The sequence below is a fragment of the Sitophilus oryzae genome, unplaced genomic scaffold, assembly GCF_002938485.1.
Source record: "Sitophilus oryzae breed Bouriz unplaced genomic scaffold, Soryzae_2.0 scaffold_1018_pilon_pilon, whole genome shotgun sequence".
NCBI classification, from domain to species: Eukaryota; Metazoa; Arthropoda; class Insecta; order Coleoptera; family Curculionidae; genus Sitophilus; species Sitophilus oryzae.
In genome coordinates this window covers 952,920-1,013,867 of record NW_022145636.1, presented here as the reverse complement: position 1 = coordinate 1,013,867, position 60,948 = coordinate 952,920, and the positions used below count along the sequence as shown (strand labels likewise).

Genomic DNA, 60,948 nt, shown 5'->3' with positions numbered 1-60,948 from the left:
TGTTGCATAAGAACCAACCAACGGAGTGAATCCATCAACGTTTGGAATGGGGTGAGATAGGGTTGCGTCATATCGCCATTTCTTTTTAATATCCTCTTAGATTATATTCTAAAGAGAATAATTTCCAAGAATCATCGTGGACTCCCTTTAGCATATAAGAAGATCTCAGTGATGCAGATGACATCTATGTCCTTTCTCATAGTCACGCGGACATGGCATCAAAATTACTTGACTTATCAATAATGAAGCTAGAATTGCAGGTCTTTTGATCCATATTAAAAAAACTAAATTGATGAGAGTTTGTACTAACAATGTCGCTTCCTTTATCATTGAAACAACACCTATAGACGAGGTAAATAATTTTACTTACTTGGGTAGTATAATCTCAACCAACGGAGGCACAGAGCAAGATATAATAAACAGAATACACAAGGCCAGAATGACATTTAGAATGCTAAACAATATTTGGAGATCTAGACTGTACTCTCAACTTACCAAACTTAAAATTTTCAATTCAAATGTCAAGTCAGTATTGCTGTATGGAAACCTGGAAAATTACATCGCTACTAATGAACAAACTATAAGTATTCACAAACCGCTGTCCGCAAAAATTGTAGGAATATTCTGGCTAAATACTATCATTAATGAGGATTTCTGGAGTTTAACCAACCAGAGGCAGGTGTATAACGAGATCAAACTGAGGAAATAGAGGTGGATTGATCACACATTAAAGCGAAGCGGCAACAACATCGCTGGCAGAGCTATTGAGTGGAATCCACAACGCAGTAGCATCACTGGTCGTCCAAGACCCATGGCAAAGAACAATTAAAAAGGAGATCGAAGCAGTGAACCAATCATTGCGAGATGTCAAATCAATTGCAAACAACCGAACCCGCTGGAGAGCATTTATTGAAGCCATATGCTCCACGTAGGAATAAAGGTACGTGGGTCTTACCGTTACGTTGGAAAGGTACAACTTATATATATGTTACGGTTATAGTCCGATGTTATGTTAATGTCGGCATTAACAGGTTAATGTTTGGGTTTGGTTTTGTTTTTGATTGTGTTGTTTTGTGTTATTCTCGAGATTAACCGGGTAATGTCGATATTAACCGAATATCGGACCTTAACCCTTAGCTGGTCCGGCGTCGTCTGACAGACTAAGCCTAATAATTAACTCATTCTCATTAGTTACTGGGACCGCCTACAGGATTGGCGTTCCAGCTAATCCTCCCCTTCACGGTCAACGACTGATAGCCATATTTATGCCCAAACTGGATTAGTTTTTTAGAAGTTCTGGCAGAAGTTACTTAAGCCGTAGTCTCTCAGACGACGCCGGACCGTTTGTGTAAGATTTTGTGTGTGACAAACTTTTGTAAAATATGGCCGGGCCTTTGAAAATAGTGCGTTAAGGAGACTCTAGTTATGAAGAGACTATTAAAATGATATGATGAAGGCTGTGACAGTGACACAGTGGCGCATCTAGAGATTGAGTCTGGGAGGGATAGTGTGAATATTCAAAAAAGTACTAAATTTGAATTAAATTTTTACTGGAAGGTATTGTAAATGTGGAAAAAATCTATTTGGATTGGTTTGGATATTCTGTTTTAATTTGTATTATTAACTTTTTTGTAACAATTTTATTTTATACCAAATTTTATCTTATTAATTAATTTCTTTCTGGGAGGGGTAATTACCCCAATTACCCCTCCCGTATATGCGCCTCTGCAGTGACAATATGATAATCTGCCAGACAAATGCGTTTGGCAATGTCATATATTCCACGAGAAATATACTTTACAATTGGTAGAATACTTGCAATTCCCGCACAACCAGAACACGCCTACGGAGATATTCTTATCCTAGAGTTCTTATCCTAGTTAAAAACAATATTATGTCCTAGTTAATTATTTTTAATGCCTAGAATGTACGAATCCATTTTGTAAAATAATATGTTCTGGAAAACAATGAACTTTGCCTCATGCTGTAACTAAAAACTTTTTCTTTTACTCCAGTTTTATAACTTATTTTTTTTTATATATATAGTATTAAAAACTTATTTCTGTATTGTAATGACTGTTAGTAATTTGGTTTTATTTTTTAGAGCTTAGTAAAAACCTAATTGATTTTTTTTCAAATTTATATGCATGTTATTTTATTTTGTACTATATTTTCTTAAAGTTTATATTAATTGAACCCATTTGTGTCTAGATTAGTTCAATAATACATAATATAATATATAGTGAAATAAAAATTTGTTATTTTTTAGTTTTTGTGTTTTTTTATACTTTTTAGAAGGCGTAGTCCTACAGACTACGCCGGACCGTTTATGATACATATCTATTACCGGACCAGTTAAGGGTTAACAGTAATATAATACTATATATTCAAGATAAACTACCACAATAATTATGTTTGCGTTTGACAGCCTTTTAGCTGAAACTAGCATTAAAGAAAACAAGAATATACGTAGAAAGGTTGAGAACTTTTCAAAGCAAATGTTTACATTTAAAACATGCAAACTTCATTTTATATCTAACAGATCATAAATTGACCACACTGTACTTTTTATTATAGAAACTAGTAACTTTTGCCTTTGTGTTGCTGTTATGCACCCTAAAGCTATACATTTAAACTCGAAAATCATTTGCAGCGTTTTCCCTGAAGTTTTATGATTGAATTATACAGGGTGTCCCAGAAATAAGTGCAAGTATTTTAAGGGGTGGTAGATCTCGATAAAAGAAACATATTTTCTCTTTATCGTTTTTCAAATAAGTCCGAAATAACGGAGTTATTTTACTTTGAAAATTTCCAAAAATATAATTTTTTGCTAAAATTTTGAGAACCAACCACTGGATCTTTTCTGGATTTTCTTTCTTGTTAATTTAATCTTCTACCTATGTAGCCTTATTATCAAGAATTTCTTTTTAATAAAAACTAAAAAATTTCCAAAAAAATTTTCAAAGAATTCCTAATTTTCAAAAATTTTGCAAAAAAGGCGTGTTTCTGGGGTTGAACTATACTACCAGTTAAAATACTTGCACTTATTTCTGGGACACACTGTATATACCGGGTGCGCCGCAAAAGTGGCTCACCCTTTATTTTTTCAGATAAAAAAAGGAAATTTGGTATGTTAGGGTTACTTCCTGTTTCACCGGAAATGACTACAACTTTCGATTTATAAATGACCCCTCAGTATTTTTTTACTTTATTCGATTGAAAATGACACTTTGAGAATAGAATGACATATCATATATCAACTTTTGACATTTTTGCATATGGTTTATTTGAAATTTTAACATGCGGTTCATCACAACAATTTGACTCTAAATACCAAGTACATACCTATGTGGTACCAAATTATTCATAAAAAAATGGTTTTTCAAAATATGCTAATGAGCCATCCTTATTCCATTTGAAAAATTTGAGATATGATTAAAAATACGATTTGGGCATCTTTTAAATGGCCAGGACAAAACACGAAAGACGATCAAATCTATTTTTTCAAGGATCCTTGATTAAAAATTAGTGTTCTTAAAGGTACGCGCACACTGACCAGCGCCGCACTCGCCGCACGAATCGCACTTTTTTTTCTTGTCGCGCACACTCACCGGTACCGAACGCGCCGCACTCACCGCATTATTCGCTCTTTTGTTTCTTTTTGCCCCTACTACACAAGTATTTGCGGGAGTCCTGTCTGCAGTGATAAGCGTGTTTTTTTTAATATTTCTCGACAATGAATGACAACGGACAAGAAATAATTATGAGCTCCTTGCTAATAGAAGAAGAAGAAATCACGAGAAAGAATCGAAAGTTATGTATGGGTTCACAATATTTGCAAAAATTTTACCTTTAGGAGGTGAATTCCACACATTATTATCATATTTAATTGAGGACGAACTAAAATTTTTTCAATATTTCAAAATGAGTCATGAAAAGTTTGCGAACTTTCTTAGTATAATGAATTTCTAATCTCCTCTTCTCCTGCTAGTTCGATTCGGCTACCCACGTAGAGTGGAAGGAATTGCGTGTGAAGTCAGCAGCACTAGTCGCATTGACCGAAAATCATTCTGGCCCAACAATGCTGGCCGCATTTTCGTCGATGCGATTCGTGCGGCGCTGGCTAGTGTGCGCACCTTCATTGTAACACCACAGATTAGGTATATTATATGTATACAGATAAAAATCTTATCCCTAATTCGTGGTACGAAAATTGTTTTTTATGACGATGTGCAAACGAGTAACAGCGTAATAGAGAGATATCGCTAGACCGAATAGCGTGCATGGACGTTAATAAGACCAGGTATTATTTCATTTACGTGAGGTGGTATTAACTCTCTTCATTTATAGTTATCGGCGTTCGCGTAGTGTCTATTTAAACTTAACCTAACTTTGATTTTAAAACTTTGATTTTTTTTGTTTACTAGGTATTTTAAAACTAAAGGGCTAAGTGCTTATTTCCAGTGCTTTATTGTTCAACGTCTACCAATGAATTTAGGGCAACAAAACAACAAACTCTCTTAGAAGGGCTAAGTCGTCATCTGCTGTAAACCTAAGCCTTTTTATAGGTTCTTTAATATTGGAAGAGGTGGAATCCATATTTTGGGCCATATTTATTTAATTAAAACTAATCCCAGCTACTTAAATAACAAATTACCTAATAAAACTAAAGTAAGAATTCAAAACAATTCAAACATAATCTAAAATAAAAGATCTCGCCGGCCGGCCCCGGTTGTCAAATACCCGCACATGCCCATTTAAGCAATTTTTAAACGTTATTTAGAAATAGCGCTTGGTGTAATTGATCCGCAAATTACGTCAGGCGGTAACGTTATTAGCGGGTGTTGCGTTAAAAATTGACTCGCGCATATCGTAACCATGATAAGGTACGCGTAAATACTGCATGACGCTATTCGGTTTTCAGATATCTCTCTAATAACTGTGCCGGTCAGGCGCTGTGCACAATTTTAGAGGCCATAAGTGGGCGTGCTATGTGCGCAAACTAGTAACCTAACCAGTGCCCGATTCCGAAAATTGGTACCACGAAAAACAATAAAGAAAAAACAAAGTTTATAATCTGTATAATCGGTGGTAACACAAACAATATTTTTCTTCGGTCGATGCGGCGCGTGCGGTGCGTGCGACTCTGGTCAGTGTGCGCGTACCTTAATACAGCCATGGCACCCTAGATTGAAATTTAAAATTCTATTTTTAAGGGAAATTATCAAAAGTTGACATATAATATATTGATATGTCATTCTATTCAGAGTGTCATTTTTTATCGAATAAAGTAAAAATATACCGAGGATGCCATTTAAAAATCAAAAGTTGTAATCATTTCGGGTGAAATATAGGAAGCGACCCGAAACAATTGAATACGTCAATCAATCCTAATTTATGTCATATAGTAACATATCAAATATCGTTTTTTATCTGAAAAAATAAAAACGTTATAGAGGTGAGCCACTTTCGAGACGCCCTCGGTATACCAACATTAAGAGAGATAAAAAGAAACAGGTTGTTTCAAATATTTACTCTACAGTGAAGAGGACAAGTATTAGCCAGGTATAAATATAGATAAATAAATAAAAATCAAAAATTTTTAACGTATATTTTATTAAAAAAACAATTGCATTAAATATATTGCACATAAAAAAGGAAACTTTAGCAACACAGTTAATTATTCACATTTTGCTAGTCAAATTTGCCTTAAAATATAATCAGTCATTTATTTGCATCAATTTCATAGTTCAGTTACTTCATATCCAGTTTTTCGGTGTTAGGGATTAGACAGGACAACAGCAGCGCAACTAAAAACAAAATATAATTATATTTAATTAAATTGAGTAAAAATAACAGGTTTCAAAACACACCTCATATATTTATGAGATGAAATGAAAGATTTCATTTATGTATTAATCGCATTTTAACACACGCACTTTATTTTTATTGGATCATACGGTATATTTGCTTACCTAAACTGAGACTACCCCAAGTCAAGAAAGGCGGTGCGCAGCCAAGCTCTACCAACAATGGTACCATCAAATTGCCACCCACTGTTAGCAAACGACCAAGTAGAAGATTGATAGAAAAAGCCATTGCTCTAAAATGTTTATTATTCATTTACCAAATTTTATTATCTTACTTAACTTAGTGATTCCATTCTAACTGATCTTTTTTGATCAATTATTCGCTAATCCTGTGAGTTCAAGAATGACTCAAACTTTCCGCATTATTTATCTGAGTAATCTTTGTAAACATTAATATGTTGATGTAGTTTTTATATGAATTATCAGTGATTTCACTAATAGCGGGATCATAGTAAGTTCGTTAGTCAAATTCATAGTAAGTTCGTTAGTCAGTTGATAGTCAAACATTTAATCAGTAGTTAGTCAGACGGTCAAATGAAAAAAAAAGTGAGTTAACTGAGAAGTAATAGTACAGGATCCGGTTGCAGGGTAAGTAAGTAGTACATTCATCATGTAGGTAATCAAAATTTAATTTTTTACTTATGTAGGTATTTTTCCTGATTCACCGGAAATGATTGATTTTTACACCAATTTTGATTTTTAAATGACACACTCGGTATTTTTTAATTTTATTCAGTAGATAATGACACTCTGAATAGAACGACACATCACATGTCAACATAGTATTTTAAATTTCAATCTAGAGTGAAATGGCTGTGTTTATAACGACAATTTGACTCGAAATACCAATAATGTGGTACCAAATTATTTGTAAAAAAGGCTTTTTCCAAACATACTAATGAGCAACCCTTGTTCTATTTGAAAATATTAAGATATGATTAAAAATACAATTTAGGCATCTTTTAACCGGCCAAATCAAGACATGAAAAACATTAGATGATCAAATTTATTTTTCCAAGGCCCCTTGATTAAAAATTAGTATTTTTAATACAACCATGGCACATACGATTTTTTAAGCGAGAATGTCAAAAGTTGATATATGATATGTCATTCTATTCAGAGTGTCATTTTTTATCGAATAAAGTAAAAAAATACCGAGGGTACCAATTAAAAATCAAAAGTTGTAGTCATTTCCGGTGAAACAGGAAGTAGACGAAAACAGTTCAATACGTCTATAAATCCTGATTTATCTTATACAGGGTGGTCCGAAGTGTATTGTGGAAACTTCGTCAGCATATTCGTACAGACGAAGTTATTAATCTTCAAACCAGTTCAAAAATATGTAGGTGGCGTCCCATACAAGTAAGAATCATATTGATATTGAAATCAAATTTCTCATATCAAAAAACGCTTAGACACCAATTTGCATCCACATAATGAAAAAATTGAAATAAAAATTAAACTTTTACACACTGTATCTCCGAAACGAAGCATTTTTATAGGAAGAATATGCTGCAAAAGTTTCCCGAATACAGTTCGGGCCACCCCGTATACTCCCGTACCAAATCTCGTTTTTTAGGTTAACAAACAAAAAAAGTTATAAAAGTGAGCGACTATTGAAAAACACCCGGTATAGTGATAATATTCCACTAGCTAGAGCTAGTGGAAGAGTTACAACTACAAAGAGCTACAAAAAACTACAGTTAGAATGGAATCATTCAATATCACTTTTTGATTACCTTAGTGTGGTGGGAAATAAAACTACCACGATAGTTATAATGATGTCAAAGCATATTCCTACTGAACCGAAGAATATCGAGTACAGAGTTAATGTCATTATGTTGTTGTATGAAAAATATAAACAACTGATGGAGATACTTCCAGTTATATTTAGAACATCTGAAACAATATAACATCCTAAATATACGAGCACCGGACATAGAAAATAGAAGACCCACCAAAAATGATTAATTTTTAGTAATTGTTTATATATGGATATTTATTATTACATTAATAAAAAAAGTTTAAAATTTGAACGCTATCTACTATCGATATCAATAAACTTTTAGTTACGCCATCAAGGGTGTGATTATTAAATTTATTGTTGCCGACCATGGATCCGGCACTGGGCTGACTAACTGGAATTTAAATTTCCCACTGACGATTAAAGTTGTAGCTCTGCTGTAAAAAATGTCAAGTTGCCATATTTGTTTATTAATATTTTGATTAGTTTTGACAGTTTTATATGGAAGTTTTGTACTACGAGTCTTTTTTTGGTTTAAGTGGATTTTGTTGTGATGTTTCAAGTTTAAAATTTTGTATTGGCGGACCTCACAGTCGAAAATTGTTCTTTTTAGAACCGTTTGTAGTGCGAAGGGTACTAGATGCCGCAGACAGCCGTTGCAAAAAACTGATCGTATCCTTATTAGACCGAGAAAAATCAAAGATTTGCTTTGATTTAAGTAAGAACAATCTTCGGATAGTCATCGGGTTTTTAACGGGACACTGTCTCCTCAACGAACACTGCAGTAGATTGAAGTTGAGAAACAGCGGTGAATGCAGATTTGGTGGGGAAAATGGGGAAACAGCAGAACACCTTGAGTGCATCACTGAGTGCAACCGTTCGTGCCATGCTTCTGTGGAGCAAGAAAAAGAAGAAGAAGAAGAAGAAGAAGAAGAAGAAGAAGAAGAAGAAGAAGAAGAAGAAGAAGAAGAAGAAGAAGAAGCAGCAGCAGCAGCAGCAGCAGCAGCAGCAGCGACTTTGTATAAGCGACGAAGAGAGCAGATAGGCGGGGGTCACCTTTTAAAAGAAAAGAATGCGAGAAATAGAAATAGTCGAATATGAGCCGATTCCAAATGACTTCTTCATTTCTGGATAATGACAGGAGCTTGGAAGAATTGAGGTTGTGACATTTACATAGTTTATTTAAGTCTCCTGTTGTTTCCCACTCTGCCTTAATAAGTTTAGACCTTATCAAAGGGATGTAAAGGTGGTCTTTTTGAAAATTTTACAATTTAGGACACCATATAGGTCGCATCTCTGTTTTTCTGAAAGTTATCGAGAAAGTGAAAACTGTTTTTTTCGTGTTGGTTTGGTTGGTTAGAACTTTTTACGTAGAATACAATGGCGGTATTCTGTTTTTCTACTAAAAAATATTTTTTAAGATATGAACTAAAGTTATGCTTTCTCAAATAGAATAACTGGTGTATTTATAAATCATATGCTAGGCTTGCTATGAGCTTCTCAAAAATATATAACACTCTATATTTATTTTCACTTCTACTTTGACCACTTACGTCATTTTGTAACCTACCATTGGTAAGTATACAACAAATACCTTTTGGTGGGTGTTCTGTTACTTACACATTAATATTTTGGAATATTATGCTATTATGAATATTATTACACCCGTTCTTTATTGTAGAACTTTTTGTATCTACTAGTCTGATTTTTTTCATTCCGATGTTTTTTTTATTACGATTCACTGTACTTAAAACTCCTTCATTTTACTTCTAGGCGTTTTTTTGTATAAATAACTAGTTATAGTTTCGTTGAAATGCAATAAAGAACATTCGGGTGAAACCAAATACTTACTCAGTAAATTCTTCCTTCCAAATGTATTTATTAGAGTACCGGCCATTCCGTATGACATGAGTGTTGCGGTGCCAATTATAATGGAATTTAAGTATACTCCAAAGTTATTTTCCAAATTCTAAAATTTGAAGTTTTATTAAAAATTTAATTTTTGGTTGGAACCTTTTGCGTTGCATCAATTACATACATCAACCACAAAAACAAATATATATTTTTTGGTCGCATCAGAACCTTGACCTTTAAGTAAGTACTAGGGCACGAGAGTCACAAAGGCCACGAAAAGGCAGATGAAAACAGTGGTCTACATATCTCTAGAATGGAGGAAAAATTAAAAACAAGCAAAATAGTTTATAGTAGACTTTGCTACAATATACGACAGTCTTGATAAGCAAAGACGGGAAAATTGTTAAAGCTGTATTGAGTCTAGTAATAGAGGATTGGTAATAATCTAAAACTGATTGGATTGAGAGAAGAAGCCATGTGCAGATTTTGTCAATTTGAAGAAGAAATGACAGGACGTATTTTATATGAATGAAATATCCTGCTAAATAATGTAAATATGAGATATTTTGGAGGGGTCTCTGCAAGTTATTAGATTTTTTGAAAAGGATGGACTGGAGAATGTAACCTAGAATCAGAAAAGGACCACAATACATCCGATTCCCACCGCCATGCCACCTCAAAAATCTAATCTAATCTAAATAGCTTCATTCAGAACCTCGAAATTAGGGGTTTCACTTATTTTTTATTAAGTTTCATTAAGAACCTCGCAATTAGTGGAATAAATTAGTTGTTTCAATTACATTTTATACTTTTTAGTTTACGATTATTCAATATTCAAAAAACACAATTAAAATTAATAGAATATTCTATATATAATTTCTTTTGACGGAAGATAATCAAAGGCCAAACTGACATTTATCGCAAATTTTGAAGTATAGTTAGTGGAAAAGTTTGATAACTTTTTCTACTAATTTACAATGTCTACCACTAATTTTGATGTTCTGAATGCTTACATTGAAAATAAAGGAATAAACTTCTACGCTAATTGAAACCACTAATTGCGAGGTTCTGAATGAAGCTTTAAGAGTTTGCAATCATTCACAGCATCGAAAAATTAAAACTAAAATTAATAGAATAGCCTAGCAATAGAATTGCAGTAGTCAGTTGTATCCATAGAAAAAGTTTAATAATTAACTTCTTCTTGTTTCATGGCTCTGCTACAGGGCAATTGCCAGCTCAAAATAACTATAAAACACTAAACTGTTTTGCTCGGGTCGTAAAAATAAGGTACTACTACTAATAAACTTTTTCTAATGTCTAACACAATTTCTCTTGACGGATGATACTATTAGAGGCGAAAATGACATTACTCGCAAATTTTGAGGTATAATTAGTGGCAAAAGTTAAAAGTTTGTTTACTTTTTCTACTAATTACTATCACTAATTTTGACGTTCTGAATGTTTGCTTTAAAATTAGACGACCAATTGAATAACTTTGGTCAAGGATCAGTTGAAACCACTAATTTATTCTACAAACTTCCAGATTCTAATGCTGTGATGATAAAATGATACCGTTTAACTTACTACTGAACAAACAAATTCTTCCCCTTCTTCCAGTTTTGGCTTTTTCAGTATTGATAATACTTCGCATAATGTTCCAGATGAGTTGAATGTCGTTTCATAATCGTGCTCAGCTTGAAATACTTGGGGTGAATAGATGCGAGCTGTATTTAATCTGTGCATGTAAAAGATTATATGTTACTAATAATTCCATATTTATATGGTGATTCACGGCGATGGCACGTTACGCTTCGTTCTACGTGGGATACAAAAGAGCGAGATTCGGGCGGTGCGAGCGACGTGTATTCATCAAACAACGTTTTCTAACGAAGCTGTCCTAGGTAGGATAGTCGCGCGACTGAAGCGGCATCGCAGGCGATTGAAATAGGGCTCAAACTCACTGACGACCAGGTCGCAACGACCTGGCCGTCGGCTGACCGGATGTATTGCGTTTTTAGCTGCGGCCAGATGAACCACCAGTTTCAACAGAGTTGTCAAATCTAACGATTTTTTACGTTTTACCAATTAGAAAATATTGTTTCAGAAATGTTAAAATATCCGAGTTAACTAAAAAGCGAAGTTGCTATTCACAACAAACAAAAAGCATTGTGTACGCGCGACCGACAAAAAGGGAGATATTCTGTTTCTTTTTTCTACTGATATGGCGCCCTTATCGACTTTAGAAGTAAACATATTAGGGCCATCGTAAAAAAAGATCGTCAGACACTGGCTCTAAATATAAGCAGGTAGAAAGTTTAGCTTCCAGTTATTTCAATGTTTACAACATAACGAAGAATCTACAACAGTAATTACTTCTATTTTTATGAATGTTTAAGTTACTTTCTAATTTTTTTTCAAAATAATCTACCTAGTAGAAATATAGTCTAATGAACCCTGTTTGAAAAACGTTAAATTAAATATAATATTTCAAATACAGTTGTCCTCCTTGTACATGACTACAATACAACTAAAAAACTAATTTAATAAAAAAAACCAGTGGTTGTAGATAAACTTTAAATATTATTTTTTTTTATTTTTTAACATCGAAACTCAAAGGTATAATAACAGGTATCATACCAACCATAAATAGAGTATGTATGTCATATAAAAATGTTTTGAATTTTTACTAGAATCGACCCTTGATAAAAAAAAGGATTAGATTTAAGTTTACCTTTGATCCAGTCTGTATACTATTTCTTTGGATTTTCTGCACGTGTGCAAAAACTACACTAAAACACTATATCTTATAGAAAATAAAATATTGCACCTTCAATTTGAGGGATTTCATCTGAAAAATTATTAATTTGGAAGAAAACCGGCAACAAGCGGCAGAAAATAATAATATTTCCGTGCAGTCTTCTGGTCGCAACGACCAACGGACGGCCAGGACGTTAGTGTGCGCTATATCATTTGATTTAATGGTTTTAGAGGTAGCTGCGGCCTGGCCGGTGCTAGCTTCCAGCATTCGTTTTGTTGTTTCCTTAATTGGCCACACTTCACAGCTGTACATTGGTTATACTCTTTATGATGGTATTGTATATATATAGTTATATATATTGTTATTTATATTTCTGTATATATATATATATTCAATACCGTGATATATATCCTTATAAGTATATTTCGTTATATAATTGCTGTATCCATATATATAGCATTTATATATTTATATACCCAAATATTAATCGGTTTGGTTTGGTTTGGTTTTCTTCCCTTCTTCTAGTATTAGATCTTGTTGTTCTCCTCCGATACACATATATTTTGTTTTGTTAGTATTGATCTCGAGTCCCCATTTCTGATATTCTTCTATAAGCTTACGTGTCATATAATTTATGTCATCGTAATCTTGTGCTATGATCACCTGATCGTCCGCGAAGCAAAATGTGTAGAGCATGTTATACCCCATGGGTACTCCCGTATTTCGACATTTTTGCTTCCAACCTTTGAGAACTTGTTCCAGATATATCTTGAACAGTGTTGGTGAAATACAGCACCCTTGTTTCAGACCTTTGGTTCCATTAAATCCTGTTGTTAACTTTTTGCCGACTTTTATTCTAGTTTTTGTTTGCTTATATAATGATTTTACTGCTTTTATTAGCTCTACATGTATATTGGTTTTTCCATAGCTTCCCAAAGTCTCACAGGGGAACGCTGTCGTATGCCTTCTGCAGGTCCACGAACACAAGATGTAGCTTTTGGTTTAGATTGCTCTTTTTACTTATTACTTGAGTGACTGTAAATAAGTGATCCACCGTCGATCTTCCGGCTCTAAATCCTGCTTATTCTTCGGCTTCTATTTCTTGGTATTCGTTTTCGATCCTATTTCTCAAAATTTTTCCATATATTCGACTCACGGTGGCTGTTACTGATATTCCCCTGTAGTTTTCGCACTTAGTACGATCTCCCTTTTTGTATATAGTTGATAGGTAAGCCTCATTCCATTCTTGTGGTACATCCGTTCCGTTTATGCAGTCCTGGAATATTTTCCTTAAGTGTTCGTACATACGTTATATGACATACCTGCTCTATTTATGGTTGGTGTATTTATTTTTATTTTATTATACCTTTGAGTTTCGATGTTTAAAACATAAAAAAAATAATATTTAAAGTTTTTCTACAACCACTTGTTTTTTTTATTAAATTTGTTCTTTTAGTTGTATTGTAGTCATGTACAAGGACGACAACTGTATTTTAAATATGATATTTAATTTAACGTTTTTCAAACAGGGTTCATTAGACTATATTTCTTACATTATTTTGAAAAAAAATTAAGAAAATAACTTAAACATGCATAAAAATAGAAGTAATTACTGTTGTAGATTCTTCGTTATATTGTAAACATTGAAATAACTGGAAGCTAAACTTTCTACCTGCTTATATTTAGAGCCATTGTCTGACGATCTTTTTTTACGATGGCCCTAATATGTTTACTTCTAAAGTCGATAAGGACGCCATATCAGTAGAAAAAAGAAACAGAATATCTCTCTTTTTGTCGGTCGCGCGTATACAATGCTTTTTGTTTGTTGTGAATAGCAACTTCGCTTTTTAGTTAACTCGGATATTTTAACATTTCTGAAACAATATTTTCTAATTGGTAAAACGTAAAAAATCGTTAGATTTGACAACTCTTTTGAAACTGGTCGTTCATCTGGCCGCAGCTAAAAACGCAATACATCCGGCCAGCCGAAGCGCGACGGCCAGGTCGTTGCGACCTGGTCGTCAGTGAGTTCGAGCCCTAAGGATTAGTAAAATCATGAATTAAGCATTTTTAAAGTTGAAATTTAGGTTATAAGTTAACAAAATTCCATATATTCGATCAGTCTAAATAAACCGGTTGGATATTATACAGAGAGAGAAAAAATATTATTTATTTCCGTTTGTTATAAAATTGCTCAAATCTTCGTTATTTTAAATTCGATTCTATGTATATTATTTAAAAAATCAAAAGACTAATAAAATTGTTTTTCAATGATATATTTGATTACTATATCTAAACCTTCCGGTTTCTTTATTAGAGCTCTTTAAACATTAATAATTCTTTTACTACCTATAGTTTCATTGCAGTAATTTCGTTACCATGACAATTTTCGAAATTTAGCGCATAAGGAATGAGCATATCAAAAATCTTAGGTACACCGCGATAGGTCTCAAATATGGCCGACTTAAATTCCGGTTTATCAGTGTCGTTCTAATTTTATTTAAAAAATGTAAAACTATGAGGTAGACTCAATAATTTGTTGTTTTATTTTACGTTGTGAATAAATGTTGGTAGTTATTAAAATTGTTATAAAAATATATAATTCTAATAAAAATAGGTAAGTTATAATAAGTATTTATTAACACAAACATCCGATACGCTACTGAAGCAGGTAAGTCAAATTAACGTATCTAAATTCTTTGACATCTAATCTTTGACAAGTAATAAATAAAAGCTAAAATGCAAGAAAAATATATAATTTAGTTAATTTAAGTGAATTTCATAAGTGATCGGTTTACTACACGTATGTATATTATATAGTCACTTACTAGCGAAAAGTTGTTCCATTATTTCACTCAATTTTTGCCGAGATCTACCGCACGCTACACAACCAACTATTTTAGAGTCTTTTTCGATATATCGCGATCACTTTTAATTTAAGTTCTGGCACAATTTCCATCTAGATTTACTACGTTTATACAACTATCAGTAATAGAATAAATAATAAATAACATAATTCTAGCTCCGTAAAGACTGAGAAATCTAAAAAATTTCAAATCACATTCAAATGTGTCAAACGAATCGTCAAACAGAACTGTCAAGGATCCCCACCCTAGAGTGCTTTTTTCGCCCACCATGCATGAATACATGGTTAGCATTATGCTCCTTCCTTAGTCTTCTTATTCAAAGTAGCGCATAAACTCCAATTGATACTTATAAAGTTTGAATATTTGTCATAGTAACGATTTTCTTTAAATAAAACAATTATAATTAAATAGAATATAGAATTATTATCTTTTAAATGGCTTTCTTGAAGAAACCAGAGGTTTAGGTATAGGAACATGATACATCATTGAAAAGCAATTTTATTTGGGTTTCGATTTTTTAAATTATATACCATTAAAATAAGAATAATTTGAACGATTTTATAACAAAGGAAAATAATTATTTTTTGGCCTTGCTGTTTCATACCCAATCAGTTGATTTAGACAGATTGAAGATCTGCTTTGAGATCGACTTTCTTTAACCTAAAAACCAAATTTTAGCTTTCAATATGCCGAATTTATGATTTAACCAATGCTTATTCAAGATCATGTTTTGTCAATTTTACACATATTTTATTTTTTATCTCTATATATGTGGAATTAGTTTCAAAAATATAATAATATATCGGGTCACCGGGTGTCCCATTTAAATAGCAAAGATGCTACCAGTTTTAGCATGAAGCGGCAACACTGTATTGCTAAAAATAATTTAGACAGAGGGAGTAAGTGGTTTTAGCAAAAATCCAAATTTTCAAAAAAATCCTATTACCGGTTCTCCATAAACGTGCTATGGCCGTGAATTACCCTGTATTTTTCGATAATAATAAAACAGTTTTACTCGTAGATATTTTAAATTTTAACTATGATAATGAAACTTACGTTATTTGCAAAATAACTTGGGTGCTGCAGACTAAAAACAAATTTAATCGATGTTCTTTTCCGAATAAAGGCGATATTTGTTTCCAGCCCAATTTAATATACATTAACCAGGAGTGTTGTGTGCTGGGTTGCTCTTTTTCGGTCACTTCATGTATTAGTTCTTTAATCTAAAAAAGAAACATTTATGTCAAATATTATGTTTCCAAAATATATGCGACATTTTGTAAAGCATATTTGTTTAAATGCTTTACAGAAAGTTAGTTAAGAAATAGTAGTTTATACTCTAACTCGAACTTGGATAATAAATGTTCTAACCGCAATTGAAACTGCACTTGTGCTTTTAAAATCTCAGCGGGTGCAGCCTGCTATTGCTTACTATTTCAATATTGTAATATACCGTTATTCTTTGTGTATAAATGTATAACTTAAAAGTGGAAAAGCTGAGCTTTTTTTATGTTGGTTTATCTCACATCCGAAAACCTTTAAGACCCATACTCACACTTCGCTACTTCACTTCGTTCCTTCCTCGCGTCCCTTCGTCGAAAAATCATATATTTACTATGGGAAAATGTCGATTTTATGCGACTGTGTGTTCCTTCGTTCCTTTGTCAAAACGCTCCTTCGTCCGTTTACTTCCTCGAAACGCTCCTTCCCCGTACTGTCGGTTTTTGGACGAAGTAGCAAAGGAATTATCACGAACACAAAAAAATATTAAAATATATAAATCGATCTTGGATTTCATTCGTAGTTGATTTCTTGATTTGGCAGTACGTCTGTACAGGGTGTCCCATTTTCGTGTGTTTTGCAGGGTTTCTCGTTTATGAGTCGAGCTACAAAGATGCGGTTTTCACATTACGATGTTACTTTTTTATGAAACTAAAGATGCTACATACAGATATGTCCTAGCTCTCTTACTTTCTAATATACAGGGCGAATCTGAAATTATTGCATTTTTCGATTCCCTTTGTATCTCGATTATCTTATAACTTATCGATAAGGTGAAAACGGTGTCCCGTACGCATATTCGTAATTCGCCGACACATTAGCCGCTCGGATTAGGTCGGGACCAGCGTCGGACGGTTGATAAAATACCGACGTATTAGACTAGTCCCAACCCTTATGCGTCGGTGGTTTACGAGAGCGAAATACTGTTGACTGCATATTACATTATAGTATAGGTTATATTATATCGAGAACTGTCAGAAAATTATAAAAAAAACAGACTTGAACAGAAATTACCTTTAATATTAAAATTAAACTTATACAGTGTATTCCATTTAAAATAAGCAATATGATTTTCTAAAATTTCATGGGACAATTTTCAATTTGTCATTTTTAGTATAAAATTGTAACTAAAATTTTGTTAACTTAAAAAAATACTTTCTGTTATATAAATTATTAATGGCGAAATGAGGGTGGATTACCCTGTAGATAGAAATTACCTCTAAGGAAACTACTAATCAACTTAAGTGATTTTGCTTATAAAGCATATTATCAAAAAACATATAAATAGAAAAAAATGAAGACATATTTTTTTATTTTTTTGGATTTATTCACTCCTAATCCCATATTTTTGTTAATTTTGTGTCTTGAAGAAATTGTCTGATAGTTACTAATAATTTTACTGGACAGTCTATAGTTGTTCTGCGGCTCGCTTCCCTATTTTTCTTTTGTTTGCCATCAAAATGACAGTGATAAAATCTCTTAAATGCTTATTCGACGTAGTCTCAGAGCCAATCTTAAAATATTTTTTAAACTCTTTCAAAAATTTCTCTTCTAACATTTACCAAGGCAGTTATCTGTTCTATAATAAAATACCCTAACCTAACCAAACTAAACAAACTAAAATTTACTCGCTAACCAATTTTAAACTTCCATGCTAGAATGATTGGAGCCTTAATAAAGGGTAAGTTAAGTTTTAAGACTTATCGCAAGTACCGTATGATCGAAAAAAAAACAGCGTCTTGGAAATGGCGATCAATGACATTCCCTGTATAATTTTACATACAAAATGACAGCTATCTTTATTTCCAAGCCAATTCTGACGCCTTTTTAATGATACATTAATAACATTACTGTTATTATTTAATTTTTCTGCAAAAAGCAACATATCTAAAATTTGTTTTTATCAGTAATCTGCAATCTCAGTTTATTGGAGGCTATTTATTTATTAGGTACAGCTGGTAATGTCTTAAAATCCATGTTTTTGAATTAGCAAATTTCTCGAAATATGCTAAGCACTGGCAAACAATGAAAACCAACTACAAAAGATTACTGATTGATCATAAAAAATTACGAATACCCATTACAGATGCAGATCAAATTAATCCGATTTACAAACTTGCGAAGAAAGAAACAATATCTTGAGCGCATCGTAAATCGCCGACGTATTAGTCTAATACGTCGGTACTTTACGCAGCACCCGAACTAACCCGAGCGGCTAATGTGTCGGCGAATTTCGAATGCGTCCCGTACAGTTTTTCACATAGAATGCAGTGACGTAACTAGTTCTTCGTTAGAATCTGTCGATATTTTGCGATATTTTGCATATTATTTTATTTTCCTTGTTACGGGCTTTCTAAAATACTTACATATTTTCATAAACGGGGTAAAAATGCATTATTTAACTTTATTACATAGTCGGCCGGTCTAAATTAGGTAATCAAAACAACAACTAATTTATTCGACGTAAAATGTGGGTTATTGGCTATTCCACGCTAATTTTTATGTATAGCTATAATATAACTCTAAAATAAGAGCCGTTTAGCAGTTTAGCAGTACCGAAATAAATAAGTATACCTAGAGTATACATATTATAATTTTAGAAAGCTCATAACAAGGCAAATAAAATAAAAAATAATATATAGAGTGTCCTGTTTAAAAAAAAGAACATAAGTTTGAGTCATTTTTCGAAATAGACAGCTCCCAACGAAGAACTAGTTTCGTCACTGCATTCTACCTGAAAAACGAGACACGGGCGGTGGGTAAGTACTCAATAGGTAGAAAAAAACAAAATTAGGGTATCCGGTATATACCTGTACATTTAGATGAACAGTCTAATTTTATAAAAGGTATTACAGTTGGGGGTTGGAACCTTTGGTGTTACACAGCAAAATAAAACACTAAATCACCATAATACACCAAAAGGCTTTTACTTCTACACTGGACGCGCGTTTCGCTAACCAAACCAAACCAAACCATGTTAGTCCGTTTAGTTTATAGTTAGTTTAGTTTAGTTTATAATCATCTGCTGATGATGCTAACATGGTTAGCGAAACACGCGTCCAGTGTAAAAGTAAAATCGTTTTGGTGTCAATACACTGTAAAAGTAAAATCGTTTTAATGTCACCACAATTGGTGATTTAGTGTTTTATTTTGTTGATAAAAGGTATTTCCAATGACCGCATAGTAAATATCCGGTATAATACCAGAAATATACAAGTAATATCAGGAATATATCTACAATATTCCTAATATATATTGGTATATTCCTGTTCCCGGTATTATACCGGGTATTTACTATGCGGTCGTCGGAAATACCTTTTATAAAATTAGGATGTTCATCTAAATGTACAGGTATATACATATATACTCACATTTTATTTATCTACAAATTGGGTACTTACCCACCGCCCATTACTGACCCTTTTCACCTTTTTGATAAGTTATAAAATTATCGAGATACAAAGGTTATCGAACAATGCAAAAATTTCTACTAATTAAAAAATAAAAAGTATAAAAGAAAGAAATAAGAAATAAATTTGAACTAACGAGGCTAGGATAAATCTGTGTGTATATATAGCATATTTAGTTTCATAATAAGTAGAACGATGATGTGAAAACGGCATCTTTATATCGCTACTCATAAACCAGAAACCCCATAAAACACACAAAAATGGGACACCCTGTACATCTAGCAATCGCCAGTCGATATAAAAATAGATATCACACACAATAGTCTTAAAAATGGAAGGAAACGACAATATAGAAGAAATACATGTTCATATTTATGTAATCGTAGCGACAAAAATAAAAAAATAGAAATAGTGTGTATGAAGCCTTTACAAAAATATCTGAAGAAATGGGGATTGACATCAACGTTTAATTAGTATGTCATATTTCATAGTTTCGATATAAATAACATAATAAACTTTACTCTATTGTTGACTGGCCTATTCATACTGATATACCTTGTACATGATACTGAAATATTCGGATTTATTAAAAAAATTATATTATTAAAATTCAATTTTTATTTTTGACACGACAAAGAATTGCCGTTTTATAATAAAAATTTTAGAGGTTACTAGATATTTCGTAATAAACATGTAGCTCAGCTATATCACAAATATTTTGTGCTGTGTTGTTGCATAATCGACTAATTTCCAAGCATCTAATGGACGAAGGAAGGAAGCGAAGGGACGAAGTAACGCGAGGAAGTAAGGCGAGGAAGTAACGCGAGGAAGGGACGAAGGAGCGAAGTCTGAGTATGGGGCTTTAGTCCCCAACCTAGCATTAACATCAAAAACGTAAGATATTTTCAAAGATATTTAAACTCGGGATATTTTAGTGCCTACATGAAATGCTCAATTTTCAAGAAAAAAATAGTCTTAATTAGCTGCTGATAGTTTTAACATGGTTAGTAAGCTGTGTCATTTAGTACTACTAGTATAAAAAAATATACTATTCAGAGTATATTTTTTATTTAAACTTCACTGCCGGTTTTATACAGGGTGTCAAAAATAGTGTATTCGGTAGGCGATTCTACAGATCAAAATATAACAAAAAGTTTCTATGAACATATGCCCTGAAATGATTCGCGAGTTACAGCGTTACAGCCCTCGAAAATCTAATATGTAGGTACTATATAAAATTTGGTACTCTTACAGACATTTCAATGCCAAAGCGAATGGCGATAGTGTATAATTATTCTACAACAGCTCTGAAAGGGCGGTTTTTATTAGGGAAGAGAGTAACTTCTGAGAGAGTAATTTCAAAAAATGACATAAAAAGATAGGACTTTTTTGCGTAAAAAAGGCGCTCTTTGTTTAGTTCGAAACGATAAACGGTTTTCAAGATATTTGCGTTTAAAGGTTACGATGCATCGACATTAGTATTAGCGAAATGATGATATTAATTTCTTTACAATTTCACATTTCATAATTTCTCTAATACTAAAATCGATGCATTGTAAGCTTTAAACGTAAATATCTCGAAAAATCTTTATCGTTTTAAAGTAAACAAAGAGCACCTTTTTTAAGTAAAAAAGTCCGAGCTTTCTATATGCAGTGTTAAAATTACCGTGTCTAAAGATACCACCATTAGTACTCTCTAACATAATGGAAAGTACCCCTTCAGGGATGTTATAAATTTTACACCATCGTCATTCGTTTTGGCATTAAAATGTGATTCAAGAGTACGCCACGCATCACGATTACCGTAAATTCTTCGAGGCTGTAAAAGAAGTGTACGGCCCAACCAAGAAGGCAAGCTGCCCAATCATGGCACAAAATGGCGAACTTCTAAAAGAGGAAGAGCAAATCAGAAACCGCTGGAAAGAGCATTACAGCCATATCCTTAACCAAGAAAATAACCCCAATATGGAAGCGCTAAACACAATAAGTATAACAGCCTCGATGTATTAGATATCCCAATAACAGAACAGGAAATAAAGGCCTCCATAAAAAAGCTTAAAAACAACAAATCAGCTGGCTGTGACGCGATTCCGGCGGAAATCTATAAGTGTGCAAGTAAAGAACTTATTGGTCATCTTAAGGCTCTCTTCGATGTCATATGGGAAAGCGGAGAGGTACCTCAGGACTTTTGCAATGCAAATATAGTGAATATATTTAAGAACAAAGGAAGTGCATCAGACTGCGGAAACATACAAGAGTACCAAATTTAAAGAAAAACCATTTACCAATGTTCTTAAATATAAAAAAAAATATATTATTTTTATTAACCTTTTCGAGCGCTGTAACTTCCTCGGGAAGCATTTTAGGGCGTATGTTCACAGGAACTTTTATTTTTTTCTGTAGAATCGCCCACCGAAGTATTAGTACTATTTTTTGACACCATGTATAAGTTTAAAATCGAAATTATTTTTATAACTACCTGATGATATTTGAAACTCCCGATTTCATCATCTTCTTACATGTATGAACAACATTGTAAGAGACAGATCTATACATTACTATTGATAGGTTTGATCAAAGAAGATACCTGACAACAAAAATCTATGGCCATTTTGATGAGATTAAAGGGAGCAACCACCAAACGTTGTAAAAGAACCTGAATAAGATGTAAACAATGCCATGGTAAGGTGTCATTGTCCAGAAATTGAGTGTAAATTACGTATAAAGCTCTTTGTTATAGATGTTTACTTAATAGACACCTTTATTTAATGTAGTTAGCGTCAGAAACAAGATTTGGGTTGCTACAACCAATCCTACAAGTAAAAATATTTGAACGAAGAGAAACAAGAAGATTCAGGATATCGTGGCTCAAGAATATGAGGACCTAGTTCAATAAAACATCTCAGAACTCCGCATTGCTGCAAAACAAAGTCAGGATCGCGATGATGATCGCCAATATTCGCAAACGGATCGACACCCTCAGATGAAGGAGCAACACATTATTTTATAGAAGAATTGATGAAATTAGATATGCAGCAATAAAACAGACAATACAATATATCCTATATTAAGTTATTCTGAGAGACCAGCTTGAATACTTTTTGAAAAACGCTACTGACTCTTGGAAAAAAGACAAATACATGAGTTTTGTGCTTTTCGTGACTCATTAACCTTAAGTTACCACTTTAAGTGGCCTTAAATTAATCATTTCAGATCTGAATTGTTAAAGAATAAAAAATAATGGTATGGTTGGTGTATAGGGGGCTAATAGTATTCTGTATTGTTACTTAACATACACGTATTATATGACATTTTTTTCGCAATGAGATATACAGGGTGGCCCGAACTGTATTCCGGAAACTTCGGCAGCATATTCTGCAGATAAAAATAAGTAATAAAGTTTATATAAATGTATATCCTGAATTGCTTAGTTTCCGGGAGATACAGGGTGTAGAAGTTTCATCTTTATTTCGATTCTTTCCAAATAATTTCTGAAGTAACGTCAATATTTGGATGAAAAGTGATGTCTGGGAGTTTTTAGACAAGAAAATTTTTATTTTGATGACTCCTATTTGTAGGGGGTGTCACTTACATGTATTTTAACTTGTTTTGAAGAGTTATAACTTTTCATCCGCACCTGTTTAAAACTGCTGAGTGAAAAAATATACATTTCCGTAACATTTTACGTAGAAAAAGCACTGGGTAAAAATCGCTAGAAGCAACTCAAGATATTTAGAACGGAAATAGTAAATACGTATCATTATTGGCAAAAAAATAAACACTGAAGTAATAAATTCTTTGACTTCTTTGACTGAAGTAATAAATTTGGAAAATTTTTGTTTTTCTAATTAATTAAATGTTTTTCTGCGAAAAAGTTCAGTCTAATAACTGTTTAGTCAACATGTTTAATTTATGTCAATGGTGACAGGTATTGATAATTTCGATTCCAAATATTTCGAGAACAATAATTACTTGTAGCGATTTTTACCAAGAGACCTTCGTTACGCAAAAAGCGTCGTAAATGTATAGTTTTATACAGGTACGGAGGAAAAGTTTAACATGGACTCATATTGACATCAAAATCAAATTTCTCATATCAAAAAACTCCCAAACACCAATTTTTGACGTTACTTCATAAATTATTTGCAAAAAATTGAAATAAAAATGAAACTTCTACACCCCGTATCTCCGATACTAAGCATTTTAGGACATATATTAATACGAATTTTTTACTTATTTTTATCTGCAGAATATGCTGCCGAAGTTTCCGGAATACAGTTCGGACCACCCTGTATATTGTGGAAACAAAACTGCAATTTATGAGAATATTGTTAATTATGTATTCTCCTAGTAATGATTGCTCATTTACATTTCGTAAGTTTCTGTTTATTTTTAATATTAATAGTATAATCATACATATTTGTGTGCTACAATACTTACCGGATAAAATTCTTCACTTTGTCCCGTGTTTATTCTATAAACCTGCCTAAATACCTTTAAAGCACTTTCGCTGTCACCACAGCTCATTAAGAATTTCGGGGTTTCAGGCAAGAAGTAGAAACCGAGTGCAGCTAAAGCAGGTGGTATCCCGCTTATTAAAAATAATAAATTCCAGGAATAATACTCTGAAAAGAATGATTTTACTTTTGCAACTCGTAAGGGAATTTCTCGTTTTTGTCGTATATCAAGGAATTTATTAATACTGATATTTTTACCTCTTGTCTATACATTTTTAAAAATATCTTTAAATTGATAGCAGTACTAAAAGCTATTTTTACTTTGTAAAATATAATAGTCCTATTTTTCACTATGAATCATAAAGTTAGTACTTTGTAATTGCCTGATATTTTTAACTCTGAGTTTAGATAAATATTACATATTACGAGTTGTAGATAAAACTTCTGGCGTTAAATCTTACCTAAAATCACTTAATTATAGATTTTTAAAGGGAGTATTAGTAATCATTTTTATACAGTTGTATAGTCGAATTATAAATCTAGTTTATATTTTGCCCAATCTAGTCCAACGTTTTCCTAAAAACACTGCAAGGAAAGCAGAAGAATCAGTTGAAACTATTGAAGTACCAGAAGAGGAACAATGGTATAATTAAAACAATAAAAGGTCGACAATAAAACGTCCATAGACAACCTTCTCTCATTGCCCAGTTCCAGATCAAGATATAGTAAAACATGTATTTCGAAGATAAAATAACCGGCAAAAAAAACCGGCCACTAAAAACTAGTCCCAATTTCAAAGTTGGATTTCTCGCGAACCATTCATTAGATTTTGATGATTTTTTTTATAAATTGTAAATTACTTCCTTCTTAACGGATGCTACGTCAGAAATTTTTATTCCGAATTTATTTTGACCATATACAGGGCACAAAAATTAGATAAAGTTTTTTGCCCGAACTTTGTAACACGCTGTAGGATGCAGCAGCTGTAGTAGGTATTGCTAAATCAAATCATATTGTAGCCTCATCCTTTGTGAGCATTTTGTTTTTTTAATCACGACATTATCTCTTTTTTTGTATTGGAGATACGCTGTTTTAAAACGAAAGTCTCGGAAAAATGCTTCGCAGACAGAAAGTTTTATGTGTAAATAATCAAGGCAACGGTTGTTAAATTAAAAATGCCATTATCTGTGACGGATGTTGCTCGTATTGTGGCTTTAATTAAAGATGGCCGAAGTCAACGTTATGTGTCCGATACCCTGGTTATACCTCGAACAACAGTCCAGAATGCCTGGAAAAGTATATTGAAACGAGAAATTTCACCAGTTGAGTGGGTTCTAGAGGAAAACAGAAGTAATGCAATTGACGACCGCTTTATTGTCCTGAATACTATATGAAATCGTAGAATTACAGCGTTTTAGAATCAACATCTGCTACAAGCCGTGCGTAGAACTCAAGTCAGTGAGAGAACAATCCGACGAAGACTAAAAGAAAACAACTTGTCTGCAAGGAGACCTGCCACAGGACCCCAGCTACTTGCAAGATATCGTCGAGCACGTCTTCAGTCACGGATGAATTGCGGTTTTGCCTGCGAAGCATTTTCCGAGACGTTCGTTTTAAAGTAGCATATCTCCAACACAAACAGAGATAATGTCGTGATTAAAAAAATAAAATGCTCACAAAAGATGAGGCTACAATGTGATTTGATTTAGCAGTAGCTACGACAGCTGCTGCACCTACAGGGTGTTACAAAGTTCGGGCAAAAAAACACGTCTTATTGTTGTGCCCTGTATATGCTCAAAATAAATTCGGAATAAAAATTTCTGACGTAGCATCCGTTAAGAAGGAACTAATTTACAATTTAAAAAAAAATCATCAAAATCTAATGAGTGGTTCGCGAGAAATACAACTTTGAAATTGGGACTAGCTTTTAGTGGCCGGTTTTTTTTGCCGGTGAGTGTATATCAAAGATTAAATTAGAAACTAATATAAGAGAATTTGCAGTAATAAGGGAGGGGTACCATATAGTGCCCTTACGGCCATGTAAAGGTACCCCAAATTTGGGGTACATTTTCTAGAACAATATTTTCTGCAAACAATTACAATGCACAAAAAGAAAAGAAAACCGATCAACAGTAGCCTATAATCACATATTTGCATATTATAACACCTAGAGTACAAGAAACTATTATTTAATGAAGATGTAACGACCCAACCAACCTAATGTAAAGTAACAAATTCAATTGCAATACAGAAATGCAATACTAAATAATGTTTACATTTATGTTGGGTTCATTCCTGCAATCTTTTGAGAATGCCGTTACTGAAAACTGAAACACAATATTTAAAAATTAATTGATCTGTATTATGTAAAAAGTTATTGGGTTCAGATCCAAGAAAACAAATTGTACAGTGGCTTTTTATTTAAACTGAAGTTTACCTAGCAATAAAATAATGCTAACGATGCGTTTAGACGGTGCCGGTGGTTATGTTGGCTTTCTTCGATGCAATATTGCAAACAACGTGACACGCTAGTTATGAGCGAAACTGGTCTTGGCGAAAAAGCATTTTTATATATATTTTTTAGTGATGGGAAAAACCGATAAATTTTAATAATCGAGTAGTCGAGTTTCAAACGATTTCAATAATCGAGCGATCACTCGAGCGAAATTTCGCTCGTATTTAAATATACGGTTTTTCGCCGTCGCCGTCGTCACTTGTGCTCGTAATTAGCGATGGGAACTATCGAATGAATTAGACTATCGAATGGTTAATGAATGAATGATTTCAACTATCGAATGGTTTTATTCGAATAAAATCATTCATTCATTTGTATACTAAAGCATATGTGACAACCTCGCCGTGCAACTAAATGGTTATCGTTGAGCCACGACTATAGAATGCTTTTGATAAATGAAATTTAGTATTCGTTTGATTTTTGTATGCGTTAGTGCATTATTAGTTCTTCCAAATTCTTATAACTTCGCCGTATAAATACTGTGCTATTTTTGCGTTTATTAAAATAGTTAAAATACTAAAATAGTATTTATTTTTAATTTTATTTATTGACGATTGAGTGCATGTGCAGGTGGTCAAAATTTTTCCGAAAATTTGTGTGATTTTCCGTAGTCCGAACTTTCAATTATTTAATTTTATATGGTCTATTTTTTAATGAGAAATTTTGAGAAGTAGCAATTTTTAAGAGAGATGAGATGAACTTACAATTAATTTTAAAAATACATATTTGTATTTTAGATGTTTTAATAATATGAATTAGTTGAACTTAATAATCATATTTTAGTAATGTGGTTAAGTAAATGGGGTTATCGAACTCAAACTATGGGGTGAGAAAACTAAATTGAAAGTTTTATACGTGCCAATTTAAAAAAAAAGTTAACGATGTTTGTATTTTGTTTATGCTAATTCTCTTACATGTAGTTTTTTGCGAAGAAATATTTCATTTATTTTTTAAAGTAAAAGCCAGTAAAAGTAAATATAATTTTTAAATAGTAATATAAAGCACCTAATATAAATAATTTTGATTTCTAATTTTTTATTTATATTTTCTTCCATTACACTGCATGCTTAGAAAATTAATAAATGTTTATATTTCATGATTTTAAAATTTGTTGTTAATATAACAAATTAGTTCTGTAATTATTATTATTTAATAAACCAACGTTGCTACACACACAAAAATTTAGAGACTATATTATTTTTAAATAGGATCTAATATATATAATTTTGACATCTAATTTCTTGTTTATATTTTGCTACTACTTAAAAAAAATGTTTATATTAAATGATTTTAAATTTTGTTGTTAATAGGTATAACAAATTATTACTGTTATTATTATTTATTAAACCAGCCTTTGCTTAAAAACATTAAAAATCATTCTCCTACATCCAAAATAACAAGTATTATTGCAGTGTAACAACAGAATATTAATAATAAAAATGCAGAATATATAGACATACTATCCCTAACTAACTAAAGTCAAACAATAATATTCTTTGCTAATATAAACTAATACCAAAATATGGCAACAGCGCCCTTCATAATGTATTTTCTGTGTAAATACTAGCACCTCAATAAAAAAAATAATGTGCCCTTATCTATATCTGACTCCGCAAAAATCAAACATGTCGGCTTCTTTCATAGCAATGCCACCGACCGCTGTCGGGTTTCTCAGGAAAGAAACCTACGTCGCCGGGCGACAACTAAAATTCAGTTAATATTTTATTATAATCGATCCTGACGAATAAATGAATTTCATAAATGAATGAATTTTATAAATGAATGGTTTTTGCTGCCGAATTACTAGAATACAATATTTCAAGGCAGATGACGGATCTATTCGATAATTTTTATTCGAATAGTTTTCAACGAATGTTTTCTTACTAACTATCGAATTATTCGAATGAATTGCAACTATCGAATGTTTCGATAGTATTCATTCGATAGTTCCCACTAATACTCGTAATGCCAAGAAGTAAGCTGCATGCGCAGAGCGCATATATAACGTCGTATAGTCCTATAATTAACAATGCGGTCCCAATCAAAAGAACAATTTGTTGTTTGAAGATATTTTACCAAAAACACTGATAAAATATTGCCAATCTGCAATGCATGTAGCAAATTCGTTCGATAGGATTGCTTGCGTTCGTCGCTCGTTCATAATCGAGCGATGTCGGTTATTTCAATAATCGAGTACTCGAGCGTATTTTCGCTCGAGTTATCCCATCACTAATATTTTTTCCTATTTGTTTAAATTTATTGTTTTAATTTATTGCCAATAGTGTTTCTAACTTTTACAAAAATAATTTACAGTAATCTTATGGTGTTAATACAGGTTGGTGAGCAGCCAATAACTCAAAAAATAATAACAGGTTTTCTCCATAACCTAAAATATTACGAGATAGATTTTGTTAATCATGTTGGTTGGCATTATTAATGATTTTTAAGCGTGATAGAAAAGAAAATGTGAAAAATGTATTGCTGTAGTTTGAAGAAATTATTTGGAGGAAAACCAAAATGAAAATGAAATATCTACACCTGTATGTCCGAAACTAAACATTTTAGGATATAAATTTATACGAACTTTTTTACTTATTTTTATCTGCAGAATATGCTGTCGAAGCTTCCCCAATACAATTCAGACCATCCTGTACATAAAAAAATTCTGCTGATTCGATACATAGGTACAGAAAAATAAAAAAATATATATACACATCATGCGGGCACCTCTTACTTTTGGGTCGGTATTTTCATGTGTAGAAGTAAATTGCATAGAGATCTTATTAAGTCGGAGTGAGACAAATGCGAAAATGTTCTGTTGCGGAGTTGCCACAATTCGCCGATACGCCTTTCCCTACCAAGTAAAGTAAAATCACGATCGTAAACCGCTTATTATTAAAATATTTTTTTCGAAAAGATAACTAGATAAAATCATTAGATATGTTTCTGAGCATCTCATATGGCATTATAAGGATTTCATTAGGGTATCCATTTTTCTATAACGATAAAACGTCAGTAATCGCGATAATTTGAAAACTCAACTTTTTAACACATAATACACGATAACTCAAGAACCACTTTAGATATTGAAACTTCTTTTTTTATTTTGAAGTTCGGATCTTTTACAAGATGTTTAAATAAGAAAAATTCGATAGGCTTGTTTTTTTTTCCATTGAAAAATTAAAAAAAGCATCCATTTACTTTTAGTGCATAGCAATTCTCAGCAGTCGTGTACCTTTTTTATTTATAAAGATTTTCACATACTGTCTGCGAAGAAAATATAGCAGAAATATTAAGAAAGTTTGTTAAAAAAACTACAATCAATTAATTTTAATGGATTTCGAGATATCGATTTTTGAATTCAGCGTTCTAATAGCGTGACCCTGTCGAACACCAATTCAATTCCACTTATTTTTACCAAAGGTACAAGTGTTAGGTAGTAGAGTAACTTGCACTTAAATATTTACAAGCTATAGAGAAAATTACAACGACTCGTTAATAAATAAACAAATAAAGTATCACGAGACGTAATTAAATCGTGAAGCTGAAGGCATGATGTGTGGCACTTAAATATTTACATCCTTCCCTAGAATTTTAAGTACTGATGGGGTCGATTGATCGACTGCGACGAATCTGCTATATCCCTTTCCACGTCTCTTAGCAATGTGCTCAGTTTCTCGGTTTGTTTCATACGTTTGGCAACGTTTTTGCTGTTCTCTCTTTGTTCTATACATTATAAACTCATGGTACTCTTCTTACATACGGAAATATTGACCCAAAACTAACCTTTGGCAGCCCTTAGTAATATTGTTATTTTCTTTTAAGTTTCATTTGCATTAAATTACAGAAAATGCTATTTATTTAAAGATTTTCTATGTAGAAAGTGCCTCTATGAAAAATCTATTAAAAAAATGCAAGACTTGGAAGAGTCTTGCAACAAGACCGAAAAAACACCAAGACTGGACCCTGTAAGACAAAACTACTTGATCGGCTGCAAGACCAAGTCCAAAAGAGTCTTAAGCTTGGTCTTGCATTTGCTCATCACTAGTCATGCCCCATGAAGCATGTCTCGCTCTGTTTACACGTTTTTACATACATTCTGCAACATTGATATTCTGAGACGAATATTGTTACAACCTGTGGCTATACCCGCCGCTGTTACAATTTTAAAAACAACAATAACAAATTCGTAAAACATGGGTTAGTTTTGCACGTTCAAAAACGATAAAAAATCCCCCTGTAACCGAAGTTTGTTAGGTAAATTTTTATTTATAGCTCTGGGCCGATACATCGTTTTACATGGGTGACCTTCAATAAATTAGAGACAAGCTGCAATTTTGCATGGAGCTTCATTTTGTAGATCTTTAAACATCCTGAAACTCCTGCGATGAACCGTTGAGCCCGTCACCCCAAAACCACCCCTATAAGGGGTAAAAATGGCCCTTTTTTTTACTTTTTCTTCAATAACTTTAAAACTACGAATTTTAGGAAAAAAAGTCACTAGTAAAAAATTGAAGAGAAGAAAATTTCCTACCACATAGGTAAAGAACCAAAATTTTTGGAATTTTAGTGGCGCAGGTGCGAATTCTTTAATTTTGCCAAAAAATTTATAAGGATACAAGTTCCTATAAAAACGATCTTTTTAATAAAGGTAAGTTACCAGTGCCAGTGGGGGAGATAATTTTTTTAAATGTGCGTTTTTTACATTTTAAAAACATTGAATAAGAAAAATTGCAGTTTTACAAATAATTTCCCATGAAATAGGTATATTGAAAAATTTTAATAACAAAATAAGAGAAACCTTAGCTCAAAAATAGGATAACTTGTCTTAAGGATAGTCCTCATTTACTTCCACATTTGTTGGGTTCATACATGTAATGCCATTGCATTGACCACATGCCATAGTACAGGTGAGCCCCATTCGCTTGCATGTACACGCTTTTTTACAGCCTCCCGAAGAGCAATTGCTTTTGTTGGTGTTGTTTGACAAAAAATCTGCCTTTGGTAACTTCACTGCAGATAAATTCGAGAAAGATACAATTGGTACCATTTTTTTACCTGGAGATCTGCGATTCTGCTCCACAATTTTGGTCTGTATCTCTTCATAGCCATCAAAAACAACAGTGACATTTTTGCCATAGTGATATGTTATATAATTATAGTATTGAGAAAACAGATCTGAAAATATCGCAGGGTACAAGCTTGGTTAAATAACAATTTACCACCGCAAGATTGGGGTTGGAATCTGAAAAATCGGGAAATGAATCCAATACATTCAGACCAGCCCATTGCTCCTACATGGGTAGAGAAAATTTTTTTGCCATTGCTCCTCGGGAGGCTCTAAAAAAGCATGTAAATGCAAGCGAATGGGAAATTATTTGTAAAACTGCAATTTTTCTTATTCAATGTTTTTAAAATGTAAAAAACGCACATTTAAAAAAATTATCTCCGCCACTGGTAACTTACCTTTATTAAAAAGATCGTTTTTATAGGAACTTGTATCCTAATAAATTTTTTGGTCTCGAGATTTATCTCAAAAATGCTTTCATTTGAAGTTAAACACAGATCCTCCTAAATTAAAGAATTCGCACCTGCGCCACTGAAATTCTAAAAATTTTGGTTCTTTACCTATGTGGTAGGAAATTTTCTTCTCTTCAATTTTTTACTCGTGACTTTTTTTCCTAAAATTCGTAGTTTTAAAGTTATTTAAGAAAAACTAAAAAAGGGCCATTTTACCCCTTATAGGGGTGGTTTTGGGGTGACCGGCTCAACGCTTCATCGCTGGGGTTTCAGGATGTTTAAAGATCTACAAAATGAAGATTCATGCCAAATTTCAGCTTGTCTCTAATTTGTTGAACCTCGGCCTGTATAGGCTCTGGGCTATTAAGTCCAAAGTCATCGTGACGTTTTTGTCCCTGATGGATTCTGAACCCAACTATTATGTTTTTAATAAAAGATATATTAAGTACTGCGATTCAGTGGTGAATTCATAAATATAAACATTATTCAGACATACCTATCATATAACAACAATTCATATAAGGACAGCCAACTGCCAATTTTGTAGTAGATCTAGTTTATTAAAACGTAAACAATTTTAAAATTGTTTCATTTCAATGATTTTTAATAAATTATGTTTCTAAAGTTTGCGATACATTTATTTGTTAAGACATTTTTTTAATTTTTAAAGATCGAAATTTTTAATAATTTTTGAGTTTATATGTGCGAATAGCTTACCTATTAACCCTAAATTGATGTTAATGTCCAAAGCCATAATACTTCCAGATATCAGTGGTATAATTATGTTTGCTGTACCGAACATGGCTCCATATGCCATTTGGAGTCTTCCTCTGTATTCAGTTGAGTGGAATTCGTGGAGGTAGGTGTTTACTGCTACGTATACTCCACCAGCTCTGTGTATAAATATATCAACTTTAATTCATAAACTCAGTATATTATAAACTTTATAATACAGGGTTAATCGAGTTGTTTTTTACCCTATTTTTAAAATATTATGCTCTTAAAAATTAACCAAGGCATATGTTGACATGAGTCAAAAAATTCACAGTCCTTTACAAAGATGCAACCGGGGGGGCATTGAAAATGATGAATAAAAACGTAAAAATATGATTAGTGTTAATATGAGTGTATTACATACATATGTTTAAATAACGAACTTAACAAAAAACAACAGATTTAAAGATTCACTGAAAAAGTAGTAATGTTAAAATTAAATAAAACATTATCAATAATAATTATGCGATCGCACCTATCCGTAAAACAAACAAGCAAAAAAAAGAATGCTTACGGAAAGTTACACTTTACGATATAATTTTTAACTGTTAAAGGCAAACCCCATTTAAACACAAAACTTTTAATACCTACTACTGTATCTAAAAGACTTTTTAAATTACTAAATTCTTAGCCACGCTTCTGTTTTTCTTGGCTGTTGTGCGTCACGTCACAGATTAACAGGCCAACGTTTGCACCACAAGGCGATGCTGCAGACCACTAGGGTAGACCGGTCGTAGAATTTATGTTATACAACTTGTAGTCAATCTACACAAATATTATCAAAAACTTTTTTCTTTTAAAATGTGTTCAGATTTTTGTAAAAAGTATAAGTCAAAATCATAAAACTTAAATTTGATATGAGTTTCTTAGTTTTTAACTAATATAGTGGCGAATTACAAAAATTCCTTTTCAATGAAAATTAATGAGTTAAATAAAATAATTTAATAAATTACTAGCTTTTCTCACGACTACGTTCGCGTTACACCTCGAATCGTTCATGCATTGATTTAAATGATTTTTTACTTCTTTATAGAGAGCTAGTGAGCATAGATGTTTTTTAGTTTTCATCTTTTTTTTATTTATTAAGAGCACTAATACTCTCTTTATAGGTTATTTTTATTCTTTGAAGGATAATTGAGGAAGATATATTTCGTTATGATGTCACTAAATAAACCCTTGTATAAAATTTTATACTGTCTGGTTTATAATGTTATATTATTGCATTTTCGTACAGCAAGCTTTCATTCCCTATTCTACTCCCTAAGGGTATAAATTTCATAAATTCGCTTTACCTTTGTGCCAATTTTTTGTGTGTATAATCCAGAGGTCACCAAGTTTTATATAAATTTTTACTAACTTTACCCATTTGGTTGATGAATTTCAAAAATTTCTTCTAATTCTTTTTGTAGGATTTCATTCTTCTAGACCAAATAGTAAGGAATTTTCATACAACAAACTGTTCCGTGATAATTTTACCCTCTAAGAGGATGAATTTCCTAAAATCGCTTTGTGTAGCTAATTCACTAATGTCGTTTAAACGAACCTTTATGCTAATATTTATGTATGTAAAGCTGGCGGCATGAATTCACTCTAAAATATCTAAAAACGTAATATATAATCTATCTGACACACCACTGACAATGACAAATAATTTATTTCTGGAGGTATTGTGTGTAGGTGTTTTTCAGGTATGTTTTAGTATTTAGTCGTTTTACACAAAGAAATAGCCATTAAGCACTATAAAAATACTTCATAACAAATCTACACATATATACCTTTCATTTAAAAAAAAGAATCATCAAGATTGGTAAAGCGGTTTCGGCGGGATGGATGCAACAAAAAAACCCTTTGAGCTTTTATATATGTATGGATTAATTATTTTTCCAACATATTTTACTTTGCAAATTTTCAAGCCTAAATGAAAAAAAGAAACAATTTAAAAGTTTCGCTTATGTCTTGACAAGGTATCAAAGCAAACCCCATATTTTTTGCTTTTAAACTAATAAAGATATATCAATAAACAATTAGCGATGTAATGGTTTTTGCGCGCGCTGGCCGACTGCCGCCGCTGCGCCGAGATTTCCTATACCCTTATATATATGACGTCATGGTGTGGCAAATGTAGCATTTTAATTCGATTTGGGCTCCTTTATATAGGATAACAGAAACATTTTCAATGTTAAAACAAAATTTCCCAGGAGACATGGTTCTGATCAAAAAATAATGTTTTAGGGAAAGTTACTCACGTCACTATTGCACAGAGTGTTTTTATGTTAGGGTAGAAACAAACCCATCAATTAACCCTTATAATAAGCCAAATACTAAAGTTTATAAAATACTGAGTTTATGAATTAAAGTTGATAGGCTAATAACTAGACCAGGGTCGATAATTTTTGAAACCAAAAAAAATTATAGTAGAATGAAACTCATTAAAAAAGGTAGATAATACAGCAATAATGAAAGGAAAAATAAATTACGGTCAATTTGAGTTTGGGAAGTAGGAGGGGGTGAGTTTTTAACGGTAAAAAATCGGTTTATGTCGATTTTCAGCAGAACTACGAGTCCCATGGAAAAAGTTAAAAAGCAAAGTTGTAGAAAATAAAAGATCTACAACTTTTGTATTTACTTTTTTTACATAACCTCAAAATTTATGTGAAAATTCAAATAACCAAATTTTTGGTTTTATTTTTATCTTTTACAAAATTTTTTTCCATGAAATTTGAGTGATAACTTACCTTTTATATACCAAACATACTGTAATTTTTTGATTTAAAATATTTATTTTTTTACCTTATTTTAATTTAATAGTAAAAAACCACCCTAATTTTCAATTGAAAATTTACGTGTCAAAATATCCGCTTTTTTTAAAAAGTCGGTGGGCTTTTTGTTCGTTGAAATCTCTATTTTCTGATAATGCAAAAAATAATATACCTTGCTATGGTAAATGTTCTCAGAAAATGCAAAAAACCAAAAAAACTCGAATCCTAAAATTTTTTTTTAATCATTATGTTCCACTTTAAGCTTTTTTATTAAAATTAACACTTTAATTACTCGTATAACGTAAGATTCCATGTTACATTAATTAACAAAAAAATAATAAATCGAAATATACTACTATCTGGATTTGCCGGAAAAGGAAAGAAAACTATTGTAAATTCATTATTAGACGCTAAAAATTTTTCACATTTGGTCAATATTTTTTATCAAAAAGATGCAAACAAACAAGATATCGTGAAAAATGGATTAAAATTAATCAAATCTATTTATAAGTGTAAAAAGGATAATATAACACTGAATCAATTAAGATGTCAAAAATATCAATTGGCAAAAATTAAAGCATCTTTTGTATTAGCAAATCTTCCACCCACAGAAGGTGCAGCAGAACAACATTGTTACAGGGCATATTATCAGCTTCAAACTTGGCTGGGTAACGAACTAACAGCAACAGATTGGGGCTGGAATCTACGTAGCATTATGCCCAAATTTACAGATGAGGAATTAATTCCGGAAATATTGCTCAAAAGTATTTGCTGCAGCTGTGAAACTGGATGTAACAATTTAAAATGTGGCTGCCGAAAACATGGTTTAAAATGCACAAATTTATGCTCAAATTGTCATGGCTCTGAAAAATGCTCTAATGTGCAAAAAAAAGCCTACGAGGAACTGAATGATTCCGATGAAATTGTGGATGACGAAGCAATTCAGACTGGAAATAATATCGGAGACGAAGACGGTGATGGTCTTGAAGATTTTGAAGATCTGCTGGAATTGGAAAGTTTTGTCTAATGTAACGACGAAGGAAGGCCATCAAAGAGACAAAACCTGATGTATTAAAAAATATTATCTAAATTCAAGAATACGATTCACAGGTATATTATATTATATATATTTTCTATGACAAAAATGTAATTAGAACTTAATAAACCAGCTTTTTTACTGACAAAAAATTTATAGAAGTCACATTTTTTAGATGAAATTTCCTTTAAATCCTATCTATAATATTTTAAACAACTATTTTCGCATGTTTTTTTGCAATCTTATTGTTTTATAGATTTATAATTATTTTGTTAATCAATGTAACATGGAATCTTACGTTATACGAGTAATTAAAGTGTTAATTTTAATAAAAAAGCTTAAAGTGGAACATAATGATTAAAAAAAAAAATTAGGATTCGAGTTTTTTTGGTTTTTTGCATTTTCTGAGAACATAGCAAGGTATATTTTTTTTGCACTATCAGAAAATAGAGATTTCAACGAACAAAAAGCCCACCGACTTTTTAAAAAAAGCGGATATTTTGATACGTGAATTTTCAATTGAAAATTAGGGTGGTTTTTTACTATTAAATTAAAATAAGGTAAAAAAATAAATATTTTAAATCAAGAAAATTACAGTATGTTTGGTATCTAAAAAGATAAGTTTTCACCAAATTTCATGCAAAAAAAAAATTTTGTAAAAGATAAAAATAAAAAACCAAAAACTTGGTTATTTCAATATTTCACAGAAATTTTGAGGTTATGTGAAAAAAGTGTAAATACAAAAGTTATAGATCTTTTCATTACCTACAACTTTGCTATTTAACTTTTTTCCATAGGACTCGTAGTTTCGCCGAAAATCGAGATAAACCGATTTTCACCGTTATAAACTCACCCCCTCCTACTTCCCAAACTCAAATCGACCGTAATTTATGTTTCCTTTCATTATTGCTGTATTATCTACCTTTTTTAATGGGTTTCATTCTACTCTAATTTTTTTTTGTTTTTTTACCTTTTTTAACGACTTTAGCACTGGTCTAACAGTGCAAGTGGTGAAATACTATATTTTTTTGAGATATGACGGTGGTCTCATCTTCTCGATTTGTTATATTTTCGAACCGAGTAATATAAATCGATATTTTAAAATTTATCAACTTTTTACTTACAGTGCTCCTCCGAAAAATTGGAACAAGCATAGCATGTCGATTCGCCAGCTGAAACTTTTTGCTAACATTACCATCCAGTGCGCCGAGAGACCTAAAAATATCATTTTTTTCCTTCCCAACGTATCCAATAAGAAACCCCAGAAAAATCCTGAGAGTACCATTCCTAGAAAAAAAAATGTTTACTTTTTAATTCTGCATCTAAAAGAAAAATAATATACAGGGTATTGCATTTAAGAAAATAGAGATACAGCATTTTAAACATTGTATAGAATAATGTATTTATTTTTTCGCGGATTATTCTGTTAAGCTTTGTGTTTAGGAATATATAGATATAATTATTAATTAAATTATTCACTCCAGTCTTTAACCAGTTTTCCGATATAGTGTTTTAACCAAACTTTTATAGTACATAAGAAATATAATGGCCAATATACTCTGTTTTACGACTCATAGACAGACGATGACAGAAGATCGACAGACGATGACAGAAAAAAGGCAGATCACGTCATTACCAATCCAATTATTTCACTAAAAAAAGTTTCTAATTGGTTTCTAATATTTTTTAAAAAAACTGCGGAAGGATTTATGTATATATTCGTCATGCGGTCATATAATTCGTCATGCGATTGTTTTTAACGGGTCTTACATATTTCAACATGATTGGAGTGACGGAACGATAAACGACGCATGGACGCAGATGCGTATAAACTCGACAAGCCCACGGCCACACAGAAAGCGTTTTTAGCGTTGTGCGTTTTTGCGTCTCAAGCGCTTTTTGCGATTTTACCATTTTAAGCATTTTTTTCGATTTGTGTCCATTAAAAACACGCAAAAGACGCGACAGGTCTGCAGTTTCTATCACGATGTCAATTAGTAACGTCGCAAGCTCGTGGATTCCCGGCCCGTTCAACAATCAATCCTGTGAGAAAGAGATAGGCGAGATCGGCGCGGTTAGCGTTGAAGAGACGAAGATAAGATGCTGGGATTCAATTGTGGACGGACCGGGGCATATATTCGGCGACAAACACAATCTACTGCTAGTGCCAGTGGTGTGTGTAAAAATGATAAATAGTATTTGCCATTTATTTTACGAATTTTAGTTTATGTGTATAGTTTTTTTTATGTTTTAGTGTTGTAGTTACTTGTTATAATTATAATATAAGATGATAAAGAATTATAATTATATAATAGAATAGTAAATATATATTACTAGTTGCTAACGCAATTTTAGGACATGATTTATGAAACTTTTTGGAGTGAAACTTCTTTACGCGCGCTGGGAGTAAAGATTCAAGGCCGTAACATACGAGCTATTGAGACGGTCCTGACACACGAGCTAGTTGTAACGAAACGTGTTAACGGCTTAGAAATACGTAGTGACGCGACGCGTATTTGTCCGCAGTCCTCGTGTTTATCACCAGACCAGAAATATTGATATTTTAATACAAATTTTGTAAAAGTGAATCAAATTATTACGTGTAAAAAACCATTTGTTACACGTAAAAAAACTATTTTTATTATTTTACGCGAATAAAACTGTTATACGTAAAAAACTATTTTTTACGCGTATAAAACTATTTATTACTGGTAGAAAACTATTTTTTACGCGTATAAAACTATTTGTTACGTGTAAAAATCTATTTGTTAAACGTAAAAAACTATTTTTTTACGCGCCAAAAACTTATTGTTTCTGGTAAAAAACCTTTTTACGCAAAAAGAAATATATTTTACGTGTAAAAAACTATTTGTTAGACGTAGAATTTTTTTTTTTTCGCATCAAAAACTTATTGTTTCTGGTAAAAAAACTTATTTGCCCAAAAAAAATATTTTTTACGTGCAGAAAACTATTTGTTACGTGTAAAAATCTATTTGTTACACGTGAAAACTATTTTTTTACGCGTCAAAAACTTATTGCCTCTGGTAAAAAAAACTCTTTTACGCAAAAAAAAAATTTTTACGTGTAAAAAACTATTTGTTACACGTAAAATACTAATTTTTACGCGTCAAAAACTTATTGTTTCTGGTAAAAAAACTTTTTTACAGAAAAAAAATACGTGTAAAAAAACTATTTGTTACACGTAAAAAACTATTTTTTACGCGTCAAAAACTATTTGTTTCTGTTAAAAAAACCTTTTATACGCAGAAAAAAATACTTTTTACGAATAAAAACTATTTTTTTTACGCGTAAGAAAATATTCCTTTGATTTATGACTTTTCAACATTTCAAACTACATTTTTTTCAAACATTTCCTTGAAATTTTTGAATTTAATAGAATCTTCTTAAACAGTAGATGTTCTCTATAAAAATATTTTTAGATAATATCCTAAAATGAAAAAAATGCTATTACTATTTAATTTATTTTTATTGTATTATTAAATATTACGTTCGCCTATGACGGGGTCTCATAGAGAAGGCTAAAGATGCTTAAAATTTTTGAGACTTGATTTCTTGCCAAATTATAGGTTATAACTGGTGTTAAAATATGTCAAGTAACCTGCGTTCTAAAAATTTGCGAATTGATTTTGCATTTTGGTTCGCGTTATTAAGTGTGTTTTGTGTTTTGAAAGTTAAGGGGAGGAAAAAATGTGGGAAAATTAAGTGTAGACTAGCGATGGGAACTATCGAATGAATTAGACTATCGAATGGTTAATGAATGAATGATTTCAACTATCGAATTGTTTTATTCGAATAAAATCATTCATTCATTTGTATACTAAAGCATATGTGACAACCTCGCCGTGCGACTAAATGGTTATCGTTGAGCCACGACTATCGAATGCTTTTGATAAATGAAATTTAGTATTCGTTTGATTTTTGTATGCGTCAGTGCATTATTAGTTCTTCCAAATTTTTATAACTTCACCGTATAAATACTGTGCTATTTTTGCGTTTACTAAAATAGTTAAAATACTAAAATAGTAGTTATTTTTTAATTTTATTTATTGACGATTGTGTGCATGTGCAGGTGGTCAAAATTTTTCCGAAAAGTTGTGTGGTTTTCCGTAGTCCGATCTTTCAATTATTTAATTTTATATGGTATATGGTCTATTTTTTAATGGGAAATTTTGAGAAGTAGCAATTTTTAAGAGAGATGAGATGAACTTAAATTAATTTTAAAAGTACATATTTGTATTTTAGATGTTTTAATAATATGAATTAGTTGAACTTAATAATCATATTAAAGTAATGTGGTTAAGTAAATGGTTATCGAACTCAAACTATGGGGTGAGAAAATTAAAATGAAAGTTTTACACGTGCCAATTTTAAAAAAAAGTTAACGATGTTTGTATTTTGTTTATGCTAATTCTCTTACATGTAGTTTTTTGCGAAGAAATATTTCATTTATTTTTTAAAGTAAATGCCAGTAAAAGTAATATAATTAATTAATATAATTTTTAAATAGAGATATAAAGCACCTAATATAAATAATTTTGATTTCTAATTTTTTATTTATATTTTCGTTCCATTACACTGCATGCTTAGAAAATTAATAAATGTTTATATTTCATGATTTTAAAATTTGTTGTTAATATAACAAATTAGTTCTGTAATTATTATTATTTAACAAACCAACGTTGCCAAAAAATTTAAAGACTATATTATTTTTAAATAGGATCTAATATAAATAATTTTGACATCTAATTTGTTGTTTATATTTTGCTACTACTTAAAAAAATATTGATATTAAATCATTTTAAATTTTGTTGTTAATAGGTATAACAAATTATTACTGTTATTATTATTTATTAAACCAGTCTTTGCTTAAAAACATTAAAAATCACTTTCATGTTCTTACATCCAAAATAACAAGTATTATTGCAGTGTAACAACAGAATATTAATAAAAAAAAATGCAGAATATATAGACATACTATCCCTAACTAACTAAAGCCAAACAATAATATTCTTTGCTAATATCAACTAATGCCAAAATATGGCAACAGCGCCCTTCATAATGTATTTTCTGTGTAAATACTAGCACCTCAATAAAAAAAATAATGTGTCCTTATCTATATCTGACTCCGCAAAAAATCAAAGATGCCGGCTTCTTTCATAGCATTGCCACCGACTGCTGTCGGGTTTCTCGGAAAGAAACCTACGTCGCCGGGCGACAACTAAAATTCAGTTAATATTTTATTATAATCGATCCTGACGAATAAATGATTTCATAAATGAATGAATTTTATAAATGAATGGTTTTTGCTGCCGAATTACTAGAATACAATATTTCAAGGCAGATGACGGATCTATTCGATAATTTTTATTCGAATAGTTTTCAACGAATGTTTTCTTACTAACTATCGAATTATTCGAATGAATTGCAACTATCGAATGTTTCGATAGTATTCATTCGATAGTTCCCACTACTAGTGTAGACCCAGAGCACAGTTTATAGTTAATATTCGGTGTCCGGAGAGTCGAATTAGCCACTAATAAAGTTTGTGTATATGGTACTAAAAACTGGAGTAGCTGTAAAATAGAGACAGCACACGATAGGTAAATAATAGATTTTAGTACTGTCTATACTATAATGGAGAGATAAGGTAGATAAGGTAGGAGAGATAATTACTTCGAGTGCTGAAGAGAACTTTTTCAAGAAAGGAATAATTTTATTGATAGTTGTTTTTGCCTTACCTACAAAAGACATAGAGTTAAGCAATCCTTTCTGACTTGACGTTAGTTCCAAATCGCATGCTGCCGCCGGAATGATGAAAGATATTATTCCTGTTTCGCAGTTAATTGATAAAGCTGAAGGTATAGCGACCAATAATAGGAATATATTAAATTTTCCGAACTTTGTTGCCGCTATCGCTGTTTGAAAATCGGCCGGACCATCATTCTCTATTGGTAGTTTTGGTAATTCACCTGAAAATTAAATTCCATTTATTAACAAAAAAAAGTAAATTCGTCATGTGGTTTCCTACACATCTATTTCGTTCGCATTGAGTACATTTCAGGAGAAAAGAAAATACAAAATTACCTGTATTAAACTTGTAATTTTTGTAAGATGCGTCAAATCCAAATACTACTGCCTTGATACTATAGTGACGAGACTGGGCTTGGTATTGCGGTCTATCTAGAGTTTGACCTGCAATACCAAGACCGACCAATGCAAGACTTCCGTACGATCAAGACCAAGCATGCAAGACCCTTGTGGTCATGTTTATGTGATATACAGGGTGGTCCGAATTGTATTTCCGAAACTTCGGCAGCATATTCTGCAGATAAAAATAAGTAAAAAAGTTCGTATAAAGTATGTCCTAAAATGTTTAGTTTCGGAGATACAGGGTGTAGCAATTTCATTTTTATTTCGATTTTTTCCAAATAATTTATGAAGTAACGTATATATTTGGATGAAAATTGATATCTGGGAGTTTTTTTGGCATAAGAAATTTGATTTTGACGTCAATCTTATAGAGGGCGCCACCTACGTATTTTTTAACTGGTTTGAAGAGCAATACATTTTTCTCCGTACCTGTATAAAACTACCGAGTAAAAAAATATACATTTGCGACGTTCTTTACGTAAAAAAGGTTTCTTGGTAAAAATCGCTACGAGTAATGGTTCTCGAGATATTTGGAATCGAAATTATCAATACCTGTCATCATTGACATAAATTAAACATGTTGACTAAATAGTTATTACACTGAAATCATAAATTTGAATAATTTCTGCGCAAAAAGTTCAACAGAAACTGTTATATCATCATTTTTTTCGCAGAAAAATTTATGATTAATTTAAAAAAGTAAAAATTTCCCAAATTTATTATTTCAGTCTACTCAGCGTGTTTATTTTTTGTCACTAATGACATGTATTGACTATTTCCAATCTAAACATCTTGAGAACGGTTGCTCGTAGCGATTTTTACTAAGAGACGTTTTTTTACGTAGAAAGTCATGGAGATGTATATTTTTTCACTCAGTAGTTTTATACAGGTACGGACGAAAAGTTATTACTCTTCAAAACAGTTAAAGCACAGGTAAATGGCACCCCCTACAAATAGGAGTCATATTGACATCAAAATCAAATTTCTCATGTCAAAAATCTCCCAGACACCAAATATCATCCAAATATTGACGTTACTTCAGAAATTATTTGAAAAAATCGAAATAAAAATGAAATTTCTACGCCCTGTATCTTCGAAACTAAGCATTTTAGGGCATACACTTATACCAACTTTTTTACTTATTTTTATCTGCAAAATATGCTACCAAAGTTTCCGGATTATTGTTCGGACCACCCTGTATAAGAAATTACCTATTCGTTCAAAATTGTTGGTTTATTTTATTATAAATAGTGATTTCTGGGCTATTGCATAATATTTTAAAGAAAAAAAAAAATGTCAATTCACTATAATTTATATTGAAAAATAAAAAAAAATCGTCCGACAAATATTTTTAGTAGGTTTTGTTTTCGTTCTTTATACATATATATTTGCATTAAATTACTAAAAATACTATTTATTTAAAGATTTTCTATATATAAGGTGCACCTAGAAAAAATCTATTAGAAAAATGCAAGACTTGCAAGAGTCTTAGAGCAAGATCAAGACCATCTTGATCTTGCATTTGCTCATCACGACTTAATAGCAAGAAACAAGCTTTAGAAATAAAAGCTGAACCACATTTTAAAATTCTCAAGCGGTGTTACTCATTTTTTCGATTTTCAGTTATGGCTTTACATGAGATAGGAGAAAATTTGTATAAAAGAAATATGGTGGGTGTAAATGAATATATAATTTCTATATGGAGTGGAATCCTGGACCATCAAATCATCCGAAAGGCGCATGATAGACAGTTTTGAAATGTGGTACTACAGACGTATGCTGAATATCTTGGACAGCTAGAAGAACTAATCTGTCAATAAAATAAGCTTAAAATAAGCACCCGACTGTCGGTTACCTGTCTGAAACGCATCCTCGAGTACTTTGGACACATTGCTCTGGACACAAGACCTGCCGATAACATGGAAAAAATTATTATAATTGGTGATGTCCAAGGAAAAAGATGTAGAAGTTGGTCCCCAACAAGATGGATCAATCAAGTGAGATAAACAACCGCTCTACCCCTAGACTCAGCTACCCATCGAGCTGAAGACAGATTAGCCTGGAAAGATATTGTCAAATAAAAAGTATTTTTCATAGAACATAGAAGTCACGACCCTCAGCTATGAGGAATGATTGGAGAGAGAGAGAAATTAATATATGCCAAAAAAACTTTGGAGCTGAATATTATTTTAGTTAAAATAACATTTTTTGATATATTTTTTTAATAAGAAGAGAACAAAATCGACATTTTTTCCTTAGAAATGGTAAATGGTAAATAGTTCACTTTATCATCTTTTCTGTAGCACTGACCCAAATAAATTTTGCGCTTCTTTAACATTTTAAAACAGAAAAAAATATTATGTTAATTAAAATTCTATCAATAACAATTTATCAAAGAATGAAAACGAAATTATATATTACCATAGTTGTTGATAATGAGTTTTGATTATTAGGACTGAAAAAATTCAATTATAATTTTAATGTTTTTTTTGTAATTTTCTCTAAAGCGGTATGGAATAATGCGGTATGAATAATATGGAAGAATGCATTTTTTTCAAAATGTTAATTGTAAAAAAGTTTTTCCTCTTGTAAAGACAATTCCCTACTGTATAACGGATGTTTCTCAAAAGTGGCCTACCTCTATAACTTTTTTATGTTTTCAGACAAATAAACGAGATTTGGTACATTAGTATATGACATAAATCAGAATTGATTGACGTATTCAATTGTTTTCGGTCACTTCCTGTGTTACCGGAAATAACCACAACTTTTAATTTTTAAATTAGACCCTCGATATTTTTATACTTTATTCGATAGAAAATGACACTTAATAGAATAGAGTGACCTGTGATAGGCCGAATAGAGTATCATAGACCAACTTTTGACATTCTTGTGTAAAAAAAATGAATTTTAAATTTCAATCTAGGGTGCTATGGCTGCGTTAAAAACACTAATTTTTAATCAAGGAGCCTTGGCAAAGATATACTTGATAGTTTAATGTTTTAGTGTGTTGTCCTGGCCGGTCAAAAGTGCCCAAATCGCATATTTAATCATAACTCTATTTTTTTAAATGGAAAGAGGGTGGTTCATTAGCATATTCGAAAAAGTCGTTTTTACGAATAATTTGGTGCCATACACTTGGCATTTCGAGTTAAATTCTTGTTATATTTATGACCGTGGCACTTGAAATTTAAAATGTTATTTTCTATCGAATAAAGTAAAAAAATAATAGTGAGGGTGTCATTTAAAAATTAAAAGTTGTAGTCATTTCCTGTATAGCACGAAGTAACTGAAAACAATTAAATATTGTCAATCAATCCTAATTTATGTCATAATACACTAACATACGAATTCTCGTTTTTTATATGAAAAAATAAAAAAGTTATAGGAGCGAGCCACTTTTGTGAAACACCCGGTATAGGACATCTCATGTTTATTGGCGCCCCTATTGATTTTAGATGAAACTTTTAAAATATTTTGTAAGAAAAATTCTATTACTATTATATTTTTCCATCATATTACAAAAACATAGAACGATGTTCCTCGTTTCATGTCATAAATTTTAATAAATTACTAATGGCCGTGTGTATTTTACCGTTTTACAAATTACTTTTTTAAGGACCTAATTTCGCAAATAATTTGAAAACGGCTTTGCGGAAGAGTTTCAAAGTTGATAAGTAGCCTTATTTGATTCAGTACTTTAAAAAGTAACATAAGTTTCTTCTAAAATCAACAAGGAAACCAATAAATGACACACCTTTAAGATTTCTTATATGTTCTGAATCCTGATGTATAACCCTGTATGCTTAAGGGATACCTATTAAGTGTTTTTTCCAATGAATAAATAATAGTTTTTATACACTTACAATTGATTAATTTAAATTGACTGAATAATAATGAGTAACGAATTAAGAAATATATAGAACTTACCATTGATATTTTTGACTTCAGTAATTTTGCAGCTGCCCATGATGTCAAATAATATAGAAAGCACTTGAAAATAAATTCACTGCATTTCTTTCTGATGTTAACTAAAGTTTCGCTTAGCTTGAAGCATTTGACTAGAAAACTACGATATTAAATTAAATATATATGTTATATCAAAAATCTTGAATAAATAATTGATAAGTCGACATATCCCACGTTTGCTGGAGATGCTTCTAATCAGTGGTGTTCCGCAAACAAAAATTTAAACAAAACAATAAATGTAAAGAATAACAACTTTTTTCTGATCTAATATAACTTTTCATTATAAAAAATAAACATAATAAAATGCACTTTTAGCGAAAACTGTTATACAGGGTTGTTCGCCACATACGACACGGAGTATTGTAGCTAAACGATGAGATTTTTACAAATTGTAAGTTTTGGGTTCGATGAAGGACTATTAGAGGTACAATTTAAAAATAATTTTACAAGATACAGAGTGTCCCAAAGAAGTAAAAAATATCAAAGTTGTATTTTTTTAAATGGAACACCCTGTATATTATTTCATTTTTGGTTTCTACGATTAAAATAAAAGTAAATTTGATTAAGGTTTATTATACTTAAACCTTACCGTTTTTGAAATATGTTCAATTTTGTGAAATTGCAGTAAAAATTTTAAGGCTTCATTTCTCCAAGGGTATCAAAGTTTTTAATACTAAATATTTACTGAAGTTTATTTATTGATTAGTTATTTTGTTGCAATAATAAAAATAATACTACCTTATACAGAGTGCCTAAAAATTTATTTTAAATAATTATTAGTTTCAAACGGCAATAACTTGTTTAATTTAAATGGAATACCTTGTATATTTTACGAGAATCAGATGCACAATTTAATTGTCTATCAAATTATATTATACCATTTTTTACCTATCTCTTTAAGTTTCCGTAGAAAATGCATTTTCTTGTAATATAGAACTTATTTATCAATATACCCATGGAATATTGACATTTTAGATTATTTTTAAAGATGTACCAAATTTCTAAAGAGTACAGATACTAATAGTGTCGATATAATTTGTTTATTTTATTAAAAAATAAAAAAAAACTGTTTAAATATTTGTTAAAGGGGACCAATTAATATGATTCCAGTATTCAAACTACATTAACTGAGAGACACACATTACTCTGAAAGAGGCTGTTTGCGTTGATTAATAATAATTGCTCCAAATACTAAAAAACTGAATTTTGTATGGGTATTAGACAGTGTGATAAAAAGAAACACCTTAAAAATGATATTTCATTTTTTAATAAATACTTATTTATAACAACAGAGACTTTAATTTTGATAACTTATTATTATATTGATTTCTGACTCAAATCCACATTTATTTAGGATAATTTATTAACAAACACAATTAAGTATGTAATTAATTCGTATATGGGCGGAAATAATGGTGTTATATTTAATTAATGGTATACTCTTTTATAAAGATTTAAATAGTTTTCTTTTTGCATACAAATGGGCTAGTAATATGATCGTTTTGCTAAAAACGATAATATTACTAGCCTGTACATTTTGCACATTTGTTGCTTTAAAAACAATCTAAAATGTGAATATTCCATAGGTATATTGATAAATAGGGTCTAAATTATAAGAAAATGCATTTTCTACGAAAACTTGAAGGGATAGGTAAAAAATAGTATAATACAATTTGATAGACAATTAAATTGTGCATCTGATTCTCCTAAAATATACAGGGCGTTCCATTTAAATTAAAGAAGTTATTGGCGTTTAAAGCTAGAAATTATTTAAAATAAATTTTTAGACACTCTGTATAAGGTAGTATTATTTTTATTATTGCAACACAATAACTGATCAATAAATAAACTTCAGTAAATATTTAGTATTAAAAACTTTGATACCCTTGGAGAAATGAAGCCTTTTGAAATTTTTACTGCAATTTCCCAAAATTGAAAATATATTTCAAAACGGTAAGGTTTAAGTATAATAAACCTTAATCAAATTTACCTTTTATTTTAATCGTAGAAACTAAAAATGTAATAATATACAGGGTGTTCCATTTAAAAACATACAACTTTGATATTTTTTACTTATTTGGGACACTCTGTATCTTGTCAAATTATTTTTAAATTGTACCTCTAATAGTCCTTCATCGAACCCAAAACTTGAAATTTGTAAAAATATAATCGTTTAGCTACAATACTCCGTGTCGTATGTGGTGAACAACCCTGTATAAAAAAATAAAAAAATATTAATTTTAAAAAGACAAATATATATTTTATAAACTTGAGTTTTATTGTATTAATTAAAATTATATATTGATTCTTTATCTTGGAAAGAAATTTTAGAGCTAGGTCCTTGGATAAAGGCTTTGCAGTGCTCGCGCTCCTGTCTGTTTCTCCAATGGACATTCTGCTTTTCCCCGATACAGAGTTTTAGTGCACTATGGCCCATACATTTAGGTATTCCCAGTACTGGCTCTGTGCCAAGATAGGACGCCGATGATTCTTGCCTAGCCAGCTCATCGGTTTTTTGTTGCCTTGAATGCTGCTGCAGCCCGGCATGTCCTTGATCTTTACCCAAATACTCCAGCTTTTAATCTGTCGACAGTCTTTGACCCGTCGTATACCAGGTTAGTCCGTCCTGAAGCAATGTTGTATCTGTCCACATTTCTCGATCCCTTTTATTTACCCTGAATGTTTTGTGATTTGTAAATATTGATAAAGAGGGGTTATCTGGACCGGTCTCATTTGGAGTAGAGAGCCCCAATCGAATTCCCCATCTTTAATTGTCTTGTTTCTGTCGTATTTCTCAGAGGCATCGTTGTTTTGATAAATTCCCATTCGTGCCTTCGCCTAGATCACTAGAGAAGAGGCTGAAGGTCCAGAAGCGCCCCAATTGATGCAGTGGGCGTTGAGGGTAAGCTGTGTTTTTTGTTGCATTACATTAGTCCACCATAGTAAGGATGCTTATGTTACTGAAGGCTAGTGTACAGCCAGTACACCATTTGTTGTCTGAGGCCCTAATTTTTTTCCATAAAGTCATCTGAATACCGCTAGTACAGTCACCGCCATTTTTGTGATATTTTTCTGTGAGGTTTTCTAAAATTTTAGGATTAATTTATATTTTAGATAAACATAATTTCCACTTGGCATTGTTACTTTATTTCCCTTACAAAATGGCAAGGTTAATTTTATAATCGTACTTTTCAAATATGAGAAACACCATCATCAACTTTTTAATTTAAATACGGTTCTATTTTTTTATTTTACTGTTTATTACCATTCATAGTGCCATTAACTACCATACAAAGTTATTACGGTACAGTTTGTGAATCCAAAAGACGAGTAAAAACGTTTTTTTCAATATCAAGATGATTAATATCCATGGATTGATCAAGATTGATTAATTTCAGAGCTATATGTATGGAAAAGTTTTGAAAATTGGTCAATTTTTGATGATTTTTTTTTAATAAAAGTAAGAAATATAGATTGTAGAGTACGAATCTAATATCTAATAAAAATGTCTATACCTCTGTGGCGGATTCTTCTCTCCAAAAAAGTTTTATAGGTATTTCGCCACTATAAGAAAATCTACAAAATAAAATAGTTACTTTTTGTAAATACTGCTACGTTAATCCAACGGAAACTAATTGGCAGCAGTGGTTTACTAATAAAAAAATTTGCCTAACGGACAAAAAAATGCTTAACGTTTCAGGAAGTAGGTATATCTCTTCCCGTCGTCGGAAGCAAAAAAAAACACAAAGAATAAAGAAAAAAAAACTATTCAAAATATCTTAATGCAACTATTCAAGAACACTGTATTTTTTTGAACAGATACGTCTGCAGAACGTCAACGGTTTTTGTAGACGTATCTGTTTTAACAAAAAATTAAAGTGTTCTCGAATAGTTGCATTTAGATATTTTAAATAGTTTTTTTCTTTGTTCTTGGTGTTTTTTGCTTCCGACGACGGGAAGAGATATACTTCTCGAAACGTTAAGAATTAATAACGTTTAATAATGAAACGTGAAGCTAAAATTCAGGTTTAAAATTAAATATCGGAAAAACTGAACTAAACCAAATTAAAAAATAAGAAGTAGGATAGAACAAGCTAGAAAAACTATCCTAAAACTTCCAAAGTTTTTCATATATAAGAACTTGAATTTCGGCTTTATAGGCACACGTGTGTGTGAAGTGAAATCAAGAAAATCAAGAACTAGAAATAGAATTGAAGTTTTCGAAATCTGAACTTTTCGAATGGTCAAGAACAGAAAAATAGCGTGTTTGGGACATGTTTTACGTGGAGACTGTTATCACTTTCAGCGTCTAAACCTCCAGGGTAAAATCGAGGGAGGCAAAAGGGAATAGGTCGGAGACAGCTATCCTGGTTGAGAAATATTTGTTAATATAGAGGCACTTCCAAGCACTCCATGTCGCTGCAACTAATAGATCCATCTGATGAGAAAGGAAACGATGAACACCAATACAGGAATCGCACTTTAAAGTATATAATAATAAGTTATACCTAAATGAAATAGAATAATTTTGTGGATACTTATATCCCTAATAAAGCCTTTGAAGTAACCAAAGGAGTACGACAAGGATGCATTCAGTCAACGATGCTTTTTAACTCGAAAGATATTTCAGCTTGCTCTCGAAAATAAGTCCGTATTAAGTTCAATGGTATATACGTAATAAGGCCTATTAATAACATCAGATATGCGGATGATACTGTTTTATTGGCCTCCACTATGGAAGATCTTCAAGGACTATTAAAAAAGATAAATAGTGCTTGCGGATATCTGCAAAGAACATGCGCTCATTATCTCACCTTAAACAATTCACAGACAGCGTTTTCTTTCATAATTACGTGAAACTTTATAGAACGGTTTATCGTAAGACTATAAAAGCTGCCAAGGACATTTATTATAATGGGAGGCTAGCCAAATCCGGTAATGTTGCTAAGGAGACTTGGGCTATTGTAAATGACTTAAGGAATAAGACTTTTTCGTCTGGCACAGTCTTTAATTCACCTGAAGATTTAAACACTTACTTTGTTAATAAGGCTAAAAATTTAGTGAACACCATAACTCCTTCCCATGATTCACTTTCATATCTCCCTAAAGCAAATAAGAATTTACACAGTTTCTTCTTAACGCCCGTAGCATTAGATGAGCTCCGTAGTACAATTAAAAGTATTAAAAATAAAATGAACTTAAAAATAAAATGAAATCCTTTGAATTTCCGGAATGCACATTAATCTACTTTAATTAACGAGTCATTCCAAAAAGGAGTTTGTCCAAACTGCCTTAAAACAGCAATAATTATTCCTCTGCATAAAGGAGGAGATAAAAATCAAGCTTCGAACTATCGCACAATTGTGTGCTCTCCTGCCCACATTATCTAAGATCATTGAAAGATTGGTTAAAAAAGGCTTCTATCTTTTCTCCTTAAATATAAAGTACTTTCTACCCATCAATTTGGATTTCTAAGTAACAGTTGCACAAATGATGCTATGTTCGACCTTTTTAATAATGAATACTCTAACCTGAATAACCATCACTCTACAGCTACAATTTTCTGTGATTTTTCTAAGGCTTTCGACTGTGTAAATCATAATATCTTAATTAACAAATTGCAATACTATGTATTCAGGGGAGTGCCGCTCGAATGGCTTAAGTCATATCTTGGCAACAGAAGGCAGCTTGTGAGGATTGATACGTCTATGTCTTCTTGTAAGCCTATAGAATGTGGTGTCCCTGTGAATAGGGTTCAGTCCTTGACCCTATTTTGTTTCTAGTGTTTATCAACGACATTGCAAATCTAGACATAAGCGGTAAAATCTGCCTCTTTGCGGACGATACTAGTTTCACTTGGAGCGGCCCAGATGTTACGGCACTATATAATACTATATCCAGTGACTTACGCACCATTAAATCTTGGTGCGATTCTAATCTCCTATGTCTCAACCTTTCAAAAACTAAAGTTTTGTCATATAAAAGTACTATACAACCTTTTGTACTTAATAACACCACTATTGACGTCGTCGTCGATTCTGTGAAATTCTTAGGACCTGTTGTAGAAGACTCGTTAAAATGGGACTTGCACATTGAAGCTTTATCAAAGAAACTAAGCGCTGCCTGTTTTGCGCTAAGATCAGTTTCTAAAGAACTTAACTTATCAACCTCTATTAGGCCCTTTTTGAGTCGCATCTTCGTTATGCCCTGCCATTCTGGGGTACTTGCTGCGCGACAAAATTTGATCGTATTTTTAAACTTCAAAAGAGAGCAGTTCGATACTTATTGGGACTGAACAGTAGAATTCATTGCCAGAATTTCTTTAAAAATTTCAAGATACTGACTCTTCCTTTCTTATTCATTTTTGAATCTGTTTGCTTAATTCGCAAGCACATATCTGCTATTCCGGAAAGGCCTTCTCACAACTATCCACTTAGGAATGCGGAGCATGATATTTATCTGCCAACCCCGAGCTCAGAACTAGTTAAGGGCTCAATACTGTACAATTCCAAGAAAATGTACAATCATTTGCCTTTGAATATCAAGTCACTTTCATTCTTTTCCGCATTTCGCAAAGCTCTAAAATCATACTTACTGGAGAGAGCCCTATATGCGGTAAACGACTTTTTTGTTGATGTTTAATCATGAACAATTTTGAATTCTAAAATTTTGATCATCTCACACACTGGTTAAAGGTCTAGTATTTTATATTTAATATTGTATAACTCTTGATTTTATGATATATAACATGATTTTATCCATTTACAATTTTCCTTTTGTAAAATTTTCTTGATACGCCTGTGTTCTACAATGTCCATGTATGTTTTATTAGTAATTTTAATGACGTAATTTTTTTGAATTGATTTGTATTGTATGACATTTTTTTTTATTTGTATATTTGTTTTTGCGCTTATTTGTTTTGTAAATGCTTTGTCGATGAAGCTATTTTGGCTTTTTGTACAATAAAGCGTCGTTTATTATTATTATTATAGTGTGGGACAACAGTACGGGCTACATATTAATACTTCTAAAACAAGGACCATGGTGATTAGTAGGCAAGTTCAAAATGTTTAACATTACTGTATGCGGCGAAATGATTGATCAAATGAATAGGTATAAGTATCTCAGCTCTATTGTCAATAATAAATGGGACTGCGACGCGCGACGAGGAAATTTCAAATCGACATGGCTAAAACAGCGTTTCGAAGACTTCACAATATCCTTCTACAACAACGCTTACCATTAGACCGACAAGGGCGCAAACATAGTGAGGCATCTCGATGCGATGCTCGCCAAGATGCTGGCCGCGTTGCTCGCCAGGATGGTAGCCGCGATGCATCCTACGCGCACTGTTTTAAAACGGCGAATAGGTGCGCGTAGGCATACTGATGCCCACTTGCACAGTTTGTATAAACTTTGTTTAAAGGCTAAACAGTGATTAACTATACATATTTTATTATAGTTAATCACTGTTTAGCCTTTAAACAAAGTTTATATAAACGGTGGAAATGGGCATGAAAAATTTACCATCGCCGTTTTATTAAGCACCAGTTTATGTAATAGTAGTTATTAATTAGTATAGGCTTGGTGCATTTCAGTTGATTTCAACAAATTCCTACCGCAGCGAGTCAATCGCAAAAATCAGAAATTATCCCTATCTATTTCACGTCGCCGTCATGTTGATCGTGTAGAATAATATTGAAATCGTGGTTTTGTTATAATATATCTATTTTAGTTGTAGTAGTAGTAAGTACCTATTTTAGTTGTTTGCTAGTACAGTTATTGAGACAGAAAGAGATAAAACACTCAGGTACCAGATTTGTATGATGTAACGCTGTTTCGGGTAGTAAAAAATAAATGAAAAAGAATTCGAACTAGGCGTCGGCGTCGTGCTGTGTTGGAAAAATGTTAACGCATAAAGGAGAGCGCAATTAGGGCGTTGTTGGGTGCAATTACTTCAATAACTCAACTTTCCCGGATATTCAACTCTCCTGAAACAAAATTTTATAGCTTCATAGTTTCTCATACCGATTTGATCAAAAGCAAAAATGGTTTCAAGCAGTTCGACGAAACAAGTGAGTAAACAAAGTGCTCGTTACATAATCAAAAAATTAAAAAGACATTTACTATGAGAGGATAAAATATAATTTGCAATATTAATGGTATACTTTTTTTAAACAACTAGTGATTAAAGTACTTGCTATAAATAAATAGTCCATAAAGTAATTTCTATTTTGAAAATAGCTACTGTCACTAGAAACCTGCCATGACGACATCAGCCCTCTTTGTTGCCATTTTATTAAAAAATTGCTCTTTATTCAAAATCTGAGCTAGATAGGTATAGGACACCCTAATATATGTAGTTTGAAGGAGCATTTGAATCTGTTTCGATTTATTTAAAAAAATAGGTTGTATTTAAAATAACAAAGTTTTTATGTAAAATAAATATTTAAAATAAATCATCAATTTTTGGTACCCCTGTATAAATTTAAGGCAGCAATACAATTTTTCAGTAAAGTTTATTTCTCTATCTTTAAACTCAGCACAAGAATTAATTCTAAAAAGTAATGTACAGGGTGTTGATAATCTATTCCATTGTAGCATGCATATTTAAATATCTCAAAAACCAAAGCTTGTAAACATATTAATATATAATAACCCTTATAATACATGCCTTATTTTGTGTCCAAGGATCCAAATAAGAAATAAAATATCGGGTGTTCCATAAGAAAAAATATAATTTTGGTGTAAATCTTAGTTCTGACATATCCTGTACATTACAAAATAATTTTAAATTATGCACATGGTCTTCCCACATATGCCCAAAAAATATTTTGTTTGTACATATTTCCGTTTTCGTATAATCAACCGACGCGAATGAGTTGCGCCACCCCGTATATAGGTGTTCCATTTAAAAAAATATTCGCGATCCACTCACTCTTTTTTGAGCCACCCTTTAGAAGTTCAAATATTTTCCTCAAATACGTCCTAATACCTACTTTATGTCTGGACTACAAAATTCATAAGTTTTTTATTATTAGAACTACAGATGCCCGACGCACTATTGCCGGACCCTGTAGAATCAAGGTTATTACATTGTTGGTGATAAATTAAATATTAGTATTGTGAACATTTTATTCTACCCAACTCTAGTTCGACATATGCTCAACGAATTGTGATCCTAAACCGACCAATCAAATGTAAAGTTTCAGGCATCCGCGTCCGCTTCTCGCAAAAAACAAAAATTTTGTTTTTTAGGAAGCATCGCGCTGAACATCTAGGTGCGAGGCGAGGTGCGAGGCTCCAGTATGTTTTGACGCATAAATTTGTACATGTTTGATTCAGCATCGCCGGATGGCGAAGTGAATGGCGCGCATCGCATCGAGATGAAATGCCCCGCACTATGTTTGTACGATAGTCGCGATGCATCCTACGCGCACCTATTCGCCGTTTTAAAACAGTGCGCGTAGGATGCATCGCGGCTAGCATCCTGGCGAGCAGCGCGGCCAGCATCTTGGTGAGCATCGCATCGAGATTCCTCACTATGTTTGCGCCCTAAGAGTGATTGTGTGGTATGTATGGCCCAATGTATTAGTCGAGTAAAAACGATATGAAAATGTGTCAAAATATTTGTTGGAGGTATAACTACATCATATCTATACAGGATTATCAGTTAGGGCATTGTGCATGTGAATTGACTAATTACGACCTTTTGGGGTGGTCAGAAATTTTTTATCTCAGAAAATGTCAAAAATCTGTCAAAAATTTATAACCATGTTTTTTACCTTTCCTACGCGATAACTCCTAAACTAATCCACTTATTCTCATACTCTTTTTAATCGATTGAGAACATATAGGCGGTTATAGCTTCTTTTGGAAAATGGATTAAACTTCAAATATTACCAAACCAAACTTGGTATAATCTTCTATTGCTAATACTTTTCTAGTTATCCTAAATTAAATTTACGAATAGGCCGCGCGCTAGACCGCTCGGGCCTCGCCGCCCCGAGACTTCGATTTTATTTGGTGGCACGGCGAACGCGAAGTTCCATAAGCCTATTTCTGATTATGTGCATTGTACCTGCAGTTTGAAATTTAGTAAATTCTGTACGTTATAAATTATTTAGTTATGGACTGTTTAATTTACAGAAAAACTATTAACGAAAATTATAAGTTTTTTATTAAAAATCCTACTAGACAAGACCTAAAAACTATCATAAATGCTGCGGAAAAAAGGCAAGATGATGTTGCTGTGAAATTAATCCAAAAAGATGATAATATGATCTTGGTTTAATATATTAATTAATAATTGTTAATGTATTATATTAACAATTATTAATGTATTATATTAACAAAAAAAAAACTAGTTAAATATGAGATTTTGATATTATAATAATGTGTTTGATATAATGTGATAAAAAAGGAAAAACGGGCAAACATCACAAATTAACATCTAGACAAACAGGTATCTTATGTTGTAAACTATGTTCATAAGTTTTTTAATTAATTAATTGATATGATTAATTAATAAAATTGATATGTTCGCTAAAAATCCATAGTCAGTATTTCTTCTGCCAATAGGGCTGAATAATTTCTCATAAACCAGAATAATATTAATTATTTTTATTTACCGTAAATCTTTTAATACGTGAGTCACAAAAAAAATGTAGATCAAAAAAATTATTGGATTATTTAATAAAAAATTAAATATGTATTTATTAAAGTTTATAACCGTTTATGACCATGAATTTTTCACTGACTTAGATAAGTATTTTTATAGTAACTCTTCCCGCTTTTATTGTTTGTGAAAAAAATGTTGTGCTGTTTTCTTTTAAATAGGTAATTATAGTTTTTGTGTTATAGATAGCAATTCATTCATCATGTGAAATATGTTATAAATGCTATTAAATACATGTGAATCACATATACATATTTTAATTTCTAATTCTACGTTAAAATTACTTTTAGTAAATTTTTTGCATTTTAATTGAAAGTATATTTATTTTTAGTAAATATTTATTTAATATTAAATGCGGTATACATATGTACATATATGTATATCTTTTTATTCAACTGTAGTCATATTTATTATTGGTTTTTAGGCTTAAGTTAATTCAATTTTAACAATGTTCCATGCTTATTGCCATGCTAGATTTAGCATGGCAAAAGTAACTTTTTAAACTGGACTGATTTTAACAACACTTTAGTTGACAACGACATTTTTGTTTCCAAAATATTATACTTACCATTTATAAACAATCCACCTACCGAATGTGATACCATATATACTTCGATGGTAAGATTAGTAGATTTAGCTCAAACTTTAAAACAAAACCATATTTATATAAGTAAGTTATGTAAGTGGTATAAAGAGCAAAATCAGAAAACACAAATGATAACACCTACATACATATATATTAAAAGAAGAAATTCGTAGTTTAATAAAAGAGTTTCAATCCTATGCAAACTTCAGGATATGTCTTTATTATGTAATAAAAATAATGTAATCATGTTTTCATAAAAAAAATATTACGAAAATATGTCATATTAAATCGACAACTACATAATATGTGCCACTCAGATATTAAATAATTACTTATAAAGAATTTTCTACATTTACTCTAAAACATAAATTAATGCCACATCTAGCACGCCGTGGTACATCGTGATCAAGCCGGGGCGGACGGTCTAATAGCGCGGCGACTCTAACTACAGCGTGCGCACGGGATACTGATAACTTTAAATCAGTATAACTATCAAACTATTAGTAATAGAAGGTTGTAACAAGTTTTAAAAAAATTTTCAATATTTTTTCTTTATTTCATACGCAGATACTATCTAAAAATTCCTTCAAATAAAAAAGTTTCTCGCTTATCGAAAATCGTGATACAATAAAGTTAATATTTGAAGTTTAATCCATTTTCCAAAAAAAAATACACTCACTATGGAACTTTAATTACCTCAGCTATGACTGTCTATGTGTCCTCAATCGATTAAAAAAAAAGAGTATGTGAATAAGTTGATTAGTTTAGGAGTTATCGCGTAGGAAAGGTAAAAAAACATGGTTATAAATTTTTGACAGATTTTTGACATTTTCCGAAATAAAAAATTTCTGACTCTGAAAGGTCGTAATTAGTCATTTCACATGCACAAAGCCCTAACCGATCATTTCATAACGATTTTATGTGGTTATACCTTCAACAATTTTTTTTCGAGAAGGAAGCGACTTTTCTCAGTGATTTTTTTACTCCACTATATGCGGAAACATGGTTAATCAAAGTAAAGTCACTAAATTGCATCAAAGCGTTTGAGACTTGGACTCTTCGCAGACTATTTAAGATCTCGTATATTGATAACATTTCAAACGAAGAAATCCGACGGAAAGCTGCTGTCGAAATACCACTTGCTTAATATAGTAAAGACCGGGAAAATATCATATTTGGGGTACATTTTGAGAGGAACTCGTTATGCCATTCTAAAAATGGTCCTGCAGGGCAAAATTGAGGGTCAAAGAAGGCAATCATTACTAGTACGTAGTACTCATGGCTCCGGAATACCAGGGATTGGAGCGGGATACCGGACGTGGTAACCATATTCCGTCGGGAGAAGATTACCTTTACAATTCATTGAACACAGTGTACCAATGATCTTCAACGTGCAAGATTGCATATGGGATCGGAAGAAGAATATATCCTTAATAATATCAGTTTATTACAGAGTTAAATTTGAGTATCATTATTTGTATTATTTTTTGCCCTGTTAAAATTAGGTCATTGCTAATTTTTAACTAATAAAAATGTATTTAAACGATGCAAGTTTTTAATACGAATAAAGATGTTAAATCCATACATCAGTATGAATTGGAAAAAACAAAAATTGGGTTTTATCAAAAACCAAATTTTGTTTTTTCTTTCTATAAGTAGGTTAAATGAACTCCTTTCTATATAGATATAATAATAAACTAAATTATTTTTAATCAAATATTAATTTAAGGTTGGAAATGTTTGTTTTTTTCATATTTGTTTCGCAAGTTTACTAAGGGATAATAGTCTTTTCACATAATTAAACCCATTTAAGAAATGTTAAACAATGACGTAGATCCGCAAGATCGTGAGACAATGCCCCGTAGTTTTTTTACACATTACAAACATTAAAAAATAACAAATATTGTTATTTATACACATGCCGTTATTATAAATTATTTCTTAACAGTTGGATGTTTAAAGCAAGTTTAAGCAATATAATATGATTTTCGAATTGCCAAAAACAAGAATATTCTGACATTTAATATCAAAGATAAATACGTTAGAGTAAATATATGTTGTATAAGAAAAAATGTGATGTTTATTTTATAATTTAACAAATACAATTGCTTAATTGTTAATTTAATAAATCTGTGTAAGCAAATGATTGAAATGTAATGTATACTTTAGAGAATTGTATCTGATGTTTTTTGTTTGGAGATATTTATATTCACGGTTCACAGGAATCGAGTAAAATATTGTGGTTTGAGTTTTGAAAAATAAGATCGTACACAGTGGTGTCTCGTCTATAGTATCACTATTACCTCAGACAAAACGGCTGTAGAAAGCATTCACCAGAGCTTCTTCTTCTTCGGGTTCCATCTCCTAATGGAGGTTGGAAATCATGGCAATTCTAACTTTGTTAACGGGTGCTCTGAATAACTCGTTTGAAGTCATTCCAAACCATTCTCTCAAATTCTTGAGCCATATGTTCTTCTTCTTCCTTGACTCCTTCTGCCCCTTTATCTTTCCTTCTATTATGTTCTGCAGCAGGGCATATTTAGGTCCTCTCATTATGTGTCCAAAGGCAATGTGCATAATTTAAAATTATTTAGAAATGTACAGGGTGTGTCAGAACTAAGATCCATACCAAAGTTATATTTTTTCTTATATATAAGGGATGGATTATAATATGTTTAAAAGATTAGGTTTTTGAGATA

The 60,948-nt window shown here is 31.7% G+C and overlaps 1 protein-coding gene across 1 annotated transcript; it reads right to left on the bottom strand.

Moving 5' to 3' along the window:
* Positions 1-5,597: 5,597 nt before the first annotated feature.
* On the bottom strand, positions 5,598-47,095 carry LOC115874687 (putative transporter svop-1). Its single transcript, XM_030889920.1, has 11 exons — positions 46,947-47,095; positions 42,605-42,835; positions 37,970-38,132; positions 32,994-33,169; positions 24,225-24,409; positions 16,150-16,316; positions 11,053-11,203; positions 9,466-9,583; positions 7,610-7,769; positions 5,976-6,103; positions 5,598-5,810 (listed from the first exon to the last, which is right to left on the bottom strand). The coding sequence occupies exons 1-11, from the start codon at positions 46,984-46,986 to the stop codon at positions 5,755-5,757; spliced, it is 1,575 nt and encodes a 524-aa protein (XP_030745780.1). The 5' UTR covers positions 46,987-47,095; the 3' UTR covers positions 5,598-5,754.
* Between the last annotated feature and the right edge of the window lie 13,853 nt (positions 47,096-60,948).

Bases quoted from the DNA above. Each gene is read 5' to 3' on its own strand.
- LOC115874687 (XM_030889920.1), bottom strand. From the start codon at position 46,986: ATGGGCAGCTGCAAAATTACTGAAGTCAAAAATATCAATG. The intron at 42,836-46,946 runs GTAAGTTCTATA...TTTAATTTTCAG, and splicing joins TGAAGTCAAAAATATCAATG to GTGAATTACCAAAACTACCA. The intron at 24,410-32,993 runs GTAAGCTATTCG...CATTCTTTTCAG, and splicing joins CATCAATTTAGGGTTAATAG to AGTATTATTCCTGGAATTTA.